At 44.0% G+C, this 71266-nt stretch overlaps 1 protein-coding gene across 2 annotated transcripts; it reads right to left on the bottom strand.

Moving 5' to 3' along the window:
* Positions 1-23379: 23379 nt before the first annotated feature.
* LOC125457276 (beta-1,3-galactosyltransferase 5-like) lies at positions 23380-65638 on the bottom strand. Of its 2 annotated transcripts, XM_048541265.2 has the most exons (3): positions 65538-65638; positions 55914-55948; positions 23380-24478 (listed from the first exon to the last, which is right to left on the bottom strand). In XM_048541265.2, the coding sequence occupies exon 3, from the start codon at positions 24476-24478 to the stop codon at positions 23516-23518; it is 963 nt and encodes a 320-aa protein (XP_048397222.2). In that variant the 5' UTR covers positions 55914-55948; positions 65538-65638; the 3' UTR covers positions 23380-23515. The 2 variants fall into 2 exon arrangements, with proteins under 2 accessions (XP_048397222.2, XP_059506005.1); XM_059650022.1 differs by lacking the exons at positions 55914-55948; positions 65538-65638 and adding an exon at positions 39794-39942.
* Positions 65639-71266: the final 5628 nt, after the last annotated feature.

The raw sequence follows: 71266 nt of genomic DNA, 5'->3' as shown, positions 1-71266 counted from the left end.
AGAGAAGGTACCTCAAACCCTAAAATTGTAGAACTCAATATTGAGTCTAGAAGGCGAGTTCCCGACAGGAAACTGAGGTGCTGGTCTTCCAGCTTATGCTGAGCTTTGCTGGAGCACTGCACCAAGCCTGAGATAAAGAAGTTGGTTAGGGAACAGGATGTTGCTTTAAAGTGGCAGGAACTTGGAAGCTTGGGGTCTTTTTGTGCACAGAATGTAGGTGTTCAGCGAAGCAGTCACTCTGTCCATGCTTTGTTTCACCAATGTCGAGGAGACCACATTGTGAGCAATGAATGCGGTAGACTAGATTGTTGTTATTTGTTGACTAGATTGGTAGTTGCGTAGTTGGTTTCATGATCCTTAGTTTTGCAGGCTGGTTGAAATTCAGTAGGCCTGTTTCATAGAATCCCTCCAGTGCAGAAAAAGGCCATTTGGCCCATTGATTCTGAACTGACTCTCCAAAGAGCATTCCACTTGGCCCCACCTCCCCTACCTATCCCATAAACCCTGGATTTACTATCCCTGATCTACCTAGCTTGCACATGATTGGACACCACAGGGCAATTTCGGTGAATAGTCAAGGTCTTTTTCCCAGGGTAGGGGAGTGCAAAACTAGAGGTCATCAGTTTAAGGTGAGAGGGGAAAGATTTAAAAGGGACCAAAGGAGCTAGTTTTTCATGCAGAAGGTGGTGCATGTATGGAATGGACTGCCAGAGGAAGTGGTGGAGGCTGGTACAATTCCAACATTCAAAAGGCATTTGGATGGTTATATGAATAGGAAAGCTTTAGAGGGATAATATGAGCCAAATGCTAGCAAGGCGTCTAGATTTATTGAGCATATTTGTTTAGCACTGATAAGTTGGATTGAAGGGTCTGTTTCTGTGCTGTACAGCTCTATGACTCTGTTGCATTAGTACTATATAGAATTTTGATCAGGTAGACATTGAGTTTACACTTGTGGTAACTGTATTTCTGTAGCCTTCTTTTCCAAAAGACATTTTGGAATTACGGCTAAAAACACCCAATGTATTTTGGTAATGTGGAATGTCACACCTCAAGAATGTCAAAGGAACTTCAGTAAAAAGTACCTCAAAGGGAGAAATATAATTAGGGGAAACGAAACTGTGATCCCCTTTAGGTTGTCTCCCATACTGCAGATATGATATGAGTTGAAAGAAATGTACTTCTAAGTGAAATACACATTAGTCTTTTACTTTTCAGGAATGCATAAGAATTTTGATTTGATTTGTTATTGTCACAAGTACCAAGATACAGTAAAAACTGTTGTCTTGCATGCCATCATACCTTACATACATACATCAGGGTAATTGAGAGCAATTATAAAAGATGCGAGGGGATAATCTGCTGGGGACAGCTTGCAAAGAGTTGCCACACTCTGGCACCATTTGAAAACCTTGAAAAGCTGTTAAAAAATTAACTACAGCACCTGGTTTCTAGTGAAAGATCGCTGTAGTGCTGGTGTGCTCACATGCTAGAGAGTTGGCATGCTAGTGTGCTAACTTGTGGTTCAAATGCAAACCTGCTAACATGTGCAGTGTGAAGGGGCAACAGAGAATGTCCACTAGGAGCCCCATGTATGAAGGTAAAAGGAAATAAAGCCTCTCTCCGGTTGCCAAGCCACTGCTTTCCACACTGGACAAATTCCTTTCAGCTAACCACAGAACTAAGTGTCTCTGAACAATTACTCAGCTAACAAAGTCAGCGCCACTGAATTCATGCAACTTAATTTCCACATTGTTTCACAATTAATTCTTCAAACCAAAGATTAATTCTTACATTGCACTCATTTTTACAAGTTAGCAATTGTTTTGTGGAGGAAGATTTCTTGGAGTATGTAGATGGTAGTTTTTTTAGACAATGCATTGAGGAACCAGACAGAGAACAGCCTATTCTAGACGAGGTACAGAGGAATGAGAAAGGATTCATTAATAATCTTAATCTTCTCTCAGAGCGTCCCTTCGGGAATAGCAATGAAAACATTATAGGATTCTTCATTAAAAAGTGAAGTAGTCAAATCCGAAACTAGAGTCGTGAATCTAAATAAAGGGAATGATGAGGGTACGAAACACAAAATGGCAAGGATGGACTGAGGGATGTTGCTAAAGGTGTTAAAAGTCAATAAGCAATTGTTCGTATTTCATGACAGTATGCATGAATTATTCATTCCTTTCTAACACAAAAATAAAATAAATCATTTTATAAATTTATTCATTTGTGGGATGTGGGCATCACTGCCTGGCCAGCATTTCTTGCCTATCCTTAGTTGCCCTTGAGAAGGTCATAATGAGCTGCCTTCTTGAAACGCTGCATTCCTCCTGCTGTGGGTTGATCCACAATGCCCTTAGGGAGGGAATTCTAGGATTTTGACCCAGCGACAGTGAAGGAGCAGCGATATATTTCCAAGTCAGGATGGTGAGTGTCTTGGAGGGGAACGTGAAGGCGTTGGTGTTCCCGTATATCTGCTGCCTTTGTCCATCAAGGTGGAAGCGGTTGTGGGTTTGTAAGTTGCTGAGTGAGGATGTGTGGTGAATTTCTGTAGTGCATCTTATAGATGGTGCATGCTGCTGCTACTGAACTTTGGTGGTGGTAGGAATGGAAGCTCGTGGATACAATGCCAGTTAAGAAGGCTGCTTTGTCTTGGATGGTGTCAAGCTTCTTGAATGTTGTTGGATAGAATCATTCAAGTAAGTGGGGAGTATTCCATCACTCTCCTGGCTTGTGCAATTTAGATGGTGGACAGGCATCAAAATGACTCAGCCATAGAGTCAGAAGCCAGGGAAATGACAATGGGAAACAAAGAAACGGCAGAAGAATTGAACAGACCTTCACAAAAGATGGCATGAATGACCAAGGATTCGAAGGCCCAGTGAGATGACAGAGTTAAAGGAAACCAATATTAGTAAGACAGCCACTAATGGTGGTGGGAAAGAAATGGGTTATAGTCTGCTAAATCGCCAGACCTTGATAAACTACATTCCAGAATACCAAGGGAAATGACCCTGGAAATATTGGAAGCATTGATGGTCACCTTTCAAACTTTTATTGGCTTAGAAGCAATTCCTATAGACTGGAGGGCATAACTACACTATTTAAAATGGGGGGTGGGGTGGGGAGCAAAAGAACAAACATACAGACCAGTTAGCCTATTATCTGCAGTGCTAGAGTCTATTACAAAAGACATTATAACAGACCAGTTGGAAAGCATTTGCAGGATTGGATAAAGCCAGTGTGGATTTATGTAAAGGGGAGGCAACAGCCTCATGGTATTATCACAGGTCTGTTAATTCAGAGACCCAAGGGGTCTGGGTTCAAATCCCACTATGGCAGATAGTGGAATTTGAATTCAATGATGATCCGGAAATCGATTATCAAGAAAAGCTCATCTGGTTCACTAATATCCTTATCTGGTCTGGCCTAGACCAAAAGCAATGAGGTTGAGTCTTAACTGGCCTTTGGATAATAAATGCTAGCCTAGCCAGCGATACCCTCATCCTGAGAATGAATAATAAAAAAGAAAGGTAATGGAGAACCAGTGAATGTGGTATATTTGGATTTTCAGAGGACTTTTGATGAGGCCCCTCATAAGATGCTAGTGGACAAAATTAAAGCATATGGGTTAGGCGGTAATATATTGGTATGGATCAAGAATTCATTGACAGACTGGAAACTGACGGCGAGAATGACTGGGTTTTATTCTGGGTGACAGGCAGTAACGGGTGGGGTACAGCAAGGATCAGTGCTTGGGCACCAACTATTCATTGTATATATAAATGAACTGGATGAGGGAACCATTGAAACATTTCCAACTTTGCTGATGATGCAAAACTTCACAGAATTGTGATTTATGAGGAGGATACAAGGAGGCTTCGAGGTGATTTAGACAAGTTGAGTGAGTGGACAAACATATGGCAGATACAGTATGTGGATAAATATGAAATTACACATTTCAGAATGAAAACTATTAAAGAAGATTTGTGACAGGCTAATCGAATTGTATACCTTACCCAGGCGACCTCCTAGTCTACAGCAACAGCTGGGAAATACACTCAGAGCATCAGGAAACACATTTCTAAAAATTCATCCCAAACGTCAATGCTTTAGCTGTACCACTGGCAGACCTACTTCAAAGAAACGTAAAGCTAATATGGACTCAGACATGCCAAGATAACAAACATGCCAAGATAACAAAGTGTGGAGCTGGATGAACACAGCAGGCCAAGCAGCATCTTAGGAGCACAAAAGCTGACGTTTCAGGCCTAGACACTTCATCAGAAAAGGGGGATGGGGAGAGGGCTCTGGAATAAATAGGGAGAGAGGGGGAGGCAGATCGAAGATGGATAGAGGAGAAGATAGGTGGAGAGGAGACAGACAAGTTAAAAGGGCGGGGATGGAGCTAGTAGAGGTGAGTGTAGGTGGGGAGGTAGGGAGGGGATAGGTCAGTTCAGGGAGGACGGACAGGTCAAGGGGGTAGGATGAGGTTAGTCGGTAGGAAATGGAGGTGCAGCTTGAGGTGGGAGGAAGGGATAGGTGAGAGGAAGAACAGGTTAGGGAGGCGGGGATGAGCTGGGCTGGTTTTGGAATGCAGTAGGGAGAAGGAGATTTTGAAGCTTGTGAAATCCACACTGATACCATTGGACTGCAGGGTTCCCAAGTGGAATGAGTTGCTGTTCCTGCAACCTTCGGGTGGCATCGTTGTGGCACTGCAGGAGGCCCAGGATGGACATGTTGTCTAAGGAAAGGGAACCATTACTTAGACGACACGTCCATCCTGGGTCTCCTGTAGTGCCACAACGATGCCACCCGAAGGTTGCAGGAACAGCAACTCATATTCCGCTTGGGAACCCTGCAGCCCAATGGTATCAATGTGGATTTCACAAGCTTCAAAATCTCCCCTCCCACCACTGCATCCCAAAACCAGCCCAGCTCATCCCGCCTCCCTAACCTGTTCTTCCTCTCACCTATCCCCTCCTCCCACCTTAAGCCGCATCTCCAGTTCTTACCTACTAACCTCATCCGGCCTCCCTGACCTGTCCGTCCTCCCTGGGCTGACCTATCCCCTCCCTACCACCCCACCTACACTCACCTCGACAGGCTCCATCCTTGCCCCTTTAACTTGTCTGTCCCCTCTCCACCTATCTTCTCTATCCATCTTCGATCTGCCTCCCCCTCTCTCCCAATTTATTTCAGAACCCCCTCCCCCTCCCCCTTTTCTAATGAAGGGTCTCGGCCTGAAACGTCAGCTTTTGTGCTCCTAAAATCCTGCTTGGCCTGCTGTGTGCATCCAGCTCCACACTTTGTTATCTTGGATTCTCCAGCATCTGCAGTTCCCACTATATCAGACATGCCAAACTGCTTTTGAAAACCGAAAGACTACTTGAACAAAAATGCTCGTTTGCAGCTCCAAACTTTAGCAAGCATTTAAAATAGCCACTGATTTCAGTGACATCAGGGCAGGGGCTTTCAGGAAGACAAGTCTGGAATAGAGAGACCAGTTGGATACCTTTCCAAAAAGCTAAACAAACATCAGAGTACTCCACAATACAAAGTAGTCCACAATAGAGAATGAAATTATTGGTAAGTGTTGGAGAGGATTATAAGAGATAGGATGTATAATCATCTAGAAAGGAATAATTTGATTAGGGATAGTCAACACGGTTTTGTGAGGGGTAGGTCGTGCCTCACAAATGTTATCGAGTTCTTCGAGAAGATGACCAAACAGGTGGCTGAGGGTAAAGCGGTTGATGTGGTGTATATGGATTTCAGTAAAGCGTTTGATTAGGTTCCCCATGGTAGGTTATTGCAGAAAATACGGAGGCATGGGATTGAGGGTGATTTAGTGGTTTGGATCAGAAATTGCTTAGCTGTAAGATGACAGAAGGTGGTGGTTGTTAGGAAATATTCATGCTGGAGTTCAGTTACTAGTGGTGTACCGCAAGGATCTGTTTTGGGGCCACTGCTGTTTGTCATTGTTATAAATGACCTGGATGAGGGCATAGAAGGATGAGTTAGTAAATTTGCGGATGACACTAAAGTCAGTGGAGTTGTGGATAGTGCGGAAGGATGTTGCAGGTTACAGAGGAACATAGATAAGCTGCAGAGCTGGGCTGAGAGGTGGCAAATGGAGTTTAATGCGGAAAAGTGTGAGGTGATTCACTTTGGAAGGAGTAACAGGAATACAGAGTACTGGGCTAATGGTAAGATTCTTGGTAGTGTGGATGAGCAGAGAGATCTCGGTGTCCATGTACACAGATCCTTGAAAGTTGCCAGCCAGGTTGATTGGTTGTTAAGAAGGCGTACGGTGTGTTAGGTTTTATTGGTAGAGGGATTGAGTTTCAGAGCCATGAGATCATGTTGCAGCTGTACAAAACTCTGGTGCGGCCGCACCTGCAGTATTGTGTACAGTTCTGGCTGCCGCATTATAGGAAGGATGTGAAAACTTTGGAAAGGGTGCAGAGGAGATTTACCAGGATGTTGCCTGGTATGGAGGGAAGGTCTTCTGAGGAAAGGTCGAGGGACTTGAGGCTGTTATCATTAGAGAGAAGAAGGTTAAGAGGCGACTTAATAGAGACATACAAGATGATCAGAGGATTAGATAGGGTGGATAGTGAGAGCCTTTTTCCTCGGATGGAGATGGCTAGCACGAGGGGACATAGCTTTAAATTGAGGGGTGATAGATACAGGACAGATGTCAGAGTTAAGTTCTTTACTCAGAGAGTAGTAAGGGCGTGGAATGCCCTGCCTGCAACAGTTGTAGACTTGCCAACTTTAAGAGGCATTTAAATGGTCATTGGATAATCACATGGATGATAATGGAATAGTGTAGGTTAGATGGGCTTCAGATTGGCTTCACAGGTCGGCGCAACATCAAGGGCCGAAGGGCCTGTACTGCGCTGTAGTGTTCTATGTTCTATGTTTAGAAATGAAAGGTTAATTGACCAAGACTGGTGGAATGCATGTGTGTGCAGGTGTAGAATTTGGGCAAGCATGGATCTCATTTCAGTCACGTTTTATGATGATGGATCAGAACCCCAAAGTACATATCGACACTTGTCACATTTAATTTCAGAATGTATTGTTTTCGAAAGGTGGACTGCTAGAGCAAAACTGCAGATTTAAAGCTGGTGACTGTCAAAATTCTGTGAAGCAAACTGAATGTCATACATATAAATCAAGTAAACTCAGAGATTTTACAAGACGAGATAACAAAAGGGCTCTTCTGATGAAGGGTCTCGGCCCGAAATGTCAGCTTTTGTGCTGCTAAGATGCTGCTTGGCCTGCTGTGTTCATCCAGCTTCACACTTTGTTATCTTGGATTCTTCAGCATCTGCAGTTCCCATTATCTCTAATAACTAAAGGGCTGACTATGTCCATGCTCTCAGCAGAAAATCACATCCTGTGGCCATTCTTCAAAGAGACATGGGAGTTGACTAAACACAGTGTAGAAGCAAAGCACTGCAGATGTTGGAATCTGTACTGAAAACAAAAGATTCTGGAAATCACAGTGAGTCCAGGAGCATCTGTGGAGAGAGAGAGAGAGAGAGAGAGAGAGAGCAAACTAACATTTCGAGTCTTTGACTCTTAATCAGACCGTGTGAACATCTGTTTAACCATCACCACCATCAACACCATAATCCCTGGCCCCCAACTGATCCCCGGAAATTTACAAGGACAGGAGTTAAAATGCTAGTTTCAACACTACTGGACTGGACCAATGTGACTGAATGTTCTCATGTGCACTAACTTACATTGACACATTAGTATTTCTATAAAGGTCACAACTGAAGAGCTATCCTCTAGTTTCCAGTGTTGCGGATAAAGATCCACTCATGCTCCAAGTGCTGCTAACTAGTTAGACGGTATCCTAACATCGATCATTCAATGAAATATATTTGAGGCATTCAAGATCATCATTCATTTTGATGCAGTACATAAACTGCTTGTGTTGGCAGCCAGATTGCTATCAGACGACAGAGATTTAAAATAATTGACACAGGAAATTGAGATGACATGAGAAACCATTTCTGTACTCAGTGATAACAAAGTGTGGAGCTGGATGAACACAGCAGGCCAAGCAGCATCTCAGGAGCACAAAAGCTGACGTTGCAGGCCTAGACCCTTCATCAGAGAGCCTGCTGTGTTCATCCAGCTCCACACTTTGTTAACTTGGATTCTCCAGCATCTGCAGTTCCCATTATCACTCTGTACTCAGTGAGCTGTTTCAATCTGGGATGCACTGTTTGAACTGGTGATGGAAGGAGATTCAATACGGGCATTCCAAAGATAATTGAAGAAATATTGAAAGGACAATAATGACAAGGCAACAGGAAACAACCAGGAAAGTGAGATTAATTAAATATATGCACGAAAGAGATACTCACTGGCTTTGCTTTTATTTAATTTATCCATCCAAAACAATCCTCTTTACCATCTGAACTGGTCATTGAATGACTCTGAGTTTTCAACTTTACCACTGCTTCCGGATCCAACGCATCACCCTCTGACACTTCCGCCATCTGCAATTCAAGCGTACTACCAAAAACATTTTTCCCTTCCCATCCATATCTGCTTTCCGGAGGGACCACTCTCTTCATGACTCCCTTGTCGGCTCCACACTACCCTCCAACCCCACCACACCAGGCACTTTTCCCTGCAACCTCAGGAAGTGCTACACCTGCCCCTACACCTCCCCCTCATCCCCATCCCAGGCCCCTAGACTTTCCACATCAAGCAGATGTTCAACTGCACATCTGCTAATGTGGAATACTGCATCCACTGTACCTGTTGTGGCCTCCTCTACATCAGGGAAACAAAGCGGAGGCTTGGGGACCACTTCGCAGAACCTATGCTCAGTTCACACTAAACAACTGCAACTCCCAGTCGCGAACCATTTTAACTCCCCCTCCCATTCCTCAGACGACATGTCCATCCTGGACCTCCTGCAGTGCCACAATGATGCCACCCGAAGGTTGCAGGAACAGCAACTCATATTCCACTTGGGAACCCTGCAGCCCAATGGTATCAATGTGGACTTCACCAGCTTCAAAATCTCCCCTTCCCCCAACCGCGTCCCAAAACCAGCCCGGCTCGTCCGTGCCTCCTTTACCTGTTCTGCCTCCCATCTGCCCCCTTCTCCCACTTCAAGCCCCACCCCAATCTCCTACCTCCTAACCTCACCCTGCCCCCTTGACCTGTCCGTCCTCCCTGGAGTGACCTATCCCCTCCCTAACTCCCAACCTACACTCACCTTCACTGGTTCAATCCCCGCCTCTTTGGCCTGTCTGTCTCCTCTCCACCTATCTCCTCCTCTATCCATCTTCTATCCGCCTCCCCCTCTCTCCTTATTTATTTCAGAGCCCCCATCCCCTCTCACATTTCTGAAGAAGGGTCTAGGCCCGAAACGTCAGCCTTCCTGCTCCTCTGATGCTGCTTGGCCTGCTGTGTTCATCCAGCTCCACGCTTTGTTATCTCATTTACTTGACAATATTGTTTGATTGTTTACAAAGAGCTAATCTGGTTATAAATGTAGCAAAGAACTGAATTTCCTTTTTGTGGGACAAAGGCAAGTAGCACCTGGAGAAGTAAAAATAAAGGCCATTTTGGATTTTCTCATGTCTTAGCCAAAACATAGAATTCTACATTGTCTTGGCATATGTAGATTTTGTCAGATGATTGTTCCGAACTTCAGCACTGTAGTGCCGCCTCTGACAAACGTTTCTGACACAGAAACAAGAAATCTGAATAGACTAAGGAGTGTCAGAGTGTCCTTGGCAACTTGAAAGCTGTGCTGATAACCGCTGTGGTTTTAGTAACGCTAATGAATGTGATCTTACAATCTTATTGTTGAATATAATATTGATTGGTATACTTGCCATTTTTAGATTTCACTGTGCCTCAGGTACATGATGAGTAACGAGTATCTTGGCAATGAAGATGAGCATATTAATGAAACATATTGCGAAACTGGTTGTCAGCATAGCATGTTGCTTGATTGACCATTGGCTAATTATTAATATTATGCAAATTCTGCCCAAATACAACAACTCCACTCCCATGATAATAAAATGTGAGGCTGGATGAACACAGCAGGCCAAGCAGCATCTCAGGAGCACAAAAGCTGACGTTTCGGGCCTAGACCCTTCAACAGAGAGGGGGATGGGGAGAGGGAGCTGGAATAAATAGGGAGAGAGGGGGAGGCGGACTGAAGATGGAGAGTAAAGAAGATAGGTGGAGAGAGTATAGGTGGGGAGGTAGGGTGGGGATAGGTCAGTCCAGGGAAGACGGACAGGTCAAGGAGGTGGGATGAGGTTAGTAGGTAGCTGGGGGTGCGGCTTGGGGTGGGAGGAAGGGATGGGTGAGAGGAAGAGCCGATTAGGGAGGCAGAGACAGGTTGGACTGGTTTTGGGATGCAGTGGGTGGGGGGGAAGGGCTGGGCTGGTTGTGTGGTGCAGTGGGGGGAGGGGATGAACTGGGCTGGTTTAGGGATGCAGTAGGGGAAGGGGAGATTTTGAAACTGGTGAAGTCCACATTGATACCATATGGCTGCAGGGTTCCCAGGCGGAATATGAGTTGCTGTTCCTGCAACCTTCGGGTGGCATCATTGTGGCAGTGCAGGAGGCCCATGATGGACATGTCATCTAGAGAATAGGAGGGGGAGTGGAAATGGTTTGCGACTGGGAGGTGCAGTTGTTTGTTGCGAACTGAGCGGAGGTGTTCTGCAAAGCGGTCCCCAAGCCTCCGCTTGGTTTCCCCAATGTAGAGGTAGCCGCACCGGGTACAGTGGAGGCAGTATACCACATTGGCAGATGTGCAGGTGAACCTCTGCTTAATGTGGAATGTCATCTTGGGGCCTGGGATAGGGGTGAGGGAGGAGGTGTGGGGGCAAGTGTAGCATTTCCTGCAGTTGCAGGGGAAGGTGCCGGGTGTGGTGGGGTTGGAGGGCAGTGTGGAGCGAACAAGGGAGTCACGGAGAGAGTGGTCTCTCCGGAAAGCAGACAGGGGTGGGGATGGAAAAATGTCTTGGGTGGTGGGGTCGGATTGTAAATGGCGGAAGTGTCGGAGGATGATGCGTTGTATCCGGAGGTTGGTAGGGTGGTGTGTGAGAACGAGGGGGATCCTCTTGGGGCCGTTGTGACGGGGGCGGGGTGTGAGGGATGTGTTGCGGGAAATGCGGGAGACGCGGTCAAGGGCGTTCTCGATCACTGTGGGGGGAAAGTTGCGGTCCTTAAAGAACTTGGACATCTGGGATGTGCGGGAGTGGAATGTCTTATCGTGGGAGCAGATGCGGCGGAGGCGGAGGAATTGGGAATAGGGGATGGAATTTTTGCCGGAGGGTGGGTGGGAGGAGGTCTATTCTAGGTAGCTGTGGGAGTCGGTGGGTTTGAAATGGACATCAGTTACAAGCTGGTTGCCTGAGATGGAGACTGAGAGGTCCAGGAAGGTGAGGGATGTGCTGGAGATGGCCCAGGTGAACTGAAGGTTGGAGTGGAAGGTGTTAGTGAAGTGGATGAACTGTTCGAGCTCCTCTGGGGAGCAAGAGGCGGCGCCGATACAGTCATCAATGTACTGGAGGAAGAGGTGGGGTTTGGGGCCTGTGTAGGTGCGGAAGAGGGACTGTTCCATGTAACCTACAAAGAGGCAGGCATTGCTGGGGCCCATGCGGGTGCCCATGGCCACCCCCTTAGTCTGTAGGAAGTGGGAGGAGTCAAAAGAGAAGTTGTTGAGTGTGAGGACGAGTTCAGCTAGGCGGATGAGAGTGTCGGTGGAGGGGGACTGGTCAGGCCTGCGGGACAGGAAGAAGCGGAGGGCCTTGAGGCCATCTCCATGTGGAATGCAGGTGTACAGGGACTGGACGTCCATGGTGAATATGAGGTGTTGGGGGCCAGGGAATTGGAAGTCCTGGAGGAGGTGGAGGGCGTGGGTGGTGTCACGGACGTAGGTGGGGAGTTCCTGGACCAAAGGGGAGAAAATGGAGTCCAGATAGGTGGAGATGAGTTCGGTGGGGCAGGAGCAGGCTGAGACGATGGGTCGACCAGGGCAGGCAGGTTTGTGGATTTTGGGAAGGAGATAGAAACGGGCCGTGCGGGGTTGGGGAACAATGAGGTTGGAGGCTGTGGGTGGGAGGTCCCCTGAGGTGATGAGGTTGTGAATGGTGTTGGAGATGATGGTTTGGTGCTCGGGTGTGGGGTCATGATCGAGGGGGTGATAGGAGGTGGTGTTGGAGAGTTGGCGTCTGGCCTCGGCGATGTAGAGGTCAGTGCGCCATACTACCACTGCGCCACCCTTGTCTGCGGGTTTGATGGTGAGGTTGGGGTTGGAGCGGAGGGAGCGGACGGCTGCCCGTTCTGCGGGGGAGAGGTTGGAGTGGGTGAGAGGGGTGGAGAGGTTGAGGCGGTTGATGTCTGCCCTGGTCGACCCATCGTCTCAGCCTGCTCCTGCCCCACCGAACTCATCTCCACCTATCTGGACTCCATTTTCTCCCCTTTGGTCCAGGAACTCCCCACCTACGTCCGTGACACCACCCACACCCTCCACCTCCTCCAGGACTTCCAATTCCCTGGCCCCCAACACCTCATATTCACCATGGACGTCCAGTCCCTGTACACCTGCATTCCGCATGGAGATGGCTTCAAGGCCCTCCGCTTCTTCCTGTCCCGCAGGCCCGACCAGTCCCCCTCCACCGACACTCTCATCCGCCGAGCTGAACTCGTCCTCACACTCAACAACTTCTCTTTTGACTCCTCCCACTTCCTACAGACTAAGGGGGTGGCCATGGGCACCCGCATGGGCCCCAGCTATGCCTGCCTCTTTGTAGGTTATGTGGAACAGTCCCTCTTCCGCACCTACACAGGCCCCAAACCCCACCTCTTCCTCCGGTACATTGATGACTGTATCGGTGCCGCCTCTTGCTCCCCAGAGGAACTCGAACAGTTCATCCACTTCACCAACACCTTCCACTCCAACCTTCAGTTCACCTGGGCCATCTCCAGCACATCCCTCACCTTCCTGGACCTCTCAGTCTCCATCTCAGGCAACCAGCTTGTAACTGATGTCCATTTCAAGCCCACCGACTCCCACAGCTACCTAGAATACACCTCCTCCCACCCACCCTCCTGCAAAAATTCCATCCCCTATTCCCAATTCCTCCGCCTCTGCCGCATCTGCTCCCATGATAAGACATTCCACTCCCGCACATCCCAGATGTCCAAGTTCTTTAAGGACCGCAACTTTCCCCCCACAGTGATCGAGAACGCCCTTGACCGCGTCTCCCGCATTTCCTGCAACACATCCCTCACACCCCGCCCCCGTCACAACCGCCCTAAGAGGATCCCCCTCGTTCTCACACACCACCCTACCAACCTCCGGATACAACGCATCATCCTCCATTTCCGCCATTTACAATCCGACCCCACCACCCAAGACATTTTTCCATCCCCACCCCTGTCTGCTTTCCAGAGAGACCACTCTCTCCGTGACTCCCTTGTTTGCTCCACACTGCCCTCCAACCCCACCACACCCGGCACCATCCCGTGCAACCGCAGGAAATGCTACACTTGCCCCCACACCTCCTCCCTCACCCCTATCCCAGGCCCCAAGATGACATTCCACATTAAGCAGAGGTTCACCTGCACATCTGCCAATGTGGTATACTGCATCCACTGTACCCGATGCGGCTACCTCTACATTGGGAAAACCAAGCGGAGGCTTGGGGACCGCTTTGCAGAACACCTCCGCTCAGTTCGCAACAAACAACTGCACCTCCCAGTCGCAAACCATTTCCACTCCCCCTCCCATTCTCTAGATGACATGTCCATCATGGGCCTCCTGCACTGCCACAATGATGCCACCCGAAGGTTGCAGGAACAGCAACTCATATTCCGCCTGGGAACCCTGCAGCCATATGGTATCAATGTGGACTTCACCAGTTTCAAAATCTCCCCTTCCCCTACTGCATCCCTAAACCAGCCCAGTTCGTCCCCTCCCCCCACTGCACCACACAACCAGCCCAGCCCTTCCCCCCCACCCACTGCATCCCAAAACCAGTCCAACCTGTCTCTGCCTCCCTAACCGGTTCTTCCTCTCACCCATCCCTTCCTCCCACCCCAAGCCACACCCCCCGCCACCTACTAACCTCATCCCACCTCCTTGACCTGTCCGTCTTCCCTGGACTGACCTATCCCCTCCCTACCTCCCCACCTACACTCTCCTCTCCACCTATCTTCTTTACTCTCCATCTTCGGTCCGCCTCCCCCTCTCTCCCTATTTATTCCAGTTCCCTCCCCCCATCCCCCTCTCTGATGAAGGGTCTAGGCCCGAAACGTCAGCTTTTGTGCTCCTGAGATGCTGCTTGGCCTGCTGTGTTCATCCAGCCTCACATCTTATTATCTTGGAATCTCCAGCATCTGCAGTTCCCATTATCTCTGATACTATTTTAACTCCACTCCCATGTATATTGAAAGACTGCACCATGGGAACATTTTAGTAGTATATTTTAAAAATTGCATTCCTGTTAATTGTGAAGCATATTCCCCACTTCAAAAATCATGGCATTTCATTCACTTAAAAATTACAGTTTTTGTTATGATGACCATTCACAGCCCTGGATGAACAAACAATGAGAACTGTAAGGAGAGGAGCAAGTTCTTTAATCAATTGGTTGGAGAAATTAGCGTGAAATTGAAGATTAAATTTCCTGCACATTCTATTTGGAAAAAAAACTAAAACACAAAAGAAGCTAAAATTTCACATATATTTGCATTCCATAAAATAACAAAATAAATAATAACCTCTGTTCTATTTTACCTTTGATATCCATCATTCTTTCATGAAGAGCTGATAGCATGTTTTATCTCCTCTCATATAGTAATTGCATAATTGCAAAAGTCACAATTGAACTGCAGGCAGTTAAAGTGATTTCGGTTGCTTATTGCTGATTTGCATATTCATTCCATATTAGAGACAAGAATTCTAGTTTTACTAAGGCCAAGATGGATCAACGTAAATCCAACTAAAGCAGCTTTTTCTGAACAATGAATCACTTTCAACTAGACTGGGCACATGATCACATACAATTTCAGTATTTCCAATTTATAATGCCATAAATCATAGAATCATAGAACAGAGACTACACAGAATAAGGCTATTTGGCCTACTGCATACATGTCAGTGTCATGTTTTAGAGTGTGGATTTTGAACTAGTGTCATATGGGTATTGGTCTTTTATTGTATGAAGGAGTTAATAATTTACCACATCGGTCTTGCTTAATTTGTTTTTTTTTGAAGACGAAGAGGAAAGACATAAGCCATTGAATTTGCAGAAGCAAGGATTAGCAAGTTTTTAAAAAATGTTATATTGTGGTTGTACAGGACAATTTACAGAATACTTCAGGAGAATAGGTATTGATCACTGATTTCAGAGGCACATATGGAAAGGAAACCTTAACACTGAAGATTAAAGAATATTTTGAAGAACACTTTCAAATTTGATGCCAGTTACAGCATGCAGACTACAATTCCCACACACCAACATTCACAAGTTCCAAACTATCTTTATTTCCCACAATCTTTCATAGGTGTTATCTGTTCTTTTACCTAAGACCTCTGATAGTATTGCTTCAATGCTATTAGCCTTGATAGTTGGAATATCATGCCTGTTATTCATTTCTGTATACATCTGAAGTTTCTACATACTTTGCTAGCTTTGCTCATTGTGTCACCAAGCGCAACAAGATCCAGACAATAGGCAGGCTTGGGATGAGAAGTAGCAAGTAACATTCATGCCACACAAATGCCAGGCCAAGAGCATCGCCAACAAGAGACAATCCGCCCATTGAAATTCAATGGTGTCACCATCACTGAATCCCATGCTATCAACATCCTGAGAGTTATGATTGATTAGAAACTTAACTGGGCTCATCACATAAATGTAGTGGCCACAACATCAGGTCAGAAGCTAGGAATACTGCAGCAAGTAACTCACCTCCTTACTCCCTAAAGTCTGTTCATCATCTACAAAGCACAAACTAGGAGTATGATGGAATACTACCTACTTGCCTAGATGAGAGCAGCCCCAACCACACTCAAGAAGCTTGACACCATCCAGCACAAAGCAGATTGCTTGATTGCCACTACATCCATAAGCATTCACTCCTCCACCACCAATGCTCAGTAGCAGCAGTGTGTACTAACCACAAGATGCTCAGCAGAAATTCACCAAATATCCTCACATAGTACCTTACAAACCCATGACCACTTCCATCCAGAAGGACAAGAGCAGTACATATATGGGAACACCATTACCTTCAAGTTCCCCTCCAAGCCACTCACTATTCTGATGTGGAAAAATATCACTGTTCCTTCACTGTCATTGGGTCAAAATCCAGAGATTCCCTCCCTTATGTCATTGTGTGGCAACCCACAGCAGGAGGACTGCAGCAGTTCAAGAAAATAGCTCAGCACCACCTTCTCAAGGGCAACTAAGGATGGATAATAAATGCTGGCCAGCCAGCGATGCTCACATCCCACAAAATGAATAAACAAAATAAAAAAATCCTACCTATATGGCTAAAGCTTTAACATCTTCAGTTAAACGCTTCTGAATTCAGTTTAAAGGAAATTTGACTGAAGGCCAATATGAGAATAGTTTCTGCAAGAAAAAGGAGTTTGTTCAGAACAGTTAAGAGATTAATTTAAGGATTTCAGGTTGTGAAAATTTCCAGAGCTGGAGTAGTTAGTTAGAAGCCTACTTTGGCTATTCAAAGACAAGAAAATCTAAGGTCTCGGTGGTGAGAGAATTTAAGGAAAAGACTTTACAACACATGGGATAGGATTATCAGAAAAAAACAATTAAGTCAAACCTGAGCAGGAAAGGAAATTTTCTCATTTTTGAAAACCATAAAGTGATGGTGTTGGAAACTTTTTGACTCTTGAACTTTACTTGTGATGTATATTGAAATATTTCAAACTATGTTATATCGAGATAACTTGTTTTTTTTTGTTGTAATAACTCCTGTTTATTTTTAAAAACCAAATCTGCATCTTGTTTCATTAATAAACTGTCACGCGAAATTAAGATACAAAATATGGGCTATCAAGCCAGATTTTATTTTCTGATCTGGCTGGTTCAGTCGTAACATCAGCTGGGATCATAAAACAATCATCAATAGAACAGACAGAGAAAGATCTTTGACCCCTCCTTTACCTCATTTGCACTCTGTCTGTTGGACACATTGAAGATAATTTTCCCTTAATTGCTCCCTATCTCCACCATCACTCACTGATGCCTTGGTACCTCCTCTGTTTGAGGCCACAGGGATTGTTGCATTATCAGAATTATTGCGATAAGTGTTTCTGGCCTCTGATTGCCTGGGAGCCTGCAAAGTCCATGATCCTGGGGAAAGACTTGTTAAGTGCCTGCAAAGCATAAGATGAACATTTCCATGACGATGTGATGCCAGCTGTCCAGTTGGCAGTGAAGACTCCGTGCCCTCCACCAGATCCCACCCTCTATATTCCATGTATGAATACAGTCAAGTTTCTCTGAGATTCAATTGTTTCAAATTTCACACCTTCTAAAAATAATCTGCCTTTCATTCTTAAGATCAAAGTGAAAAAAACTCACTGTTCCAATCATTATACTCCATATGCCACCTTGTTGTCCAATTATTTAATCTGTTGATCTCTCCTTGCAGGTCCGTTGTATCATTATCTCAGCATTCTGCTTGCATTCTATTATTAGCAAACTTAGATAAAGTGCTCTTATAACTTGTCTAAATTAGTCATAAAGATTGCCAATAGCTTAGGCCCTGACACCAATCTTGCCACATTCAAAGAATCATAGATTCCCTACAGAATGGACGAGGCTATTCAGCCCAACAAGTCTGCACTGACCCTCCAAACAGCATCTTATCCGGACCCACTACCCCTGACCCTATGGCTGTAACACTGTAGTTACCATGGCCAATCCTCCTAGGCTGCACACCCCTGGACACCATTGGACAGTTTAGCATGGCTAGTCCACCAAACCTGAATATCTGTGGACTGCGGAAGGAAACCAGAGCACCTGACAGAAACTCGAGCAGACACGGGTACAAACTCCACACAAACATTCACCCAAGTTTGGAATCAAAACTTGGTTCCTGGTGCTGTGAGGCATCAATACTAACCACTGAATCACCATGCAACACAAACCTGCCAACTGCAAATCACCTTCAAACTGCCTAACTCTTTGCTTGCTTTCCACTAATCAATCCACTATCCATACGAACATGTTATCATTAGCTCTCTGAACTTTAAGATTCCATACAAATTACTGTAAGTTATCAAATACCTTCTGGAAATCCAGGTATCCTACATCTATAGATAATAAAATGTGAGGCTGGATGAACACAGCAGGCCAAGCAGCATCTCAGGAGCACAAAAGCTGACGTTTCGGGCCTAGACCCGTCATCAGAGAGGGGGATGGGGGGAGGGAACTGGAATAAATAGGGAGAGAGGGGGAGGCGGACCGAAGATGGAGAGTAAAGAAGATAGGTGGAGAGAGTGTAGGTGGGGAGGTAGGGAGGGGATAGGTCAGGTTCATCCAGCCTCACATTTTATTATCTTGGAATCTCCAGCATCTGCAGTTCCCATTATCTCTCATCCTACATCTATAGATTTGCTTTTGCCTACTCTACTGCTTAGATACCCAAAATAAAACTCTATTGAAAACTTGTTATCCATAATTTCCCTTTAACAAAATAATGGGCAAAATTTTAACAGCCCTCCCCACCAGCGTTTTCCAGGCAGAGGTGGCCAGTAAAATTTCCCGGTGGCCTTTCCACTGACCTACCTTCTCTGCCATTTTACCGTGGGATGCATGAGGTCCGCAGGCCAGTTGACTTGCCCTTACCCAGTTGACTTGCCTTATCCCAGTTGGGCATGTAGTGACCAATTAACATCCAGTTCAAAGCTCTTTCCTGCCCAGTTCCAATTTCCAGGCTGGAGGGAGGAATTTGGGAGCAGCTGGAAACCTGAAAATTTTCCCTGCTCAAGACCCAGGAAAGAAAACTGGCATGGAAGGCATCGCTGTAAACATCTCTTCCCCTCAACATCAAGGTGTACCACCCAACCGTAACTTTTTTAATACACCGGAAACCCTCTCTGTTCACTGTGGGTCTTAGCTCTCCTCTCCACCCTGAGACCCCCATGCTTACCTGGGTTTTCACCATTGGGAACGTAGGTTCTGGGGACCCATCCTGGCCAATTTGGCTTGTAGTTGGCCTATATTTCTCTATCCCTCCTTCCTTGGATAGTGTTGTGTCATTTGCAAATTTCTAATCTGCTGGATTTCTGTACTTTATCGATTAAACCATCAGGAGCTGGGATTCATTGGATTTTAGTTCATTAAGTTTTTCCAATACTTTGTTCCACTTGCTCTAGTTCTGAAATGTCAACCTCAAATCCATCAGCAACTACTTTTGTTTTCTTGAAATCTTAATTTCAAGTTACTATTGTTAACCACTCACAATTCTTTTCATCCTATCCCATAGGTTCATAAGCGTTAGGTGAATGGAATAAGATTAATGCAAATTATAGTTCATTTGTGACTAATTTGTGTTGACATTGAAATAGCAAACTAACAGAAGTGGATTTCAGCAGTAACTCTGGAAATCACAAAGCATTAGTTTATTTTTGCCTTAACAAGCAAATTAAGAAAATATAATACAAATAACAATTTCTTGACAGTTTATTTCCTTTACAGTTTCTAAATCTTAATTTCTAACAATATGACAGATTCTTTGAATTTCACACCACAGCGTCTCTCAATTTTCCTGCAGTGACTCTGTGAAAGAGGTTTTCACTAATCTCCTTCTCCTGGCATTTCCCATACCCCAACATGCATTTATAGAATTGCGGATTAAAAATTATTATGACCAGTCTTCTGCTTTTATCAAGCCCCTGAAAAGAACAAATTTTCTCCAAGTATCTCCCGACTGTCTTTTGCTGATGATTTTAAGTTTATTTCTCTCTAGTTTCTGACTCAGTGATAAGTGGATCTGATTTAATCTTGTTTTTATGCGCAGAAGTGTTATCAGACTCAAACGTCAGTTTTTTCAACCAGCAAATCACCTGTGGCAATTTTCAACTATTAACCACCACCATTAGATTACCAGTGTTTTCAATTGTTCAAGTGACATGCATGACCCCTTAAGGATAGTGCAAAGCTGACAGAGAGGTAGGGGAAGAAGGGCTAAATCAAATTGGATTTGGAAGGGGAGATGAGGCTTTCTACCCCATGGTGCTCACCTCTCTTAAAAAGCATCGAGATATTGTTGGAGTGATAATGGGAACTGCGATGCTGGAGAATCCAAGATAACAAAGTGTGAGGCTGGATGAACACAGCAGGCCAAGCAGCATCTCAGGAGCACAAAAGCTGACGTTTCGGGCCTAGACCCTTCATCAGAGAGGGGGATGGGGAGAGGGTTCTGGAATAAATAGGGAGAGAGGGGGAGGCGGACCGAAGATGGAGAGAAAAGAAGATAGGTGGAGAGGAGAGTATAGGTGGGGAGGTAGGGAGGGGATAGGTCAGTCCAGGGAAGACGGACAGGTCAAGGAGGTGGGATGAGGTTAGTAGGTAGATGGGGGTGCGACTTGGGGTGGGAGGAAGGGATGGGTGAGAGGAAGAACCGGTTAGGGAGGCAGAGACAGGTTGGACTGGTTTTGAGATGCAGTGGGTTGGGGGGAAGAGCTGGGCTGGTTGTGTGGTGCAGTGGGGGGAGGGAATGAACTGGGCTGGTTTTGGGATGCAGTGGGGGAAGTGGAGATTTTGAAGCTGGTGAAGTCCACATTGATTCCATTGGGCTGCAGGGTTCCCAAGCGGAATATGAGTTGCTGTTCCTGCAACCTTCTGGTGGCATCATTGTGGCACTGCAGGACGCCCATGATGGACATGTCATCTAAAGAATGGGAGGGGGAGTTAAAATGGTGCGCGACTGGGAGGTGCAGTTGTTTATTGTGAACCGAGCGGAGGTGTTCTGCAAAGTGGTCCCCAAGCCTCCGCTTGGTTTCCCCAATGTAGAGGAAGCCACACCGGGTACAATGGATACAGTATACCACATTGGCAGATGTGCAGGTGAACCTCTGCTTAATATGGAAAGTCATCTTGGGGCCTGGGATAGGGGTGAGGGAGGAGGTGTGGGGGCAAGTGTAGCATTTCCTGCGGTTGCAGGGGAAGGTGCCGGGTGTGGTGGGGTTGGAGGGCACTGTTGTCTCTCACCAAGGGCATCTCGGCATGGGCATAGCCATGGAAGAGGGGCAGACAGTCAGCAACTATGATCCCTTCCACTGTCCAGTGCCTGACCTGTTAATTGGCTGATTCACTGCATCAAAACCCCTCATCATCTTGATCATCTTGACTCTGCATTTTCTATGTGCTAACTAACTTAATCTTGCTTGATAACACGGCTAACTCTGGAGTCCAGTTTTATAGACATTTAATATGGTGTAGTTTTTGATTAATCCTCATAGAGGCAATATTTTACCACTTAATTCCACATACTAGGGCCTTTGTCAATGTTGTTACAACAGTGACATCTGTGGCACTGAATGGGAAGTGCAGTACAAGCTATGCCACTGAAGACTACAATTAAGAAAATGCCATAAAAGAGAAATAGAAGCTCGATTATTCTGGTTGTAAATAAAGGAACATTTTAGTATTAAAATGTAATTTTAAAAAAACTGTTCAGGATACTTGGAATTCAAAATGGTTCAAACGTAATGTCGAAAGCAACTCAAATACCCATTAAGGGTATCAATAATTATAATATGCTATGGCAAATAAGTTGGTTAGAGTAACACAATGGTCTGATTCAAAGCTACTAAAATAGTGTTTGCATTGTGTTACAGGAAAATAAATATTTTTCAGATATTAGTGCATTTTTCTCTCAAAGTATTGTGAACCTTTCGAATTCCCTTCCTCAAATGGGTGCAAATGCTTCAATGTTTTTAAGGCAGAGGTAGATATTTGATTACTGAAGGGACGAATGATAATTGGGGATATACAGGAATATATAGGTGAGCTTAAAGTCAGATCAGCTATGAACCCACTGAATGGCAGAGCAGCCTTGTTGGGCTGAGTGACCTGCTCTTGTTCCTTACATCTTGTTGTATGATTCATGCAGCTGTTTCTTATCAGGATGCTGGTATCCAATTGTGGCTACTGCCTCACTGACTTAGGACATAAAATCCTTTCACAGCATTAAGCTCAACCTGCCTGATGCTGTTCAAATCCCACTCATCCTATTTCTTTATCACTTTCTTTCCTACAAATACATTTAATTAGAAACAGTTAAAAATAAATTATCTTGATCTTGTTTGCATTTTGCTGACATCAGCAACTTATATTCACATAGCGTTTTTAATATAGCTAACCATGCCAAAGCGTTTCACAGGTATATTTTGTAAACAGAATTTGGCCACGTAAGAGAATATTATAGCAGATGACCAAAAGCTTGGTGGCGGAGGTATATCTTAAATAGTATCTTGCGGAAAGAAAGACAGTACAATCAGCTGAAAGTACAGCCATGAATGGTGAAGTAATTCAAATTGACTAGTTTCAGAATTACGGAGCACTATTATCAGGAAGGGTTACCGGGCTACAGGATGTTACATTGATCAGGAAATCACAGTATAGGATTACAGAAATAGAGTCATAGACGTTTACAGAACAGAAGATGGCCCTTCAGCCCATCGTGTTTGAGTTGGTGAAAACAAGCACTTAATTATTCTAATACCATTTCAATAATTGGCCCATAGCCTGGTATGTCGTGGCATGACAAGTGCCCTTCTAAATATTTCTTAAATATTATGAGAATTTCTGTCTATGCGATACTGTCAGGCAGTGAGTTCCAGATTCTGTTCACTGTTGACTGAAAATATTTTTCCTTACATACTTCTAAACACTCTACCCCTTAACTTAAATTCAAGCCCCCGGTCATTTTTCCCTCCATTAAGGGGAAAACTTCTTTCCTATCAACCTCATCTATGTTGCTCATAATTTTATTCATACCAATCATGTTCACTCTGCTCTGCTCTAAGAAAACCCCAGGCTATCCAATCTCTCTTCATAGGAGAACAAGATCCTTCCCTAGAGACAATGGGTACTGCAGATGCTGGAGAACAAAGTGTGAAGCTGGATGAACACAGCAGGCCAAGCAGCATCTCAGGAGCACAAAAGCTGACCTTTCGGGCCTAGACCCTTCATCAGAGAGGTGACGATGATGCTCTCTGATGAAGGGTCTAGGCCCGAAAGGTCAGCTTTTGTGCTCCTGAGATGCTACTTGGCCTGCTGTGTTCATCCAGCTTCACACTTTGTTATCTAAGATCCTTCCCTATCTCGGTTTTCCTGTGAAACACTTTGGGCATATTTTACTATATTAAAGTATGAAAGTTGTGGCACAGAATGCTGTTTTAAAAGAATCATTTCTAATTTTTGAGTTTGATTTTCCCTCACATTATTTAATCATGCCCATCGAAATTCCTCCATTTTTTCCCAGCATTCCTCTTTGCTGTTTTCTCTCAACGCTTTCCAGTAAATCAACAACTCATCTGGGCTGACTTGATGGGAGGTCACCAGTTTGTGAAAGTCGCAGATTGAAAACTCCACTTTTCTGGCGTGGAAAGGTTGAACTGAGTTTAGCTCCACTGGAGTTACATTTAGCTTTTGAAGACACAGCCCAATGTAAACATCTTCCAGCTTTAGGATTGGAATATCCCTTGAAACAGTGATGATTTTTCCAGCGAGGTCACCCGAGAAAACATATCCTGTTCCCGAACAAAAAGGCGGAAGGGTGCTTTGAGGATACTCCTTCGTTGTCAAGTACCACTTGCTCAGTCTGTACCTTATAGGCTTATCGTTGTACTTGATAAACCCTGTGTACAACTGAGTCCGGTTCTTCTGAGACAGAAGTTCAGTCAGATAGTAAGTATTTACGAACATATCAGAGTCGGTTTTCATTACAAAAGACACAGACGGGCAGAATTCGTGAACCCACTCAATTCCCATCAGTACTTTCAAAGTGAGATTGTGGTATGTGTCAGTGAAGTTTTTCTGGATTATATCCTTGTAATAGAGGCTCTCGTTCAATATCATGGACTGGTACCTTGTATTGTATCCCAAGAGGAAATAGGCAACAGTCCTTTTCCCATCTGGGTGCTGATTTTTGCCCCATGTTTGCCGAATAGCGGAACGTTCCTTCCACTGAGAATGTGAGACAGTCACTAAGTACACAACGAATGGAGGGTCGTCGCCACAGTTCGACTCTGGGATAATCAGGAATTTGCTCTTTTCCTTTGAGATCGATTTTTTATTTGTGTTGTCGGGCATGTAATTAATACGAAGAGTGTCTGGGTAAAGAATACCCACTAAAAATGTAAAAGTAAGCGAAAATACACAAAGTAAAATCACTATTTTACTTTTGGTCATCTGTAAAACAAAAACACACACAGAAATGTTTTAATCCAAATAAGGGTGCCACAAAAATTGCAAATCATTAGACACTGTCAGCACGGAAGAATATACTGTGCGTCACATTATACATACTTCCCGTACACTGTGCTTTGTCTTATCAGTGATACAATTTATGATTATTATAATATTTGAAATACAAAGTCAAGAGCTCGAGATTGTCAGGTGGGTAAAATCAAGATAGAATTTGCATGTTTGGGATTTTTGCTCATTGCTTCCTTAATAGAACTGCTTTGGGAACTAGCTACAATAAAACTTTGTGCTAGGAATAAAGAACGGTTCAGCACAGGAACAGACCCTTCAGCTCACCAAGACAGTGCTGATATGATACCTTTCTAAACTAGAAACCTTTTGTCTCCATGTGGTCCATATCCCTCCCTTCCCTCCCTATTCATGTATCTGTCAAGATGCCCCTTAAACGTTGCTGCTGTACCTGCCTCCACCACCTCAGCTGGCAGCACTTTGCTGGCACTTTATCACCATCTGTGCAAAAAACTTGTCTCTCACATCACCTTTAAACTCATCCCCTTTCACCTGAAACATACAACTCCTCGTTATTGACATTGCTACCCTTGGAAGAAGACCCTGCTTATCCATTCTATCCATACCTCACATCATTTTGTAAAATTTGTATCAGGTAACCTATCATTCTTCGACAATCAAGTGAAAACAAACGGAATTTGTTCAATTTCTCCTCACAGCTAATATCCTCCAAACGAGACAATACCCCGGTAAAATGATTTCTACAGCCTGTCCAAACCTTCCACATCCTTCTCGTAATGTGGAACCTGGAACTGCACACAATGTTCTAAATGTGGCCTAACTACAGTTCTATACAGCTGCAACATGACTTACCAACTACTACACTCAATGCCGTGATGGAAGAAGGCAAGCATACTGTTTGCCTTCTTGACTACCTCATCCATTGCAAGTCTTAGAGCCGTACAGCTTCGAAACAGAGCCTTCAGTCCAATTCATCCATGCTGACCAGATATCCTAAATCAATCGAGTCTCATTTGCCAGCATTTGGCCCATATCCTCCTAACCCTTTCTATTCATAAACTCATCTGGATACCTTTTAAATATTGTAACTGTACCCACTTCACAAACTTCCTCTGTCAGTTCATTCCATATACGCACCACCCACTGCATGAAAAAGTTGCCCTTAGGTCCCTTTTAATTCTTTCTCCTCTTACCTTAAACCTGCAATCTCTAGTTTTGGACTCCCCCATCCTGGGGAATGGACCTTGATTATTCACCCAACTCATGACCCTCATGATTTTATAAACCTGAATAAGGTCATCCCTCAGCCTCCGACATCCAGAGAAAATAGCCCCAACCTATTCAGCCTCTCCCTCTGACATAAACCCTTCCAGCCTGGCAACATTCTTGCAAATCTTTTTTGAGCCCTTCCAAGTTTCACAACCTCTTTCCTATAGGAGGGAGACCAAAATTGAATGCAATATTCCAAAAGTGGCCTAAGCAATGGCCCATACAGCCACAACATGACTTTCCACCTTCTATACTCAAAGCTCTGACCAATAAAGGCAAATGTCTTCTTCACTATCCTGTCTACCTGTGACTCCTCTTTCAAGGAACTATGACCCTGCACTCCAAGGTCTCTTTGTTTGGACACAGTCCCCAGGACCTTATCGTTAAGTGTAAAAATCTTTCCCTGATTTGCAGTTGTATTGACACTTTTAAGGAACTATGGATCTGTATGCCTAGATCCCTCTGTACATTGATGCTGCAAAGAGTTTTGCCATTTGCTGTAAACTGCAAAACTTACTAATCAGACCACCTACATTCTCCTCCAAATCATTTACAAATAATACAGACAACAGAGGGCCCAGCACTGACACCTGTGGAACATCACTGATCACAGATCTCTTGTTAGAAAAACACCCTTCCACCATTACTGTTTTCTATGACTATGCCAAACCATCCTATCAATTCACCATGGATCTCAAGAAACTTCATCTTTTCTATCAGCTTGCCACGAGGGTCCTTGCTAAAGTCCATATAGATTAAAGGTACAACTTCAGTTGCGGTTTCTCATTAAAAGCAGCTGGTTCGATTACCACTGGTTGTAATAAAACACTTGGGCCCAGGCTTGATAGGGCAAAACTGACTGAGAAAGATTTATCTTGATTAGCTCCACATTTTCTGATTACAAAATGACCACCTGGGTGAAGTCCTAATTAAATACCCAGAATTTTTACAGGGAGGCCTTGGGACTAGTAAAGACCACATGTTGACCAAGAAACAAGCAGGCCTGCCCACTGCCACTTGCCTCATCGACAAAAATAGAGGCAGAAATCAGGAGGCTGGGAAGCGAAGGGATCACCAAACCTGTACAGTTTGAGGAATGGGCAGCAGTAGTCTTACTGATTGTGAAACCTGATGGGTTGGTTTGCTTTTGTCAAATAAACGTTAAATCTCTTTTCGCAGCTGGATAAATGCCCAAACCCTTGCATAGAGGATTTATACGCAAAACTGGGCAAGAAGCTGGACATGAGCCATGAGTACCTGTAATTGTGATTAGATGAGGATACCCAGAAATATGCTACAATTAATACCCATAAGGGTGTGCACCAATAGCCGAGACTGCGTTTTGAAATATTGTCAGTCTGTGCTATTTTACAGTGGACAATGGAGGACATTTTACAGGCTCTACTCCAGGTCGCCATTTATCTGGATGATGTGCTAATAACTGGGATGAGAAACAAAGAGCATTCAGAGAACTGGACATAGTGCTTAAACATTTCTCCAAGTCAGGGGTATGCTTTAGGAGGGAAAAAAATGTGTTCCAGGAACCCCAAATGACTTACTTGGGCTACAGAGTCTATAAGACCACATTACACCTGTTGGAAGAGAAAGTGTGGTTAATCAAAAATGCCCCAGCTCCCACGTCTCTACCAGAGTTTAGATCTTTTCTTGGGTTGATGATTTATTATGGAAAATTCATATGTAATCTGGTCTCCATCTTGACACCTTTACATTTGCTTTGAAAAAGGGTCAGCCTTGGAAATGGTCACATAGCCAAGAGAGGTGGCCTTTAGGGAAGTGAAGAAGCAGCTGTCATGTAAGGTGTTGGCAGGCTACGATCCCAAGCGAGATGTGGTGCTGACATGTGTTGAACCCCCACCCCTGTCATACACTAGTGTTGGCTCACAGATGACCCAATGGAGAGGAATGCTATATAGCATGTGCTTCCTGAACATAGAACATAGAACAATACAGCGCAGAACAGGCCCTTCTGCCCTCCATGTTGCTGACCTGTGAACTACTCTAAGTCCCTCCCCCTACATTATTCCATCATTATCCATATGCTTATCCAAGGACTGCTTAAATGCCCCTAATGTGGCTGAGTTAACTACATTGGTAGGCAGGGTGTTCCACGCCCTTACCACTGAGTAAAGAACCTGCCTCTGATATCTGTCTTAAATCTATCACCCCTCAATTTGTAGCTATGCCCCCTTGTACAAGCTGAAGTCATCATCCTCGGAAAAAGACTCTCACTGTCCACAACTTTGGCTGATGCTAAATGAAGATATGCCCAGATAGAGAAGGAAGGTTTGGCAGTCATCTTTGGTGTGAGAAAGTTCCACCAATACCTTTACAGATGTAAATATGCAATAGTAATGGATTACAAACACCTGCTAGGGATACCTTAAGAGGACACGGCAATACTGCCCAGAGCTTCGGGCTGAAATCAGCAGTGGGCTCTCATTCTAACTGTGTACAATGACAGGTTAGAACACTCTCTGGGTGCATGTGTCTTGAGCTGCCTCCTACTGGCACATACACCACTGGTGATGCTACTGGAAGAGTGCTTCCTGGCTTTAAACTTTCTGGACACCCTTCCTGTCACTGCTGACAATATCTGACTGTGGACACAAAACAAATCCCATCCTGATAGAACCAAACCAGCTGGTGGTGACTGGGGAAAGAAAAGGGCCATCAATTCCAACTGGAATTGAGATCTTTTTTGGACTTGGAGAGACCCAGATCACAGTAGAGGATGACATACTAAGAGGGGAGCAAGAGTGATAGTCTGGAGCAAAGGCCTCAACCAGATATTGGCTGTACTCTACCAGGGTCATCCAGGGGCTTCCAATATGAAGATGTTGGCGAGATGTTATGTCTGGTGGCCAGGACTGGATGCCAACATAGATGCGCTGGTGGGGCAGTGCCCAGAGAACCAACAAGGACAGAAATTGCTGCCAACTGCTCCCCCACACTTTTGAGGATGGCCAGGTAAAGCACAGACTCGGTTACACGCCGGTCCATTCATGGACTCTGTTTTGAAATGTTGTGGTTTGTCAAAGTGGTCAGATGCGCATAGAGTTCATTCATCAAACACAGGGATGATGATTGAAAAGTTGCAATGCATAGACTCCTGGAGAAGATGGTCACAAACAATGGGCCATCATTTAGCAGCACGGAATTCAAGTATTTCCTAAAGTCAATTGGCATTTGGCATGGAAAGACAGCTCCATACCATCCATAGTCCAATGCCCTGGCAGAAAGAGCAGTCCAAACTTTGAAGGCAGGCTTAAAGAAATAACATACAGCTTCACTCAATGCCAAACTGTCCCAGTTCCTGTTTGACTACAGGACGACCCCTCATGCAACTAAATGGACAGCTCCAGCAGAGTTGCTGATGGGTAGAAGAGTCTACACCTGATCTTCCCAGAGCTTGGGCGGGATTGGGGATGAGGGGGTGTGGTGGTGTGAAACAGCATCGGGTACACCAATGTCGGACCAAGACTCCTCTAAGCGAGAGAGACAGATTACCTCACGGGATGAAATTTGGTGCTGAAAGCATGGAAATAGCCCTACATAGCGAGGAGACATGGTCAACATGAGGTCAGATCCCATGTTGCACAAAGTTCCGGTAGGAGAGGAGTCCCTGAACAAGCACGTGGACCACATGAAAGCTAGAACCACACAAACGTTGGGGGGGGGGGGGGGGGGGGGGGGTGCAAAACATCCCCCGCCCCTCAGACCTTCCAGCAAGGCTGTCAGAGCCAATAGGTTCTGCCCTTCCTCCTCACGTTGAAGAAAACCCTAAGGACGCGATGGACATGACAGATGTCACAGCCTTGACACTGTTACCACCGGGAGATGAGTTTCTCCAGAGATGCTGTGGGTGTGAGAAGCAGGCTATGGTCCAGTATACGCTACCCGTATCAACGTCAGAGTCAGCGTATCCAGACCTGGCGCAAAAACACCCCAGGAGATGTTACAGGAAAAAGAATGGGCCTATGTTCCAGGACAGTTGTAAGATTGCAGCGAGGTCAGCCAGGTTGACCTCATGGAATATGAGGTCCTTGATTGGGGCAGTTAATCTAGTCCAATCTGGGAACTCTGGATGACAGATATAGGCAGGAGTATTGGGGTTCTGCTCACTCTGACAGCTGGCTGTGAGGGAGCGAGTCCATGTCACGTACAGTACATGTATAAATAAAAGGTGACTTGATGACAGGATACTGGCTTTTGTGGAGTTATTTAAAAATTTATTTGACTTTCCTGTGCTGAACGCTTTGTCCTCAGCAAAGCCCTCAGCTTTATTCCCCTGTATCCCCACCTTAATGAATTTCGGGAACAACATGACATCGAACTCTTCTTCTGCCGTTTTTACTTCTGAGCCCATTTCTTTGGACAAGAGTCCTCTCCTTGTCCCACAGACCCCTTTACCCAATTCCAGCATTTTCCCTCCACCTGAACCCCTCCCTCTGGCCTTTTACTTGCCCTCAATCTGATCATTGAGAACTGTCGATGTGATATTGGTCACTTCAATTCCTCTGCCTCCCACCCCTGACTCCACAAAATCCAACCTATCTCCCTCCAAACTGACTGCACTCTGTGCACTTAGATCCAACCCTGACTTTGTTTTTAAGCCTGCCGATAAGGGTGGTGCTGTTGTAGCCTAACATACTGACCTTTACATTGCAGAGGCTGAGAGCCAGCTCGCAGATACCTACTCCTATCTTCCCCGGATCATGACGCATCAGACCATTGTATTTGCTACAGTAACTGATTTTGTTTCTTGTGGTGACCTCCCACCCACTGCCTCCAAGGTGATAGCTCCCCCAGCCCCGCACAGCTCGCTTCTACCTCCGCCCAAAAATCTGTAAGTAGGACTGTCCCAGCAGATCCATTATTTCAGCCTGCTCCTGCCCCACAGAACTCATCTCTTCCTACCTTAACTTGGTCTTCTCCCCCCAGTCCAGCCCCTGCCCACAGACATCTGTGATTCCTCTGATGCTTTACTCTGGTTTCAAAACTTCCAGTTTGCAGCCTCCAGCCACCTCCTCTTTAACATGGACATGCAAACCCTTTACATATCCATTCCCCACCAGGAGGGTTTTAGGGCTCTCCACTTCAAAACTTCTCTTTTAACTCCTCTCATTTTCTGCGGGTCAGAGGGGTGACCATGGGTACCCACATGGGCTCCAGTTATGCCTGTTTCTTCTTGCAGTATGTAAAACATTTCTTGTTCCAGTCCTATACCAGCCCCCACTCAACTCTTTATCTGATATATTGATGATATCATCAGTGCTGCTTCCCTCTCTTATCCTGAATTTGAAAAGTTCATCAATTTCACTTCCAGCTTCCACACTGCCTTTACTTTCACCTGGTCTGATTCCTCCCTTCCTCGAAATCTTTCCATTTCTGGGGATAGACTGGCCACAAATATCCACCATAAACCCACTGACTCCCACAGCTATATATCCTCACACCCTGCTTCCTGTAAATACTCGAATCCATTCTCTCATTTCCTCTGTCTCCGTTGCATATACTCTGATGAGGTCAACTTTGACAAGGGATCCTCCAAATTGTTCAGCTTCTTCCTCAACCGAGAATTCCCCAGCACAGTTGTTGACAGGGCCCTCAATCCGGTTCAACCCGTCTCCCGCACTTCTGCCCTCACCCCTTCTCTTCCATCCCGCAACAGCGATAGGGTTCCCCTTGTCCTTACCTACCATCCCACCAGCATCCACATCCAGAAGATTAACAGATGCCATTTCCACCACCTCCAGTGAGATGTCACCAATGGACACATATTCCTCTTCGCTCCCTTGTCCACTTTCCCTCTGGGACACCCTGGTCCAATCTTCCATCACTGCAAAACCACCCTCACAGCCACATGGCACTTCCCCCAGTAACTGGCGAAGGTGCAACACCTGCTCATTTACCTCCTCCGTCCCCAGTATCCAAGGGCCCAAACATACCTTCCAGGTGAAACAACACTTCCCCTGCACTTCCCAGAATCTAGTCTAATGCATTCGCTGCTCACAGTGTGGTCTTCTTTAACTGGGGGAAAGGAAGCATAGACTGGGTGACTGCTTTGCAGAACATCTACATTCTGCTCATAAAAAAAACCCTGAACTACTTGTTTGCCTGCCACTTTAACACACCACCCTGCTCGCTGGCCAACGTCTCTGTCTCTGGCTTGCTGCAGTGTTCCATCAAAGCTCAACACAAGCTTGAAAAACAACACCTCATTTTCCACTTTGGACGCTGCAGCCCTCTGGACTCAAATGTCGAGTTCAATAATTTTAAGATAACAAAGTGTGGAGCTGCATGAACACAACAGGCCAAGCAGCATCTCAGGAGCACAAAAGCTGACGTTTCAAGCCTAGACCCTTCAGAAAAGCTTTTCTGATGAAGATTTTCTGTGGATTGCTAAGGCGAGTGCTGAGCTGCACCCAGGTATAAAGCCTCCAAGTCCTCAATCACAAGCATACACATAACTTGAGCAGCTTGTGGATGCATAGTCTTTCTGTCACAGCCAATATGTACCAACTTAGGAACATCACTGACTGATGGACAAAACTGAGCTTTCTCTTCAAAATACAAGAGGCCACACTATCATCATCAAATGTATTGCAAGAGTGCACATTGATCTAACTCTTATTCTTTGACCTTGCACGGAAAGAAGGACAATGGGTGGAATTTTACCAGCTTTGGGTGACTTGGCAATAGCGAATTGTAGTGAGGTCAGAAAAATGAGATTCTTTATGTTGAGAAAAACATTCAATTTTCCATTCAAGAACAGTTAAACAAGACTCGTGATGGACAAGAGCAGTGATTACGTTCATCTCATGAGTATCTACGTTCACAGTTTATTTACAGTTTTCTATCCCCGAATGTGGCAGAAATTAGATGGGAACAATTCACAATAAGTCAGAGTAGGCACCTGGTGGCTGGTTCCTACTCTGGAGCTTTGAGGCATGGTGTGCTGATGATGTGAGGAATACATAGGAGAGCCAAAGCTGTTCATCTTCCATGCACTGCACTGCAGTTGAAAGAGGGGCAGTGGAGCTATACATTGTTTAGAAATGGCAATCAGAACATCATATCATGAGATCCAGCTTGTGCAAAGCAACACTTTCTTACACCAGAGTGAATGAAAGTCTTAAGATGTCTCCTCCATGTCAAGTTCCCATGCAGACCATGTCTGGGTGGGTTTGTTTGAGTCCAGTACAGTGCAGACTGTACATTCTGCTTATGCCTTAGATTCACTATTCCAAGGAAACTGGAGGATGCGTCAAGTGTATGTGATGTTTGATAAGGATCTGTCAGAGCCACAGCATTGTACAGAGCAAGACAATGATGAGGTTCTTCAAAAGAAACAGTGCCTACAGCATTCTGTAGCACAGCTGTGTCAGTCAAAACTATGTAGGCAGGACTTCTGTGTGAATTTCATTCAAGGAAACTGAGTTGTGTGCAGTTATCCTTCACTGGCTGCAAATGTTTTGATGCTACAGAGGCCCCAGCATCCCCTATATAATCCCCACTTCAGCTACAGCTTGCTGCTTTTCTCTTTCTAGGCCTTCAGCATTATTTATTTAAGAATAAGGTTACAAATGGATAGAGCCTTTTACAAGATCTGATGTATCCTCATTCAATCATGGCAAAGCTTTACACTAGAATGGGTGATATGAAAAGGACAACCATAGTTCAGTCAGGGTTAGAATGTCATGTAGTGCTAAGGTTCGCAAATTCTCTGCCTTCATTCTGGTACCTGGAGCTAATATGACAGTTAATCATACTACTAATGATAAAAAAAGCAGATATTTCTCTTGGAGTTTAGGGTGGGCAGCCCTGGGAGATGTATCTGGCTAGAGATCCCAGATGTTCTGAGCGTGCCCTGTCCAGAAGCAGATGCAACCTCTTTGCTTTGAACTCCCACAGTTTTGTGGCTGGCAGGGTGAAGGTGACAGGCCGGGTCTCCTCTAGACAGTCTTGGACTCTCCTTTGGCTGGGTGCCTACCGGTACGGCCCTGTCTCCATGTGAGGAATGAGGTCAAGGTGCCCCAACTCCTTGCTGTTGATGGTTGGTGATAAATGTGATGTCTAGAATAATAGAGTGCAAGTTTGTGTGCATATCCAGTAGACACTGAGCATGCTGAATTAAGTTCTCGGGAGTAGTAAACCTGTCCATGGAGGCTGCCAGACACTCATATGCCAGACGCAGCACACTGCAGATGGCATTGGTGGACCAGTTTCCCAAGTGCTTCTGACAGGACTGCCCACTGTTCCTTTTTTTGTTTGTGCATATGAATGAAGTTATCAATGGATGTGAGTTTGCTCGCTGAGCTGTAAGGTTCGTTTTCAGACGTTTCGTCACCATTCTAGGTAGCATCATCAGTGAGCCTCCGACGAAGCGCTGGTGTTATGTCCCGCTTTCTATTTATCTGGTTAGGTTTCCTTGGGTTGGTGATGTCATTTCCTGTTCTTTTTCTCAGGGGATGGTAGATTGGCTCCAAGTCAATGTGTTTGTTGATGGAATTCCGGTTGGAATGCCATGCTTCTAGGAATTCTCGTGCATGTCTCTGTTTGGCTTGTCCTAGGATGGATGTGTTGTCCCAATCAAAGTGGTGTCCTTCCTTATCTGTATGTAAGGATACGAGTGAAAGTGGGTCATGTCGTTTTGTGGCTAGTTGATGTTCATGTATCCTGGTGGCTAGCTTCCTGCCAGTTTGTCCAATGTAGTGTTTGTCACAGTTTGTCACAGTCCTTACATACAGATAAGGAAGGACACCACTTTGATTGGGACAACACATCCATCCTAGGACAAGCCAAACAGAGACATGCACGAGAATTCCTGGAAGCATGGCATTCCAACCGGAATTCCATCAACAAACACATTGATTTGGAGCCAATCTACCATCCCCTGAGAAAAAGAACAGGAAATGACATCACCAACCCAAGGAAACCTAACCAGATAAATAGAAAGCGGGACATAACACCAGCGCTTCGTCGGAGGCTCACTGATGATGTTACCTAGAATGGTGACGAAACGTCTGAAAACGAACCTTCCAGCTCAGCGAGCAAACTCACATCCAGAACTTCAACCTGAGCTACAAATCTTCTCAAAACTCGTTAGAAGTTATCAATAGTCTACACTATGGGGATCTCATCTAGATTGGGCTGAGCTGGTGCCTGGTCTCCAGTAGGCCTCTAAGTGCCATAAACTTGGGGCTTTTAATCCTCAGACCACTACAGGAATGTGATGGTGGTATGCTCATCAAAATGAGCTTCGGACTATACTCCAGCTAATGGTTCCACTGAGGTGGAAGTATCTGAGCTGGTGGAGGGTCCAGGAAACAGCCTTCATCGTGCTTCATCCGAGGGATCTGTGGTTTCTTCCTCTGAGGTGGAGGAGGAAATGATGTTTTGAGGGGACGGCTTCTTCATGGCAAAGGTGATGCAGAAGGTACTGGTGCTTTGGGTGAGGAGAGAGAATGAGCATGAAATGGGAGAATAAGTTTAGGATTATTAAGCGTACCTTCACAGTTCTAATAACAGAAGAGCTCAGAACTTCACCACAAACTTTACTTATTTGACAGAACATGGAGGTCTTAGTATGAGTGTTTATAGTATTCTCCCACTCAGGCAAGAATAGGGGATGAGGAGCAAGGCATCAGAAACCCCACAACCCATCTTGGCTCTTACTGTCACAGAGTTAGAGTAGCAGAATGTAGATGATTATTTACTCTTGCCCTGCACACAATGTTAATAATCTTCTTCCTGTGCTATTGAGCTGATTGTTTCTCTGAACATTTCACTGACTTCACACTAGGCTGAAAGAATCTGGCATCATGCTTTCTACTAGCAGTCCTGAGGAGAGAGAAGATGACCCATCACCCAGAGCTCCAGGTCCCTGTTAGCACAACAAGGTGTCAACATGTCCTTGTTGGCCATCTCTGGGCCATCTTCCCTCATTACAACAGTGAAGGTCAGTTTCTGGCTGGTGGCAATTGACCACATGTTACACTTGAGATTTAAATATGGTGCCAGCAACAGGAATCTCTACAGGTCCTGGCAAGTGTGCAGTGATGCATTCCGCAAATATCACCAACCTCAAAGATGGTGGAGCCCAGCACAATAGTGCAAAAGACAAGGCTGAAGTATTTTAATCTATCTTCAATCAGAAGCTGAGTTGGTGATTCATCTTAACTACTTCTGGAAGTCTCAGATATCTTCAGCCAATTTGATTCACTCCATGCAATATCAAGAAATCACTGAAGGCAATGGATGCTGCAAATGCTGTGGGACCAGACAGCATTCTGCACAAATAGTAATGACTAGTACTCCAGAATGTGCCCGAGCCAAGCTGTTCCAGCATGCTCACAAGACTGCATTCTACCTGACAATGTGAAAAGTTAGGTAGCTATGTCCTGTACACAAAATCAGGACAAATCTAATTCATCTAATTCCTATCAGTCTACTCTCATTTATCAAGAAAGTAATGGAAGGTGATGTTGAAAATGTTATCAAGCAACCTTTGCAAGGCAGTAAGCTGCTCACTGACACTCATTTGGGTTCTGCCAGGGCCACTTAGCTCCTAAGCTCACTACAGTCTTGAGTCATCATTTTATCATTGCAATGAACCAGAACTAATGCTCACACAATTCCCCTGCAGAGGAATTAGCAATGATTGCTCCCTGAGAAATGTTCATTTAAAAACTCTTATGTAACTCTGTTGTAAACTGAGATTAGAAATGTACATGCATTTGGATATTGGGTTATTTTACTGTCTGCCATGCACCTTAATGCATCTGCAGCCTCTGGGAACACAAATCAAAGCTAGCCATACAGAGGTATTGGAGACTAGCGAGTTTTGAGAAGATTTGTCACTCAGGTTGAGGTTCTGGATGTGAGTTTGCTTGCTGAGCTGGAGGGTTAGTTTTCAGACGTTTCGTCACCATTCTAGGTAACATCATCAGTGAGCCTCCGACGAAGCGCTAGTGTTATGTCCCGCTTTCTATTTATCTGGTTAGGTTTCCTTGGGTTGGTGATGTCATTTCCTGTTCTTTTTCTCAGGGGATGGTAGATTGGCTCCAAATCAATGTGTTTGTTGATGGAGTTCCAGTTGGAATGCCATGCTTCTAGGAATTCTTGTGCATGTCTCTGTTTGGCTTGTCCTAGGATGGATGTGTTGTCCCAATCAAAGTGGTGTCCTTCCTTATCTGTATCTAAGGGTACGAGTGATAGTGGGTCATGTCGTTTTGTGGCTAGTTGATGTTCATGTATCCTGGTGGCTAGCTTCCTGCCAGTTTGTCCAATGTAGTGTTTGTCACAGTTCTTGCAAGGTATTTTGTAGATCATCATCTACAAAATACCTTGCAAGAACTGTGACAAACACTACATTGGACAAACTGGCAGGAAGCTAGCCACCAGGATACATGAACATCAACTAGCCACAAAACGACATGACCCACTATCACTCGTACCCTTAGATACAGATAAGGAAGGACACCACTTTGATTGGGACAACACATCCATCCTAGGACAAGCCAAACAGAGACATGCACGAGGATTCCTAGAAGCATGGCATTCCAACTGGAAGTCCATCAAAAAACACATTGATTTGGAGCCAATCTACCATCCCCTGAGAAAAAGAACAGGAAATGACATCACCAACCCAAGGAAACCTAACCAGATAAATAGAAAGCGGGACATAACACCAGCGCTTCGTCGGAGGCTCACTGATGATGTTACCCAGAATGGTGACAAAAGTCTGAAAACTAATCTTCCAGCTCAGCGAGCAAACTCACACCCAGTAGTGGAGACTTTCCTGTGATGTTATTTCACTTTCTACTTGCCAGTCTCAATCTTCAAACTATTTATTGAATGGAGTAAATTGAGTCTTTGAATTTCAGGATTTAACGATTCACTGTGTTTTTAAGTATAAATGACAAAATATAATGATGGATTATATTGAAACTGTAGAGATAGATGCCTTGTGTAATATGTAGTATGTATTGCAAACAGAACCTTAGAAGAATCACTTTTTGATTTTAAACGTAAGCTCTTGAAAATTTCGACTCTTGTTACACTTACACAAATTTATTTGGAATCTGTTAGTTCATTGTTTGTTGCATTTACGTTTGAACACTTCCATAAATTAAAGCTGGAATTGAGTAATATGGAAAGATCCACCTGTTTTAAACCATTGAATTATTTGAAGGTTCCTTTGGCAAACAGTGTTCTGGCTCTTGGAAACCGCGCAGATTCCTTTAATACAAATGCAAATTACAGCAGAGAAGACCATAAAATCATAAAACACAAGAGCTGAATTAAGCCATTCAGCCCAGCCCACTGAATCTGCTCTGCCATTTAGTGATATCATGCCTGATCTGACAATAATCAACTCCATTTTCTTGCTTTTCCCCCACAATGTCTGAGATTAAAGATCGATCTCAGCCTTGAACGCGCGTTTAACAAATCTCGCAGACTCGCTACCCTTTGAGAGAAGAATTCCTCCTCATCTCTGTCTTAACTGGGAGATCCTGACTGTGAGAGTATACCCTCTGCTCCGAGACTCTCCCACAAAGGAAACAACCTATCCACACCTACTCTGACAAGTCTTCTAAAAATTATCCATGATTCAATGAAGTTGCCTCTCATTCGCCTAAATTCAAAAAAAGCACAGGACAAACAAATTCAACCTCTCCTCATAAGACAGTCCCTCCGTAACTAGTATCATCCCAGTGAACCTTCTATGGACTGTCTCCAATGCCAGTAATCTTTCCTTGGATAATGGGGCCAAAATTGTTCACACTAGTCCAGATATGGTCTAACTAGGGCATTGTGTAGTTTTAGGAAGACTGCCCTATTTTTATATTCTATTTCGTTTGAAATATGTCCAATTTGTCTACACTGGTGACTGCTGAACTTGTATGCTATCTTTTTTGTGATTAATGCTGTGATTCCTGCCTGTTTTTGTGACAGGCTAGGGACCACCATGGAGATCCAGGTCCAGGCTACTCAGCGTCTGCCTGAAATGTGTATGAACCTGCACTCAATTGCCCCAGCTATACGTGCTCAGCGCCGATGAGAACGGGAGACGGATGAGACCCAGCTCCCATTTCCTCACCTCCCCAGAGTCCTCCTAAACCCATACAGCCCAATATTTGGAGACGAGATGACTCATTCTGACGAAAAGTCACCTCGACCCGAATATTAACACAGATTTTCTTCACGCTTATGCAAAATGATGGCGAAGGTCAAAACTCAGTTGAGGAACACGGTGGGGTTTGCCTGTTTAACACGCGTCTCTGCAGCCAAACGACAGCAAAACTGCTGATATCAGGCAGCTCACACAAAACCGACATGGCTCAAATCTCACCAACATCAAAACGCTGTCGCGGATAAAGCCTTTCTGAGCAGGTAATTCGAAAGAACGCGAATCTTAAATTTGCGTTACCCTCTACGGGTAGCACTGAACCAAATGGGCATAATCCGGATTACAGTACGCAACAAACTCACCCAGATACCTAATCCTCAGAAAATGAAAACGCTGGAAAATCTCAGGTGGTCAGGCTGCGTTTGTTCAGAGAAACAGAATTAACATTTCGTTTCAGGTCAGTGGGACTTCTTCAGAACTGACTAATAATTGTCGACCTGAAGCGTTAACATAATTTTCTCAATGCTACCTGACTGGCTGAGTACTTCCAGTACTTTTGTCTTATTTCACCCTCTTAGGTCTTTTGCAGAATTTTACTCCGGATCAATGTACATATCGTGGCAGCAGTGATGAGCCAGGGGCTGTTTGTTTTGGTTTATTTATTCTCACTGTATTCCTGCTACATTTCTCTCCAGCTCAGTTTAAGTAGCGTCAACCCTTGACGACTAAATAGTAAGAGTTGGAGAGCATTCGAAATCGAAACATGAAGTTTACTAATTGTAAAATACATTTAAGCTTGAGTATGGAGCTTTGTAGCTGTTCCCAATAACATTTATAAGACTTACCTTGCTGTAAGCAATAATCGCGCCTCGGTTAAACGACAGAATCATGCCTCAGTGCAGTCACCTTGCAGTTAGGGATGATCCTCAAATCCACGGGTACTTACAGGAGTGTAAAGTGCATGATACAAGACTGGCCTTGCTGTATTTATAGTCATGAAATAGATAACAAAGTGTGAAGCTGGATGAACACAGCAGGCCAAGCAACATCTCAGGAGCACAAAAGCTGACGTTTCGGGCCTAGACCCTTCATCAGAGAGGGGGATGGGGAGAGGGAACTGGAATAAATAGGGAGAGAGGGGGAGGCCGACCGAAGATGGAGAGAAAAGAAGATAGGTGGAAAGGAGAGTATAGGTGGGGAGGTAGGGAGGGGATATGTCAGTCCAGGGAAGACGGACAGGTCAAGGAGGCGGGATGAGGTTAGTAGGTAGGAAATGTAGGTGCGGCTTGAGGTGGGAGGAAGGGATGGGTGAGAGGAAGAACAGGTTAGGGAGGCGGGGACAGGCTGGGCTGGTTTTGGGATGCGGTGGGGGAAGGGGAGATTTTGAAGCTGGTGAAATCCACATTGATACCATTGGGCTGCAGGGTTCCCAAGCCGAATATGAGTTGCTGTTCCCGCAACCTTTGGGTGGCATCATTGTGGCACTGCAGGAGGCCCATGATGGACATGTCGTTTAAAGAATGGGAGGGGGAGTTAAAATGGTTCGCAACTGGGAGGTGCAGTTGTTTATTGCGAACTGAGCGGAGGTGTTCTGCAAAGTGGTCCCCAAGCCTCCGCTTGGTTTCCCCAATGTAGAGGTAGCCACACTGGGTACAGTGGATACAGTATACCACATTGGCAGATGTGCAGGTGAACCTCTGCTTAATATGGAAAGTCATCTTGGGGCCTGAGATGGGGGTGAGGGGGGAGGTGTGGGGCCAAGTGTAGCACTTCCTGCAGTTGCAGGGGAAAGTGCCGGGTGTGGTGGGGTTGGAGGGCAGTGTGGAGCGAACAAGGGAGTCACGGAGAGAGTGGTCTCTCCGGAAAGCAGACAAGGGTGGGGATGGAAGAATGTCTTTTGTGGTGGGGTCAGATTGTAGATGGCGGAAGTGTCGGAGGATGATGCGTTGTATCCAGAGGTTGGTGGGGTGGTATGTGAGAACGAGGGGGATCCTCTTGGGCCGGTTGTGGCAGGGGCGGGGTGTGGGGGATGTGTTGAGGGAAATGTGGGAGACGTGGTCAAGGGTGTTCTCGACCACTGCGAGGGGAAAGTTGCGGTCCTTGAAGAATGTGGACATCTGGGATGTGCGGGAGTGGAATGCCTCATCTTGGGAGCAGATGCGGTGGAGGCGGAGGAATTGGGAATAGGGGATGGAATTTATAGTCATGGCTCGTTTCGTTGTAACTTAGAACTGACAGCTGAATTGCCTGTTATCACAGCAGGCCAGGCAGCATCAGAGGAGCAGGAAAGTTGACCCTTGAAGAAGGGTCCTGACCTGAAATGGTGAAACATCAGTTTTCCTGCTCCTCTGATGCTGCCACAGCAGGCCAGGCAGCATCAGAGGAGCAGGAAAGTTGACCCTTGAAGAAGGGTCCTGACCTGAAATGGTGAAACATCAGTTTTCCTGCTCCTCTGATGCTGCCTGGCCTGCTGTGTTCCTCCAGCTCCAAAGTGTGTTATCTCAAGACTCCAGCATTTGCAGTCCTTACTATCACTTTGGCTGTGTGGTTTATCATGTCCGAGCAGTTTATAGTGAGCCAGTTCAACTCTAGACAATACACTAGAGGGTGAGCACACAGCAGAAAGAATCGCTGGAACGAAGTGAATGCACCTTTGATGCAACTTACATTCCTTCAATTTGTTGTTGATTGGGAAAGTAGAGGCAGCAACGCAAGCCGGTTTCAGAAGGGAGTTTATGGTCGTAAGGAGAAGCCGGGTCTCATTGATGATATGCAGGGCCCAGAACAGACTTAGAATATCTACTAAGTGGAAGCAGGCCTTTCGGCACTTCGAATTTAAACCAGCTCAGCAGCACCACCAGTACAGCCAGTTACTTTAGATTAGATTAGATTCCCTACAGTGTGATTAAAAGAGGGGAGTGCCTACATAAAGAGGCATTCTTGAGAATGAGGTAAGCCTTTCCTAGTCATTATAGTGGGTATTAGTGCTGGGAATGGCTCCATTACTAACCAGGGAGTGGCCACAAAGAAAGGGATCTCCTCTGCCCAGGGAATCCACTTGAAGGCTGCAAGGCGATACCTTACATCTCCCAGTGAAATGGTGAATCCACCTGACCCTGGCAAAATATTCAGGTGGCAATTGGCCCTTAATTAGGCACTTAATTGGCATGCTTGCTGAGTATACAGTGCCAGCAGGAAAACACTGGGATCCCCTCCTGAAGTCTCCCCCTGCTATTTTGCCAACCTCCCACCTCTCAATCCTTTTATGTAAGGATGGCACATTCTGGCCACTTTGTATATTTCTTTAGAAATAGTAGGAAATGCTGATGCTGGAGTCTGAGATAACAGGGTGTGGAGCTGGATGAACATAGCAGGCCAGGCAGCATCAGAGGAGCAGGAAAGCTGATGTTTCAGGCCTGGACCCTTCTTTACTGACTCTGATGCTGCCTGGCCTGCTGTGTTCATCCAGCTCCAGACCTTGTATATTTCGCTCCCTGTTTCTAACCTACTTCAGTATTCGATTACAGCAATCAATCACCCCATTGTAATATGTGGGAGAGCTATACTTTCGAACATACAGATATTACAAATCAGGAGCAGGCACAGGCGACTCAGCCCCTGCACCCTGCTTTACCAATCAACACGATCACGGCTGATCTGATTCTAGCCTGAAATGCACATTCCTGCCCACACCCAATAATCTTTCACCCTCCCGCTTAACAAGATTTATCCAACACTGCTTTAAAAATATTCAAGCGCTGTGCTTTCACCATAGTTTCAAGAAGTGAGTTCCAAATCTCTGAGAGAAATATTTTTACCTAATTTTTCCTGTTTTTGCTAAATGGGCAAGCCCTGATTTTTAAACAGAGATCCCTCGTTCTAAATTCTCCCATAAAAGAAACATCCTTTTCACATCTACCCTGTCAAAACTCTTCAGGATCTTGTTTCAGTCAAATTGCGTCTTACTCTTCTAAACTCCAGGGGATGCAAACCTAGCCTGTTAAACTTTTCCTCATAAGACAACTCACCCATTCCAGTTATTAGATTAGTAAACCATCTCTGAACTGCTTCCAACACATCGTCCCTTAAATAAAGTGACCAATATTGGGCACAGTGCTGTAGATACAGTCTCCCCAGCGCCCTGTATAACTGAAGCACAACCTTCCTACCGTTGCATTTGTTTCTCTTCAGGACAACTGATTAAATGTGATAGTTTTCCGGAAGGAAGCTCCATGTCAGAGGACGTACAACCAGCTTTTTGTTCTTAGCATCGGAATGGGCAGGTATTGGCAATATTTTAACCACCTGCCTCTAACTGGTTCTGACCACTAATGCCTGCCCCTTCTCCTGGTTGGATAGCATTCCCAAGTTACAAAGAGCTATTTGATGATTGAACTAGCTCTTTCCACTCCCAGAAGTTGTTTAGCTAATGGAAGTGCCGAAGAAATGGATATTTTAATTGCTGAGCTCAACATTTACACAGGTATTACATTCACTGGAGAAATCCAATGCATACCAATGCTGCCAGAAGTAACATTGACACCATACTACCATACTGCTGTTCAGATCATTGTTTTGCTTCAAATTAATGGGAAACTGAAACTGAATGTAAGCTCTGAAGTAAGTTGAGAGGATTGCTGAACTGATGACAATATCTTCTCTCATCATCAGGAGAGACTTCTGAACAACTGTTCTGTAATACGTACCACCATTCTATTAGCCATCAAAAGACAATAATTGATCTTTTTCATTTATTTCATTTCTTTACTTTATCAGTATGTTTCATTGAGACTACAATAGTTACAACCTTGGAGAGAACATTAGCATACCTTTAATCAAATGGTGGTAATGTCCCAGCATGTTAATCAAAATAAATAAGAAAACCAGAAAGCTCTGTGTTAAACATTATTTTTAATATCTTCCCCAACTCAGAGACCCAATTAATGTTCTGTTGACTTGTGCTCAAATCCCACCATGGCAGATGATGGAATTTGAACTCAATAAAAATCTGGAATTAAGAGTCTATTGATTCATTGTCCATTTTCAGGAAAAACTCATCTAGTTCAGTAATGTCCTTCAGGGAAGGAAGCTGCCATCCTTACCTGGTCTGACCTACACTGACTCCAGACCCACAGCAATATGGTTGACTGTTAACTGTCCTCTGGTTTAATTAGGGATAGGCAACAAATGCTGGCCTGGCCACTGCACCCTGGTCCAGTGAATGAATAAAAAAAAACTGAGCTCAATGCTGGATTTGATCTAATCTAAGGTCCACTCAACACCTTCTACAGTCTAAGTGTTAGTTGGCACTTTCTGAGCTGCAGCAGAGCTCCAGGCTAACATTGTAACCTCCTCAGGCTAGGGAGCTGTGAACTGCATTTCTCAGTGAGAATGGTTATCACAGATCTAATGACTACTGAACCCGAGATGCTCCTGGGGCGTATGGCTCAGTGTGAACAGTAACCATACTCTTCTTTTATAAATTGGGCTATTTTTCACAATTCTTATCCAATTTTAAGAGTGGTATGGTGATAAAATAACTGATGTGATAATTCAGAGGCCCAGGCCAATTTTCAGGGGACTCAGACTCCAGTCCCTCCACAGCAGTTGGTGAAATTTTAATGTAAATGATTAATCTGAAATGAGGAGTTAGGAGCAGAAATGATGACCATGAAACAGTAGCAATGTGAGATTTATACTCTTGTGATTGAACAGAAGCAGTCTTTATTGTACATAACTATATGCAGAGGATGGTGAGACAGAAATAAAACTCCCTGCAAATTCTCTCAAAATAGTTCCCATTACCAGTAACATTTAACCATGAATGTGCCAGATGTTATTTCCACTTCTCCTGTCTACTATCCTACCACAAGTCTTTTGTGTTTTAATCTCTTAGAAAACATGTCAGAGTGTGCTTCCTTGTCATTTCCTCAGGGGATTGCCACATTGATGTTGACATTTCTGATGACATTTGAGCTTTGGGCAGTAAAGACTCTAAGATACTTCTTAGCTTTCTCTTGCATCCTTTGGCTGTAGATCAACTATTTCTGCATGTTGAATGTTAACATGGTGCATTTAGGACCTAGGGATTTCTTTCCACCTGGTTGACTTTTTATTAGATACTCAAAGTAATTGTACTTCTTCCTGGTGGACCTTGGCTGAAGATTGAAGATTTTCTGTAAACTTGTCAAGCTCATATTGATAACAAGGTGTGGAGCTGGATGAACACAGCAGGCCAGACAGCATCAGAGGAGCAGAAAAGCTGACGTTTTGGGTCAGGACCATTCTTCAGAAATGTGAAGGGTCCAGACTCAAAACGTCAGCCTTCCTACTTCTCTGATGCTGCCAGGCCTGCTGTAATCATCCAGCTCCACACTTTGCTATCTCAGACTCCAGCATTGGCAGTTTCTACTATCTGAGTGATGCTCCTAAGATGCTGCTTGGCCTGCTGTGTTCATCCAGTTCTACACTTTGTTATCTCATATTGATGTTGTCTGTGCATGTTTACAAAGATTGTTTGCATTCAACTGGCTGTTCAATTGACCCCATTCACCCTGATTGAAGCTACAAATTGTCTAGAATTTGTTGAGATGTATTTTTCTCTTGATGAAAGATACCTTTCTAACTCCATAATTTTGCTGTCACAGATTCTACTGTTACTTTACTGGCTGCAGATAGTTCTTGCTTTCATTTCAGATGGCATTTTGCAAGGTTGCTTTCATGCTTCCCAGCTCGTCATGTACACTTGAAGGAATTTCTTCATGTACCTGTTACTTCCGTTGCCATTGCTAAATCACCGAGGTAGGTTCTGTGTAACAAATACCTCTTCTTTACCTTAGTGTCAAGGAGATCTACAGCACAGAAAGAGACCCTTTGGTCCGTCGTGTCTGCAACTGTCAAATACAATGACTTAACTATTCTAATCCCATTTTCCAGCACTTGGCCCACAGCCTTGTATGCCTTGGCATTGCAAGTGTACACCTAAATACTTCTTAAATGTTATGAGGGTTTCTGCTCCTACCACCATTATAGGGGTGGTGAGTTTCACATTTTCACCACCTTCCGAGTGAAAAGGTTTTTTCTTCACGTCCTCTAAATCCTCTGCCCCTTACCTTATGATTTATGCCCCCAGTCATTGATCCTTCCATTGAAGAGAAATGTTTCTTCCTATCTACCATATCAATACGTCTCATAAATTTACATATCCCAATCATATCCTCGCGCAATCTTCTTTGGTCTAAGGAAAATGACTCTTGTCTGTCCTATCTCTTTTGATAACTAAAACTCTCCAGCCAAGGCAATGTCCTGATAAATCTCCTCCACAGTGTAATCAACCCTGTGTTTAACAGAGCTGAAGCCAAAAATGCATGATGGGAAATTAAACTAACTATGGAAACACCAAATTAGTTTATAATGAAAGGAAGAAGTAAAACCAGACTGCTGACTAGCTAAACGGGTGAGGCTATGGGTTATTCAGTCTCTATTTTGCAAAAAGGGATAAAATAAGACTGAAAAGAGTAACCATGGAAGCTGATGTCTTCAGGTTACATGATGCTTGGAATCTCAGAGTCATGATGGCTGAGAGAGGATCAAGGAGTATGTGATTGAACATTCTGAAAGGATGGAAGAAAAAATAGAGAGAGAGGAATATCAGAGACATCAGGAGCAACAACGCAAGACCCACCACTATGAAGAGGAGATCCTGAGTTTGGGATTTGGAGAAGACTGAAATTTGTGGGAGTGAATCTACCAAGTTCATCATGCATGGGTAGAATTATAGTTCAAAGTCATAATACTTTCAACGTAGTGAGTAGCAACTCAGAGTAATGAATTGAACACAAAGTGGTTAAAATTAATGAGATACATGTGTATCATCAATGATTTAAATATTAATAAAGATTGAGTAGTATTAGACTGTAGCTTGAGTGTTTTTTCTCTGTCAAGTCAGTTTATGCCTTGGTCCAAGGGTCAACACTTCCCATAATGTGGATTCCAGAACTGCACACAGCACTCTAGGTGCAACCTAATCAATGTTTTATACAGGTTCAGCATAACCTTATCCCCATTATTGACTGGAACTCCATCAGTGCTAGGGGTTTAGATGAGACAGAATTTCTAATAGGCATTCAGTAGGGTTTTTTGAAAAAATATGTAGATAATCCAATGAGGGAAAGCGCTATACTAAACCTTGAATGAGGAATGAACCTGAACAGGTGATTAAAGTTTCAGTGGGGGCACGTTTTGAAATTAGTGATCATTATTCCATAATTCCAGTTTTAAGATAATTATGGATAAGGATAAGCCTGGTCCTGGTGTGAAGGTGCTAAACTGGGGCAAGACTAATTACAACAGTATTATGTAGGAACTGGAGAAATTAGATTGAGGATCGCTGTTTGAGGGTAAATCCACATCTGAGAAGTGGAGGTCTTTTAAAGGTCAGTTGATCAGAATGCAGTACTGGCATGCTCCTGTAAGAATGGCAAGATTTGGGAACCTTGGATGACAAGAGATAGTAAAAGATTAGTCAAAAAGAGAAAGCTAGCATATGTAACGTTTAGGAAACTGAAATTGAACAAGGTCCTTGAGCAGTGTAAAAGAAGCAAGAACTGGAGGGCCAGTTCCAGAAAGAGAATCCCAAGTCATTTCACATGTATAATAGGAGTAAGAGGAGTACCAAGAAAAGGGTAGGTCCACTTAAGGACAAGGGAGGGAATTTAGGCTTGGAGCCAGAGGAAGTGGACAAGGTCATTAATAAGTACCTGATATCAGTGTTACCTAAGAAGAGGGGCATGAATGATGGTGAGAATAGGGAGAGGTATGCTAATGCCGTAGTTAAGAAGGAGGAAGTGTTGGGTGTTTTGAAAAGCTTTAAGATAGCTGTGTTCCAAGGGCCTGATGGGATTTATTCCAGGATGCTGAAAAAGGCCTGGGAGGAAATTGCTGGGGCATTCCAAGAGATCTTTGTAATAACTTTAGCCATTGGCAAGACCCTAGAAGATGGAAGAAGAGCCAATGTTGCTCTTTCGTTCAAGAAAGGCAATAAGGATAGTCCAGGAAATTATAGGCCAGTGAGCCTTACATCAATGGTAGGGAAATTATTGGAAGAGTTTCTTAGAGACAGGATTTATTCATATTTGGAGAAGAATGGATTTATTAGGGATAGTTAGCGTAGATCTGTGATATGGAGTTCTTGTTTTGCAACTGGATTGAGTTTTTTGAGGAAGTAGCGATGATGATTGATGAGGTTAGAACAATGGGTGTTGTCCACAAGGTCTTCACTAAAGCATTTGGTAAGGTCCCTCATGGTGGCCTATCCCAGAATATTAAGTCACGTGGGATCCATAGTGAGTGGTAAGTTGGACACATTTGGCTTGGTCATAGAAGAGTAGTTGTGGAGATATGTTTTTCTGACTGTTGGTCTGTGACCAGTGGTATTCCAAAAGGATCCAGTGCTGGGGCCGATATATATATTTTTATATAATATATACACACACACACATATACATAATGACTTGGATGAAAATGTCAGTGGTCTGATGAGTAAGTCTGCAGATGACACAAAATGAATAGTGTTGCGTTTTGTGAGGAATATTACTAAAAGATGCAGCAGGATGTAGATTAACTGGAAAGATGGGTGAGAAATGGCAAATGGAGTTTAATCCAGATAAACATGAGGTGCTACATCTTGGGAGGTTAAATGCGAGAGAAAAGTATAAGGCAGGGCCCTAAGGAACACTAGAAATACAGGCAGATCGTGGGGCACAAGTCCATAGCTCCCTGAAAGTGGCAAAACAAGTAGATAAGGTGGTAAAGAAGGTGTATAGCCTGTTTGCCTTCATTGGTTGGGCTTTGTGTGTAAATGTTGGCAAATCATGTTGCAATTATTTATGTCTTTGATCAGGCCAAATTTGGAGTATTGTGCGCTGTCCTGGTTGTTGCACTATAGCAGAGATGTGAAGACTTTGGAGCGGGTGCAAAAGAGGTTTACTAGGATCTTGCTTGGATTGGAGTGTATTCGCAATAAGAAGAAGTTACAGAGTTAGATTGTTTTTGCTACAACATTGAAGGCTGAGGTGAGAAGTATAGAAATATATAAAATCATGAGGGCACGTAAAATTGGAGTCTTTTTCTGAGGGTGAAAATGTCAAACGCTAGATAGTATAGGTTTAAGGTTAGAGGGGGAGAGTTTAAAGGAGATGTGCGAAGAAGGTCTTTTACACAGAGGGTAGTAGGTGGCTGAAACATGCTGCTAAGGATGTGGTAGAAGCATATAAGATGGAAATAGGCAATAGAGAGAATAGAATAGAATAAGATGGAAATAGGCAATAGAGAGAATAGAATAGAACAGAATATCCTTTATTACAGTGAAAAGTCTTTACAATAGTTGCCTTTCATGGCACCATCTTAAGTACGAGTACCTAGGTACAAATCTTGTTTACAAAAGAGGAATAAAAAGGAAAAGTTGTAGCATTACTCTTCGTGTCTAAAAATAAGTAGAAATAGTTTGTTATAATATTGTTAAAAGATCAACATTACGGTCAGGTAAAGTGTTTCAAATAGCAGCAGTTCAGCATGTGGTCTGACCACCGGTGCCAGGCCCCAGTTCAACAACTATCCCGCTCTGCTCCGAACCTCTGGCAGTCAGGTGTACCAAGGTAAAATGCACTGCACGGAACGTGCTCCCTTTGCGCTGCTCCAGGACTCATTCCCTTCACACTGCACCGGGATTTATTCGTCCTCGTGTTGCACCAGAACTCAATTCCCTTCGAGCCGCACCAGGGTTTATTTCCCCTTGTGCTGCTCTGGGACTCGTATCCCCTCGCGCTGCACAGGGGCTCATTTTCCCTCACACTGTATTGGGACTCGGGTTTCCCCAATACAGACAACGCTCAGGCAGATGAGATTACTTTGGAATGGTGGCATCATGGCCGGCACAGACATGATGGGCCAAAGGGCCTGTACCAGTGCTCTACCATTCTATGGTCAATGTTCTAACCTCCCTGCTCTTAAACTCTATGCCTTGACAGAGATTTGCCTTTTCAACCACATTATCCATGGTCCTGATACCTCAAGGGACCAGGGGACATGTACAGCAAGATCACTTTGATTCTTGTTGTTTCCTAGGGTCCTATTGCTCACCATGTGTTCCCTTGCCTTTGTTTGTCCTGTCTGGGTTCATCACTTCACACTTGTCCAGACTGAATCCCATTTGCAACTGACCAACCCAGCCAAATCCTCCTCACAATTTACTATCCCACCAATTTTTGCATCACCTGCAAACTGACTGATCAAATCTCGTACATTTGAGTCTTCACAGTGTGGAACTGGAGGAACACAGTAGGTGCGGCAGCATCAGAGGAGCAGGAAAGTTGATGATTCAGGCCTAGACCCTTCATCAGGACTGGGGCGGGGGAAGGGAGCAGGACAATAAATAGAGAGAGGAGGGGTGGGTCTCCGGGAAGGTAGGTGGGATGGTGACAGGTGGATGCAGGGAGGGGGTAGTGGGGGTTGGTCAGTGGGAAGAGTGGGTGGATAGGTGGGTAAGGAGATAGACAAGTAGTGTCAGGTCAATGAGGCAGGGTTGGTTATGGGATGAGGCCAGAGATAGGGAGATTTTAAAACTGGTGAAATCCATATTTAGGCCATTGGGCCGTAGGTTCCCGAGGTGGAATATGAAGTGTTGCTTCTCAAGTTTGCTTGTGGCATCATTTTGGCACAGGAGGAGGCCCAGGATGGATATGTAACTCAGGGAGTGGAAGGAGGAGTTAAAATGGTTGGCAACCAGAAGGTGTCCTGAACATTAAAGGCCCCAACACTGACCCTATTTAAGACTCCACCAGAAACACACTGGCAATTGGAAAAAAATTATCCCTAAAACATCATTGTCTGCTTCCTGACAGTCAGACAGCTGTGGATCCAATTTGCCAAATTTCCTTGAATCCCATGAGCTGATCTCTGCTATCAGTCTCTGATGAGGGATCTTATCAAAAGCCTTGCTGAAGTCCATGTAAATGACATCAAAAGCTGTTACCTTCATCAATACATCTAGTCACTTCTTTTTAAAATTCAACGAAGTTGGTCAGGCATGACTGCCTCATAACAAAACCATGATGATAGTTCTTGATTAATTTCTGCTTTTCCATAAGCTGATTAATTCAGTACCTCTGAATGGTTTCTAATAGTTTCCCCACTGCCGAGGTTAGACTGACTGGCCTGTAGTTTCCTGGTTTATCTCTTGCTCCCTTCATGAATAACAATACCACATTGGCTGTCCTCCAGTCCTCTGGCGTCCTACTTGTGGCCAGAGAGAAAATGAAAATTTTTGTAAGTGCCTCTGCTATTTCCTCTGTTGCCTCACTCAGCAGGCCCTTCTTCAAGTAAGGTCTGATTCTGCTTGAAAGAACCCAGCTGAAAATGTCCTTCAGTCCAAAGGGACAGGAAAACATAAAATGGCAGATGAGATGTATTGCCGGTGAAGAAAAGTTTCCTTCTCTTAACTATATTCTGCAAGAGGAAACCACAGCTTAGAATGATTTCTGCTGGTTTGTGATTGCTTCCTTTTATCATTCTCAGTTTCTGCTTCAAAACAAATATAGCTTTGCCAGATCCTCTTGCAATGTTTCGACTGGGTTGCTAACTGACCGATGTCCAATGCTATACAAGCAGTTCCACTGAGTAAAGCATTGTGATTAGATATTATGCACAAAGTTTCTGAAATCTCATTTCTACTGGAGCACAGTGTAACATGCATCTGGCCTCTAATTCCTATTCTTATACTTCCCGAGTTGCAATGTTTAATGGAGGATGACTGCAAATTCCTGTTTTCAACCATGGTAAGCGTCTGAAGGGATTGATATATTCAATTTAAAACTAGTTTTTCTGCCATTTACTTTAGTCCCTTGATTAAAATTTGAACTCTTGATTGAAGATTTTTGCTGTTTCAGCAAACCACTTGAAAATGGCATTTTTCATCTGCGACTGGGAAGAACTGCCTCTGATGTGGATATTACTCACTACAACATGGGCCAGAAGCAATAGCAGAAATAAAACAGTTTTACTGGAAAGACTCAGCAGGTCTGGTAACATCTGTGGAGAGAGAAATAGAGTTTAAGATCATTATGGATCCTCTTCGGAACTGAAGTGCGTTAGAAAATGACGAGTTTTATGCTGTTGACAAAGGTGGGGGAGGAGCAAGTGGAACAGATGGTGAGTGTGCCCAGAGCAAGAGGCACAGGGAATGTTAATGATGGTAGAAGAGAGGTTTTGGATGGAAAATAGGTGTTAACAGTTGGTATTAATAGTAGAAAATAGGTCAGCCATACTGAGAACAAGTTCATTCAAACAAAACATCAAGCTGAGGTCAGGGGATATAATTAAAGTGGAATACAATCTTCCCGGTCTGAAGCTGTTAAACTCAATGTTGAGTCCAAATGTGCCGAAGTGAAAAATTAGGTACTTTTTTTTCCAGCTTGCTGAAAAAGCTTTGCTGCAACATTGCAGCAGGTCTAGGACAGAAATATTGACATCAGAGAAATATAATGTAATAAAGTAGCAATCAATGCTAAAGTTCTAGCCATTCTTATGGACAGATGTGTGACGGGGGTTATTTTTTACAGAGATATTTGCCAATCCGGTCACCCAATCTGCTTTTGGAACAACCCACTGCAAACCAATGAGAGGAGTCTGCATTGCAAGCAGCAATACAATAGGTTAGATTGAAGGAAGTATAAGTAAATAACGTCACCTTCATGTGGAAGGTCTACTTGGGGCCTGGGATTCAAGAGGAGGGAAGGTGAAGCAATAGCAGAAACATCACTATTTTGTCATCCTTTTGGTTTCTGCCTTACTGGCTCCCTAGCGACCTTCTAATTAATGACTTAGACTGAGCCAGAGCCAGAAGTCTGACTTCAAGGGTATCTCTTGGCTCTTGGATGAAAAACAAGTTTTGTTCATGCAGTTCAGCCTGTCTGGAATACTGTGCTGGTTTTTGTAATAGAAAATCTTCTTTAGCTTGGAAAAATTCTGACAGGGCTTTATCCTTAATGTAGTCTCACATGCATGTCTTTCAAGTTTCCATGTTAGCAGTTACCTGCAAGATGGTATAAATCATTTATAGAGGAGTCAGTTGTTTCTCCTGATCCCTGCTTACATCTATTAAATTTTGCCTGGCCTATTGGCCATGCTAACTTGCCCATAGTGTTCATGAATGTGTAGATTAGGTGGGTTATGGAGGGATGGGTCTGGGTGGGACGTACTGAGGGTTGGTGTGGACTTGTTGGGCCGAAGGGCCTGTTTCCACACTGTAGGGATTCTGCGATCTATGATGGGGTTTCTTCTTAAACTCAAGTAGAAGCCAAAGGCTTTAATTAGATTGTACATTACAGTTTCTTCTAAAATGCCATGTCTAGCAAGAATAGCATCAATGTCCCAGATTGCATGCAACAAGATGCTGACCTGGTCCTTGACCAGCTTCTTGTCAAGACCTGCTAATGCACATCGTGGTCTGGGCCCTCTGCATTTTCTAGTGGTCATAGTAAAGATCAGGCCTTTTCCATCTTTGAGGCATATTCCATGGAATATTTATTCACTTTTTGTCTTAACTTACTGAAAACATTAGTCATTGCAGCCAATTAATTTCTTGCTGTTTTTAAGTGCTTAGTCTGCCATCGTCCTTCTCCTGCTCACACTTCAGCTTCACACAGGCTCTCCCATACTATGATTCACTGCCCATGTACAGTATACCTCAGAGTACATTATTAACCAGCCCCTACCACTACTGAGTAGCTTCACTTTGGGTGCTTCTTCCACCACGCTCAGTTTGGGTCACTGGGCCAGCTTTGTTGCTTACAGGTAACAGGTTTCACCTAGCACCTACATCCCACTTCTGTGGGTCTGGAACTTGCCACCATATAGTAATGTGAAATCAACATTATTGTGAATAAGCAACAGCTGGCTTTAATGAATATAACTATATACAATTGATTGAAAAGGGAGGGTCTCTTATTTGGAGTCCTGCAGGTGTGGTATGCCCTGTCTTACTGTCGCTGTTCAACTTGAGATATTGTTCAGAAATTTGTCTTATTGTGCAATGCCTTTATGATGTACCACATTGGTTCTGTAAGCTAATATTATTTAGCTTGAAATGCATTCATTGGTGACTTTTATACCAATGCGCATAAACTGCTTGTGGTGTTTTCCTGTGTGTGTCCTCTCATATTGATTGCTTCCTCTGTTCTGCATTTGTGCAATCCTTCAATGGTTATTGACACATTATCCTTTAAATAAAGAGTTTTATTTGATTCATGTGGGGTGTCTTTACACTGTTTCATATTAATTAGTTGTGAAATGCAGAAATCAGGTGTAAGTGCAACATCTCTACCAATGGATTCCCTGTGTGATAAGACTGTATCTCATTTCACTGATGCCCCTAGACTTGGTGCAGCAGCCAGACACTTTTGAATTCCCCTCCTGTATTGGGCTCTCTAGCTCTCACTCTAGGAAGTTAAACTTCTATCCAAAGAGTCTAAGTCAGAGTAATTAAGTTAATGCCAAATCATATATGGTCAGTGAAGTAAAATGGAAAGCAAAGATGGGATTTGGAGAGAAAGAACTGAAAAAGACAGGAAGAGCCCACATTTCTGAGACATTGAATGGCAAGGCCAGGAAGGGATTTACAAGCGAAAAGCAACATTTCTCAATTTCAAACATGACCAAACTTTGGGCTAATGTAGAAGATATGCTGAGGTGTGCTGTATGATTATTTGACTGTAGCAAACAGAATTTCCTCGCATGCGATTATGCAAGGTGTACTTGAGCTTGCACATAATGAATACGTAAATTCATTCCATATGTTGTTGGAAATCTATAACACATTTAAAATGCAAAGGTTGTATTGCATAATATATTCTAGCTTAAATGCTTACATATCTAAAATATGTGTAAACCTATTGTTGCCTTTTGTTCCTGTACTTTTTTGCATTTTTTTGTTTAATTTTCTTTCTTACCTTATTTTTCATTTGTTTCCTTGGAGATATGTCCAGTAAATAGCAAAATAGGTTCTCATTTGGGAGGCATAATGAGCTTTATGAAAATTACACGAATATGTGCGTGATGTGCCAATGTCTGCTTAGCTACTATGGGAGGGTGCTTTGTAAATAAAGGTAAGTAAGCAGCTGATGTGGCTTACAAAAACAATGACAATGGTTGCAAATACCACTTAATTAGTAGCTTCAATGCAAAGCTTTATGACATGAAAACTAGGGTATGGAGTCACACATTTTATTCATTTCAAATTTTTTCCATGGGTTGTGGGTGTCATTTTTTGTCCATCTTTAAGGGTGTTCAAGTGGCTTGCTAGACAGTTTTAAGAGACTGCGTAGGAGTCAGTCATATTGCTCTTGATCTGGAGTCACATGTAGGCCAAACCAGATCAGGATGGCAGTGGATGGCGTAATAGCTCAGTAGGCAGCACTGCTATCTCATAGCACCAGGGAGCTGGCTTCAAGTCCACCCTCAGGTGACTGTCTGTGTGGAGTTTGCATATTCTCCCTGTGTCCGTATGGGTTTCCTCTGCGTGCTCCAGTTTCCACCCACAGTCCAAAGATGTGGAGGCTAGGTGGATTGGCCATGCTAAATTACCCACAGTGCCCAAGGATGTGCAGGCTAAGTTGATTACCCATGTGAAATGCAGGGTTACAGGGATAGGGCGGGTCTGGGAAGGATGGTGTTTGGGTGGTTGGCATGGACCCGATGGGCTGAATGGCCCACTTCCACACAGTAACGATTCTACGGCTCCTACACAGAAAGCCTAGGTACATTTTTATTACTTGGGATGGTAGTTTTGTGGTTGTCGTTACAGAGACTAGATTTCAATTCCAGATTTAGTAACTGCATTTAGATTGGGATTGTAGGACTTGAACCCATATTCTCAGAGCATTAGCAAAAACAGAATTGCTGGAAAAATACCTGAAATTCATTCCAAGCAGCAAGTCTGGCAGCATCTGTGGAGAGAAAGCAGAGTTAATCTTTCAGGCCCAGTGAGCCTTCTTGGGCTCTGGACTGAACTTTGTAGAGTTGTATGTACCAGTGAATGGCAGTGGAAATGCTCAGAGCTTGGAATTTGACATTATGGTGGTAAATTACAGGGATCTCTGGAAATGTGTTGTAAGGTTTGGGTGTGGGTAGTGATAAAGCGGGTGGGGTAGCATGGAGCAATATACCCATTACTTCTCATTGCCATTTTAGGGGAGGCAAAAGCCTTGTGGTTTTCTCACTGGGCTGTCAATCTGAGATCAAGGACCTGATGTTAGTCCCATGGCAGATGGTGGAGTTTGAATTCAAGAACACATCTGGAATTCAGAGTCCAATGAATATCATGAAACTGTTGTTGATCGCTGGGGAAAAAGCCACTGGTTCACGACTGTCCTTTAGGGCAGGAAATTGCTGTCCTTATGCGGTCTGGTTTACATGTGACTCCAGGTCCAGAGAAATACGGTTGACTCTTAACTGCCCTCTAGACAATTAGGAATGGGCAATAAAATGCCACATCCTGCCACATCCTGTGAATGAATACAAAAAAATCCTAACCTTGCATTTTTGCACTCGTAAATACATCATAGCCACTTGCCTTTAGAAACTTCACAAGGCATCTCCACCAGACTTGTAAGAAATGTGTTTTAAATATTAACAAAGCTCTGTCTTTGAGAAAACATATTCTCCATATTACCCTTCTTGTTATTCTGCCAATTATTTAAATTCTCTTTTGTCAGAGGAAGTAGATTTTTACCTAACTGTACAAACAAAACTCTACCTAATTAATCAACAGCTTTAATGCTTCATGGAGAGCAATGTGCAGTTTTTCCAATCTCTCCATATAGCTAAAGCCTTAATCCCGGTATCATCCTGACAAACCTCCCCTATACAGTGTCTTAAGGCTTTGACATCATTCATAAAACGTGGTGCTGAGAATTGTCCATAAGTTTAGCCCAGTGTTTTCTAATGATCTGGCATAGTTTTCTTATTTTTATACTTTTCCTTAATTGATATTCTCATTTGCACTGACATGCATCCTGACCTCTTGCATAAAAGCAGAAAATTTTGAAGAAACTCAGCAGGTCTGTGGAGAAAGAAACAGAGTTAACATTTGAGCTCAATTTCTCTTCTCCAGCTGAACCTGAAATTCATTCTAAGCAGGAAAAAAGTAACCTCTCTGATGAAGGGTCTAGGCCCGAAACATCAGCTTTTGTGCTCCTGAGATGCTGCTTGGCCTGCTGTGTTCATCCAGCTTCACACTTTGTTATCTTGGATTCTCCAGCATCTGCAGTTCCCATTATCACTAAAGCACCAACAATTTCTTACAGACAATTTTAAACTAATTATAAGATCTGGGAAAACATAGCACTAATTATCAACAATCTGTAAATTTAATTGCAAACTGAACCTTCTGGTGACACATAGTTACATTTTTCACATTGAACCTCTATAGAGTTTTAGGGTCGTGTCTGCACAGACATTAGGCTATTGAACAGTCACCATAAGCACTTATCACAATGACAGTCACACAGTGAATATAGTTTGTGGCTGCATTTTCCTGGATTGAACAACTCGTTTAACATTTCATGTTATGCTGGTGTGATGTCAAGAGGAAGAATATGGAAGGTTTTGAAAACTGAAATCAGACAAGGCCCTTGAAAAATTTAAAGGAAGTAGGAAAGAATTTAAAAAAAGGAATTAGGAGGGCTAAAAGTGGGTCATGAAATGACCTTGGCGGGTAAGATTAAAGAGAATTCAAGGCACTTTATATGTGTATTAGGAGCAAGAGGGCAGCGAGGGAAAGGGTAGTCCATTCATAGACAAAGGAAGGACTTTACGCATGGAGCCAGAGGGAGCGGGTGAAGTCCTGTAATGGAAAATTTTGGATGATCAGCCATTGACAGTATTTTAAGAAATTAGCTAGGAGAACTTGCAGAAATATGTGAGCTAAGGAGAGCTACCAAGCTGCTGCTAGGCTTTGCAAAACACATTGCTCGAGCAAGATAAGGAAGTAAATTGCTAAGGGCTGCAAAAGCTGACTGCAACAGGAGCAAGATAGAGAAGTGGACGGTTGAGATAATTAAGAATCCCGTATATGGCACTGATTAGTTAAGATTGCTAAAGAATACCGTATAAGGTATTGAATTGTACCAGTTTGTTAATTGTGTAAGTCTTGATGTAACCTGTCGAGTACCAGCAAAAGTATAAAACCTGGTGAAGTTAAGTGTGGGGCGCGCCTTGTTCTTATTCAAGTAGTGGGAGGAACGCGTCCTCTGCGCGGAGTCTGAAATAAAGAACTTGCTCTTATCCATGACAGCCTGACTCTGAGTCTTTAGTGTTAATGCTAATTCTATCGTGAAATTTGTAATTACCATGACAGTCCTTAATGAGTTCTCCACATTGGCATTCATCAAGGACAATGACATGAATGATGGCACAATTAGGGAGGGGTGTGTTGATATTCTGGGGCATGTTGATACAAAGGAGGAGGTAGTGTTGGGTGCTCAATCACAAGAGAGTAGATGTCACATTACAATGTGGTGGAAGCAATGTTGAAGCATTTGGAATTGGAGGCAAATGGCAGTAAGAGTCTGAAGGAAGCCAAATGATGTATGGGTAACAAAGTGTGGAGCTGGATGAACGCAGCAGGCCAAGCAGCATCTTAGGAGCACAAGAGTTGACGTTTTGGGCCTAGACTCTTCATTGAAAAGGGGGGAGGGGAGAGGATTCTGAAATAAATAGGGAGAGAGGGGGAGGTGGATCGAAGATGGATAGAGAAGATAGGTGGAGAGGAGACAGACAAGTTAAAGGGGTGGGGATGGAGCCAGTAGATGTGAGTGAAGGTGGGGAGGTGGGGAGGGGATGGGTCGTCCGGGGAGGATGGACAGGTCAAGGGGGCGGGATGAGGTTAGTAGGTGGGAAATGGAGGTGTGGCTTGAGGTGGGAGGAGGGGATAGGTGAGAGGAAGAACAGATTAGGGAGACAGGGAAGAGCTGGGCTGGTTTTGGGATGCAATGGTGGGAGGGGAGATTTTGAAGCTTGTGAAATCCCTTGACCGTATCTTCTGCATTTCATGCAACTCATCCCTCACACCCCGTCCCCACGATAACCGCCAGAAGAGAATCCCTCTGTCCTCACATACCACCTAACAAAACTCCGGAACAAACCCATCATCCTCCGACATTTCCGCCATCTGCAATCCGACCCCACCACCAAAGACATTTTTCTATCCCCACCCTTGTCTGCTTTCCGGAGGGACAACTCTCTCTGGGACTCCCTTGACACTCCACACTCCCCTTCAGCCCCACCACACCTGGCACTTTCCCCTGCAACTCCAGGAAGTGCTAGACTTGCCCCCACACCTCCCCCCTCACCCTCATCCCAGGCCCCAAGAAGACTTTCCACATCAAGCAGATGTTCACCTGCACATCTGCCAATGTGGTATACTGCATCCACTGTACCTGCTGTGGCCTCCTCGATATTGGGGAAACCAAACGGAGGCTTGGGGACCATTTTGCAGAACACCTACGCACAATTTGCAATAAACAACTGCAACTCTCAGTCACGAACCATTCCAACTCCCCCTCCCATTCCTTAGACAACATGTCCATCATTGGCCTCCTGCAGTGCCACGATGCTGCCACCCAAAGGTTGCAGGAACAGCAACTCATATTCCACTTGGGAACCCTGCAGCCCAAGGCATCAATGTGGATTTCACAAGCTTCAAAATCTCCCCTCCCCCCCACTACATCCGAAAACCAGCCCAGCTCATCCCTGCCTCCTTAACCTGTTCTTCCTCTCACCTATCACCTCCTCCCACCTCAAGCCACACCTTCATTTCCTACCTACTAACCTCTTCCCACCCCCTTGACCTGTCCGTCCTCCGCGGACTGATCTATCCCCTCCCTACCTCCCCACCTACACTAACTCTACTGGCTCCATCCCCGCCCCTTTAACTTGTCCGTCTCCTCTCCACCTATCTTCTCCTCTATCCATCTTCAATCCGCCTGCCCCTCTCTCCCTATTTATTTCAGAACTGTCTCCCCCTCTCCCTTTTCTGATGAAGGGTCCAGGTCTGAAATATCAGCTTTTGTGCTCCTAAGATACTGCTTGGCCTGCTGTGTTCATCCAGCTCCACACTTTGTTATCTCAGATTCTCCAGCATCTGCAGTTCCCATTATCTCTGATATATGGGTAATCCAAATGGCCAGCCAAATTATATGGAACAGAGAAGAGAGGTTAAAAAAAAGATGTCAACACTGAAGGTAGTCAACCACAAAAGGGAAGCTACTATTCCACTGTACCAATATGCTTGCCTATCAAGAAAATGATAAGAAAGCACAGACACTCCTCACATCCTCCAAGACAACTGGACACTACTGGAGATTAATGCCTGTAGCAAAAGAGACCTATTGGGTTGCAGAGTAAGACAAAGTTGAGTGCAGTTAAATTTTCATGGTTAATTAATAATTGTAATAGAGGGTAATGTAAAAGAAGTAGGGGAATTGTGCCTTTTCTGTGGGTATGGCAACTTCAAAGGAGCTGAGTCATAGTGAGGTCGGATCATCTGGGACTGAGGGGATGCATTAGCCTAATGGTATTATCATTGAACTGTCAATTCAGAGACCCCGATAATGTTCTGGGGACAGGGGCTGAAATCCTGCCTTGGCAGATGGTAGAATTTAAATTCAATAAAAATCTGCAATTAAGAGTCTAATGATGACCATGTGTGCATTGTTGGAAAAACCCATCTGGTTCACTAATTTCCTTTTGGGAAGGACACTGCCATCCTTAACTGGTCTGGCCGACATGTGACTCCAGACCCACAGAAATGTGGTTGACTCTAAACTGCCCTCTGAGCAATTAGGAATGGGCAATAAATGCTGCCTGACCAGTGATGCCCTCATCTCATGATTGAATAAAGGAAAAAAAAAGACTGGAGCCTGGGTATGTAAGTGAGACGTCCCCTCTGAATGTCCTCTGTGCATAGTTATGTTCAGTAAAGTTTGTCATTATTCATGCACAAATGCGTAGGTTTCACACTATGACCAGGTGTAGAAAGGGTTCAGTTTGTATTAAAACACATTGGCTTCTAATCTTCATGAGTTTGGTTAAAGAAAGTTAAAGTGACATATAAAAGAAAGTTAGAGTGACATAAAAGTATTATATTTTCTTCAAGAAAGGATCGTACATTGTTACCGCTGAGGGCTGGAAACTAATTGCAATGTAAATATATATCCTGGAGTGTTGCATTTCACTGCTGCATTGCAGTCATACAACAATGCATCAGTCTATCTCTCTACCAACCACATGGAGGCAGATAATATACTTAGGTAAGCTCCAGCATTTTGATTCTAAAATGTGATAATTTCTAACTTATGGGAACCAAACGACATAACACCTTCTGATTAAGAATGTTCTCCTGTACAACTCAAAGGCATTATTCACCCCTTTTCTCCTTATTCTGTTGTTTTTCCTACAAATAAAGTCACCCACTGTTAATTCCCCAGTATATTTTCATTCCTCTTGAAACGCACAGCCTTACAGTAAAGCGAAAATCCTTTAGAACGGAGATAAGAAGAAAATTCTTCAGCTAAAGAGTGGTGGATCAGTGGAATTCATTGCTACAGAAGGCTTTGGAGGTCAGGTCATTGAGTATATTTCAGACAGAGATAGACAGGTTCTTGATTATCAAGGGGATCAAGGTTTGACAGACTTGAACGGCCAAATGGACTAATTTCTGCTCCTGTCTTTTGATCTTTTATAATCTGCATATAATTATTAATGCATCTATAGCAAATTGGTTAGGATGAGGTCAGGTGCGTCTTTCCCTCTTGTTGGTTCCCTCAATATCAGCTGCTGACCCCGTCTAACAGCTATGTCCTTTAGGGCCCAACCAGCTCAATCTGTAATACTGTTGCTGAGCCATTCTTGGTGGTGGACATTGAAATCCTCATCCAGTTTACATTTTGTTCCCTTTCCCCCTCCATGCTTCCTCCAAAAATTGTTCAATATGGAGGACTACCGATTCATCACCTGAGGAAGGACAGTATATGGTAATCGGTTTTAGGTTTATTTGCCCATGTTTAACCTAATGTCATGAGATTTCATCGCATCTGGATTCAGTGTTAGGACCTGCATAGCCTGTTGACTGTATACACCTTGCTGCCATCTCTGCCAGGTATATCCTGTCAGGGACCAGGACATACCCAGGGATGGTGACAGCATTTTCTGGGGTATTGTAAGGTATGTAAGATTTTTATTTTAGATTTAGGCTTTATTGCCATGTGTACTCAGGTATGGGGTAACAAGAGAACACTGAGAAGTGTACAATGTCACAGTACACAGTGCCGTCTCAGGTACAAAGTAACTCTGTACAAAATTGTAGTTGCAGAAGTCGAAAAATAAAGAAATAAGTTAAAAAGCCAAGATAATCTTTTCAGTATAGAAGTGATCTATATGGATTTCAGTAAGGTGTTCAAAAAGCTTCCTCGTGGTAGACTGGTTAGCAAGGTTAGGTCACATGGAATGCAGGGAGAACTAGCCATGTGGATACCAAACTGGCTCAAAGGAAGAAGACAGAGAGTAGTGGTGGAGGGTTGCTTTTCAGCTTGGAGGCCTGTGACCAGCAGTGTGCCACAAGGATTGGTGCTGGGTCCACTGCTTTTTGTCATTTTACATGAATGATTTGGATGTAAACACAGGAGGTATGGTTAGTAAGTTTGCAGATTACACCAAAATTGGAGATGTACTGGACAGCAAAGATTACTTCAGAGTATAATGGACCTTGATCAGATGGGTCAATGGGCCAAGGAAAGGCAGAGAGAGTTTAGTTTAGATAAACATGAGTTGATGGATTTTGGAAAGTCAAATCAGCGCAGGACTTAATGTTAAGGTCCAGGGGAGTGTTGCTGAACAAAGAGACCTCGGAGTGCAGGTTCATAATTCTTTGAAAGTGGAGTCACAGCTAGACAGTGGGGTGAAGAAGGCATTTGGTATCCTTGCCCTTCCTGGTCAGTGTTTTGCATATAGGAGTTGGGAGGTCATGTTGCAGCTGTACAGAACATTGGTTATACCACTTTTGGAATATTGTGCACAGTTCTGGTCTCCCTGTTATAAGAAGGATTTTTTTAGAATTTAGAATTCCTACAGTGTGGAAACAGGCCCTTCAGCCCAACAAATCTACACTGAACCTCAGAGCATCCCACCCAAACCTGTTCGCTTGTAACCCACCTACAGTATACACCCCTAAACACTACGGGCAATTTAGCATGGCCAATCCACTTAACCTGCACATCTTTGGACTGTGGGAGGAAACTGGAGCACCCGGAGGAAACCCTCGCAGACACGGGGAGAATGTGCAAACTCCACACAGACAGTCGCCCGAGGCTGGAATCGAACCCGGGTTAGCACTGGCAGCAGTACTAATGAGTGAGCCACCGTGTTACCCCATGGTGTTGTGAAACTTGAAAGGTTTCAGAAAAGATTTGTGAGGATGTTGCCCGTTTTGAAGCATTTGCACTATAGGCAGAGGCTGAATAGACTGGGGCTACTTTCCCTTTCACGAATGATGGTTGACCTTACAGAGGGAGATGGACAGGGTGAGTGGCCAAGGTCTTTTCCCTGGGTTGGGGGAGTCCAAAACTAGACGGCATAGGTTTAAGGTAACAGGGGAATGATTTAAAAGGGAGCTAAGGGGAATTTTTTCACGCAGAGGGTGGTGCATGTCTGGAACAAGCTGCCAGAGAAAATGGTGGAGGCTGGTACAATTACAACATTTAAAAGGCATCTGGATGGATACATGAATAGGAAGGGTTTAGAGGGATGTGGGCTAAATGCTGGAATATGGGATTAGATTAATTTAGAATATCTGGTTGGCTTGGACGAGTTGGACCAAATGGTGTGTATCCATGCTGTACAGCTCTATGACTCTATAACTCCAAGTGAAACAAATACATAACTAAAGTTTGAAAAGTCAAACATTATAGTCCTTTAAGCCAAGGGCTTGCAGATGCTCCAAGCTGGTCTTTCCCCAAGAGGGCTAGCTCTCTCTTGCTCTGTTGCTTTCTCGCACTGTGCTAAGTCCTGCCTGTTTTCACCAGGTGCCCTCACCGCCACCTGCTGCTGCCAATCTTCATTGGGCACTTCAGACCTTGCTGCTGCCTGCTGATGCCGACCTTCATTGGGCACTGCAGGACTTGCTGCTGCCATCATTCTTCGCAATCGTTCGCTGCTGACTGTCACTGCTGCCATCCTTCGTCGCCGGCCACCATTACCACCATCCGGACCTGCTCCATGCTCCATTACCGTGTCAGCTGTCTTGCTGTATAATCCAGCTCCAGCACTACTCCAGGCATCGAGGAAACCACAGTGCCACTGATTACCACCAGCATCTTGTGGCAGGACATCAAAGTGTCCCAGCCACCACTGTCACCGCATCCATAGCCGAGTTCCAAAGACCAAACAACCAAAGGAAAGAAAGAAAACAGCCACAAAAGAAGCAAGAAGGAAAAAAAGTAGATGTGTTCTGGTGAGGAGCCCTAATCCACTGCCATCTTGGATGGAAGATTTGTAAAGTATGATTCCATAAGTACGACATATGTCAGGCTGTTGCTTGAATAGTCTGTGAGACAGCTTGCCCAATTTGTGACTTGTCCCCAGATGTCAGTAAGGAGGTCTTTGCAAGATCGATAGGGCTATTTTTGCTCTAGTTGTTTCTGATGCCTAGAAAGATGCCAGGTAATTAGCCTGGTTTCATTTCTTTGTTCAGACTTCATAGCGCTGGATGCAACTGAATGGCTTGCTAGGCAGCATTTCAGAGGGCAGTTGAGAGTCAACCACATTGCCATGGATTTGGAATCACATCTAGCCAATGAGAATGGCAGATTTCTTTCCCTGAGGCTCATTGGTGAGCCAGACGAGTTTTTCTGTCAATTGACAATGGTTTCACAGTCATCATTAGATTCTTAATTCCAGATATTGTCCTGAATTCAAATTCCACCATCTGCCATGGCAGGATTGAAACCTAGGTCCCAAGAACTTTAGTTGAGTGCCTGGAATAATAATCCAGTAATGATACCACTAGGCTATCATCTCTCATTTCCATTGTCTGGAGAGGGGGAGAGCGCGAGAGAGGGGGAGAGCGCGAGAGAGGGGGAGAGCGCGAGAGAGGGGGAGAGCGCGAGAGAGGGGGAGAGCGCGAGAGAGGGGGAGAGCGCGAGAGAGGGAGAACGAGGGGAGAATGAGGGGAGAACGAATGGAATGTTGAACTTGGCAATGTGTCAAGGAATCTTAAAGGGGATGGAATTAAAAGGAATGAATGCTCTGCAATCTAAATGTGATCCCTTGGGAGTTATCTCAGATTGTGAACATGTTGGGAAGGAAGACAGCAGTCTGGTTGAGAGACATTTTTTGTATCTTTGCCTTTCACAAATACACAAGGACAGGGGTTAAAAGCCGATTCAACCCTGGTCTGTATATGGTAATGGAAGAAGAGGTGCTCCAGTGAGTTGAGGTGCTCATGTGTGCCAGTGGGCTCAGGAGCAGATATTTACTAACCTGTTTTCTCACAGTAGTGTGAAGTGAAGGTCACGGTCAAAGAACCACCAACTAGATACCCCTACATTTCAGGTTAATGAGCCTCATGCTCTGACTGACAGAAGACAGTTAGCCAGGCAGCCTGTCAAAAGAAAACAGGCTATGAAGAAGATTCTTTCACTGAGTGCTGTCAGCTAATCATCATCAAAATTATACAGGAGTAAAGGATTTCTACTAAGATTCTGGAGATTTCTATTAAGCTGAAAAGCCAAGAATTTTTAAAACAACTGCTTGACTATTAACATTCCACTGTCTATTCTTCACAAATGATCCAGAGACCAACCAGTATATCTTTTGGCTTTTATCTTTTTGTTGGACTTTCTCCTCATTATTAAACTGTGTCTGTATGCACCATGCTTAATTCTTTTCTAGTTTAATAACCAATAAAACCACCCTTTTGTTAAGTCAAGAAAGCCTGGTTAAACAGTGCTTTTTAAAATATAAATTCATTTGGTCTTAGAGAAAGGTATCCATGAAAGAAGAGTTCCTGAGCAAATTAACCTTGTCGCAGTGAGCCATAACAAGAAGGAAATGAGAAGATGAACTTCTTTGCATTACTTTTTGGCTTTTTATTCTGTACCTTACTTTATTTTCTGTGTTTCAAAATGGTGCCACAGAGTTGTAACACCAAGCAAAACTTTTCGGTGTATTTATGATGCATGTGACGGTAAATACATCTAAATCCTGACTAAAGAACAGGATCCAGTTCATTCCTCCTCACATGACAGTTTGACAATTTGGAGTGCCCTACCTGGAATCTTAATAACTGGAGGAACTTCACCCGAGATGTAATCACAACTGAACAGGGCTGATTTGATGGGTAATAATGTTGGCCCTGCCAGTGATGCCCGCATCCCATGAGCAAATCAAAATAAAGTATTAATTTCTGGCCTGCGGGAAAGCAGCAAATGTCAGTCAGGAGGATGCTGAGAATGCAACATGCAGCATACCTTTGCAAGGAGTGAAAAAGAGCAAAGCCAGCCAGGATTTCTGTTCTACACTGTTGGTTAATTGCCTCCTTCAAAAGCTTGTGTTTGTAAATGTCAGGTAAGGATACAACTGAGCAAAAACAAAGTTGCTGGCAAAGCTCAGCAGGTCTGGCATCATCTGTGAAGGCAAAAAACAGAGTTAATGTTTCAGGTCCAATGACCCTTCCTCAGAACTCAGGATACAACTGAATTGAGTTATGAAGGCTCATGTCACTTTCTGATATTCATCATCCGATGCATCTAGGAAACAGTCGCTTGGGTGACATGCTGATTGGCCATGTAGTGATTCCCTTATTGATGGAGCTAACATCATGGTTCATCTTCTCGTTTCCTTCCTATTATGGCTGACAATAATCGTTGCTTCATTCATCGCAACAAAGTTAATGTACAAAGGATCACTTTTTTCGTGTACACCTTTCTTTAAGACCACATCAAACCAGTCCTTCTGTAAAGGGGGATGTTGATTGTAAAACATTTGTATAAGACAAAATACTGAGAACTACGAATGGAGATCAATGACCTGAAGACGGCTGATACACAACACTTTGACATGAAGCTGCAGGAATCACTTAGCCGTGAAGTCTCTTGACAGCTTATTTTTAGCTCAGACAAAGCAGGCTGAGCATGTACGCTCTTTAACCAGTCTTAGTTAGTGGCTGGCCTAAGTACAATAGCATAGCACACATGAATCAGGCTATTTAGGCAGCAATACTCAGGTTGGTTTCAACTTCTGACTCAACGTATGATAACGACATAAGTGTGTATCTTTAGTAGCTATAATGCATGAATGGAATCTAAGGCTGAGGCAGGGAGAGCACACTGTGCCCTCAAGAAGAAAGGTGCACTGATGTTCATCTCTCCCTCGAGCGTCTCACTTTAGACAAGCGTGAAAAAAGAACAGAAAAGCGAGAAGACAGTATTATGAGAAGAGATATAAACAAAAGACTACTTGCCATTTTTCTTCAGGTATCAGCATCTCACTGTGTTTCCAATTAACATGGCACTGCTCATGTGCAGAATGGAAAAGCAGTGACTCGGTGTTTGTGCAGCGTTGCTTTCTTAAAGGGACAGCTAGATCTGAAAGCGAAGCCCTTTGACTGGGTTACAGCCTTGTTTTGTTACCCCACAATAAATCAGCTGGATTAGTGGGAGATACGTATTAAAAATAACTTGGGTCAATATTTGCACCTGAAAAATCGGGAAGGGTCACTGGACCCGAAATGTTAACTTTGATTTCTCTCCACAGATGCTGCCAGACCTGCTGAGCTTTTCCAGTAATTTCTGTTTATAATTTACAGCATCCGCAGTTCTTTTGGTTTTATCATGCATATTTATAGTTGATTATAATTTGCTTTTATCTTGTAGAGTTGAGGTTGATTTGCGCTTTTGCTGGAAATAATGAAATGTTTAAACTTGGTCATTACCTGAACCTTCTATATAGCAGACCCAGGCCGGACGGTGAAGGGGGGTGGGGGGCAAGAAAACGGTGATGGTTGTTGAAGTTTAACACTGTGTGTGTGATGGAGCTACTTCCTGGCAACCATGTGATCCAAAGCCAATGCTGGCACTGTAATTGGTGCAGGGATGTGCAGACTTGCTTTGTCTACTTTGATGGATTATATCCGGAAGGACTGGAGACCACAAAAAAAATGCATACTTAGTGCTAATGGAGCAGTGGATGTTCAATTTGCCATCCAGATGTAAAGAGAGTGTTGCAGGTCAATTGCCTTGATATAGAAGCGACTGGATTTTCATTTCCACTGAAATGCTTGTTTTACATTCAGTTAGCAATTTGAAAATCAGTTCCAGAGTACTAACTCATCCAATCTAAAGAGGGATGGTGTAAATATCAGGGAATAAACAGGAAAAAAGTGAAAGGAAAAAAGTGAAAGCAAAAAAAAAGCAGACCCAAAAATCTGTTGGTAGAATGTGTGCCCCAGCTCACAATGGCCTATGTATACCATTAATAGTGGCTCTGTTTGTTTTCAAATATAAATGATCCTTTCTAATCAAGCTTCCTGAGTTATTACTTAATATTTTCACTTGTGTAAACTGACTGCAATTTGACATTCTTCCTTTTATTTAACAGGGGAAGTAATGGCATATATTCTCCCACTCCCTCAGTTTGTTGTCTCCGATTCTGTAGTAGTACAGGGATTAAATTAAATCAGATAGCGTTTACTCTTTGACATGGGGAGGGGTGAGGAGGTAGCATTCATCACAACAAAGGAACACTCGCAAAACTCCCATGGGAGAGACCAATCAAAAAGGATGAATGAGTTATTTAATTCGCAACAGCTTAACTACAACGCACCTGCAAGATACCAGTTCCTTAAGATAAAGTTTGAAGCCGGAGATAGAGGCCAGAATTCCTTTTGGGGGCATTAGATAGCCCAGCAAAGATGGCTGCTAACATCATGTGACTACACTTAGCAGTAATGTAGAATATGGAACAGTACAGCACAGGAACAGGCCCTTAGGCCCACCAGGTCTGTGCTGATCGTGGTACCATTTTAAACTGGTCCCATCTGTCTGCATATGCTTGTGATCCCTCTATTTCCTGCTTGTCCACATGTCTGTCTAACCACTTCTTAAATGTTCTTGTCATATCTGCTTCTTGCACCTTCCCTGAAAGGTGTTCCAGGCACTTATCACCCTCTCTGTAAAAAACTTGCCTTGCTCATCTCCTTTAAACTTTCCCCCTCACCTTAAATCTGTGTCCCCTAGCATTTGATAGTTCCATGTATAGGAAAAAAAGACTCTGACTACCCTCTCTATCCATGACACCCATCATTTTATACTTCTTTCAGGCTACCCCACAGCCTGTAGCAAAAACAATCTAAGCTTGTCCAACCTCTCCTTATAGCAAATATATTTCAATCCAGTCAACATCCTGATAAAGAGATAATGGGAACTGCAGATGCTGGAGAATCCCAGATAACAAAGTGTGGAGCTGGATGAACACAGCAGGCCAAGCAGCATCTGAGGAGCACAAAAGCTGACGTTTCGGATCTAGACCCTTCTTTAGGCCCGAAACGTCAGCTTTTGTGCTCGGCCTGCTGTGTTCATCCAGATCCACACTTTGTTAACATCGTGATAAACCATTTACATCCTCTGAGGCCTCCACATCCTTCCTGTAGTGTGGTGAACAAAACTGCAAAAATAAAGCTTTCAAAAGCTTTTCCAGAAGTCAAGGTCAGCCAGACAATAATCAACTCGTACCCCTGATTGGGAATGGAATGAATGTATCTGGTATAATAGGACTATCAAAAAAGACAGATTGTCTCTATGGAAAAAGCTAACACTGAAGGATTGCAAGTTACCATTATCCAGTATGATGATGTGTTGTTAATGGTCTTCACTTAAACTCTGAGATGCAGACTTGTACATGAGCCCTGGCTGACTCTGACTGCTGGAGAACTTTCTGAAAGGTTACTGCTAAGTCCAGCCACATTTGATTAGTGACCATCTTTGTTGGGCTATTTAATTTCTTTCTCATATGTATAACCGTGCCGAGGATTTGATGAATCAGTTGGTACTGTGTACGTGACTGAAGCCTGTAAAGATCTTGAATTGTCCATTGCAATCTGTGGATATTAAGAGGATGGTTTGAAAGTTACGTCTCTACATTGCATAAACATAATGACTCTGCTGCACCTCTGGGTAAAGTTTACTAGTTGAAGCTCAGTAGTTAGCACTGCTGTCTCAGTGCCAGGAATCCAGGTTCAATTCCACCCTTGGATGACTGTGTGGAGTTAGCATATTCTCCCCATGTTTGCATGGGTTTCCTCCGGGTGCTCCAGTTTCCTCCCATAGTCCAAAGATGTACAGGCTGGGTGGTTTGGTCATGCTAAATTGCCTGTAGTGTTCAGTGATGTGCAGTTCAGGTAGGTTGTGGGGAAATGGGTCTGTGTGGGAGTTCTGAGGGTTAGTGTGGACTTGTTGGGCCGAAAGGGCTTCTTTCCACACTGCAGGGATTCTATGATCTGTGATCTAAGCCATTGAATGTAGCAAACATGTGCTCAAAAATAATGAAGTTGCAAACAATAGGTGAATCCTTCCCAGCAGCTGGGTGACAAGGACAATGATGAGAAAATTGGGTTAATCATTTGATATGGCCAATGAACAGCTTCCTGTGTTGTGAACAAATAGTCCCACTTTTCCAACCATGTGTTGAGCGGTGAGATGTTAGAGTTGTATCGATCCTTCAGCCCAACTCATCACTGCCAACCAGGTGACCCAAACTAAACTAGCCCCATTTACCTGTGTTTAGCCCATATTCCTCCAAACCTTTCTGACCTGTGTACCTGTACAAGGAAGAAGTCTGTTTCTATCCATTATTATATAGTCCTCAGCACAGAATCACGTTGCCTCATGTATTTATGGCTTCCCATTCTCCCATATGCCAGGTAAAACTAGATGGCGATAATTTCTGCCATGACAGTCAGAGTGGGACCTGGGGACTCCTTAGGCATTGGCCCAGTGGTATTAACAGTCATCTTTTAATCCAGAGACCCAGAGGATCTTCTGAGAACCTGGGTTTAAATCCTGCTACGATAGATGGTGGAATTTGAATTCAATAAAACAAAATCTGGAACTAAGAGTCTAATGAAGACCATGAATCCATTGTCGGTTGTTGGAAAAAGCCCATCTGAGTCACTAATGTCCTTTAGGGAAGGAAACTGCCATCCTTACCTGTCT

The sequence above is a fragment of the Stegostoma tigrinum genome, chromosome 12 (genome assembly GCF_030684315.1).
Source record: "Stegostoma tigrinum isolate sSteTig4 chromosome 12, sSteTig4.hap1, whole genome shotgun sequence".
NCBI classification, from domain to species: domain Eukaryota; kingdom Metazoa; phylum Chordata; class Chondrichthyes; order Orectolobiformes; family Stegostomatidae; genus Stegostoma; species Stegostoma tigrinum.
Note: the sequence above shows the minus strand (reverse complement) of the source record. Positions and strands in the feature narration are given on the sequence as shown.

What these genes read in the sequence shown, in the direction of transcription:
- LOC125457276 (XM_059650022.1), bottom strand. Translation starts at nt 39,838, where the DNA reads ATGATTCTGTCGTTTAACCGAGGCGCGATTATTGCTTACAGCAAG. An exon ending in CGATTATTGCTTACAGCAAG is followed by an intron (nt 24,479 to 39,793) that starts GTAAGTCTTATA and finishes TTTGTTTTACAG; the next exon opens with ATGACCAAAAGTAAAATAGT.